Consider the following 72,089-nt stretch of genomic DNA (forward strand, 5'->3'; position numbering starts at 1 on the left):
TGCATGCACGTGCAAATTGAATTCACGTTGTCGACGATTAACAGTGCAAAAATAATCGATAAAATTCATGAATCCTGATAATACAGCTCAAGGCTAATATTACCTATATAATTTCATTACACAATGAATTCTTTAACACAACAAATACTATATGTACAAATCGGAAGTTTCTTTTTTTGTTCAGTATATATATATATATATATATATATATATATATATATATATATATATATATATATATATATATATATATATGTATTTATGTTATGTATGTATTGTAAATAAAACAATAACTTTTGGCGCTAACCTACACAGCAATAGTTTTATATATAAATCAAACTTCAACAAGTTCTAGATATCGATGGTTCGTTCGAGATAAACATGACTGTTATTTAAAATCAGAGGCGGATCTAGGGTGGCCCAGAGGCCCGCCCTCCCCCCCCCCCTAAATTTTGCGATAGTTATAATTTTATTATATATTAATTTTCAGATCTTTTACGATCCCACTCCAAACCTCCCCCAAAGTTCCCTTGTCATTCCGTCTCATGTCACACCCCCCCCCCCCCACCCCCCCCCCCCCCCCCCCCCCCCCCCCCCCCAAATGGATTTTCTGGATCCACCATTGAAAATTATACAGTTTCTCGGACCATGAGTTATCCTTGAATCACCAGTTAACACACCTCGATATAATGAGGTTTGACTGTATGCATGTACATATGTGATATTTAAGTTTTATTAAATAATGATGATAATCAAGGCCAGTGGCAGTCCTCATACGGACAAATTAAAAGGATGTATCATCCAACTCGGTGGCCTTTTTATTCCTGAAACACATTTATTCAATGACGATCTTGTCTAAAGATCCATTTGATTGTCTGATACAGAGGTACGATTTTTTTGTTTTCGTTTGGACTGGGGATCGGCGTGTATTAATTTAAATTATGATTAGTGTTGACAACAGAAAGTCGAGAACATTTCGGTACAGTTCTAACTTAAGCTTTTTTTCTAATACTGTATTTTTATTTATTATTGAGGTATTATTTCTGAAAATTCCTACTTTGTCCAATTTTAAAACAGTTACTATTTTGCAAATGATGGTATCTTTATTGTATAATTAAATGTTTTTAATGTATAATGAAGACTTTTTAAGGACTTATTTTAAACGGTAAATATATACTCGCGGGAAAAAGGTTCTTTTCGATTAGCAGCAAGCGATCTTTTATATGCACCATCCAATAGACAGGATAACACATACCACGGTTTTTGATGTACCAGTCGTGGTGTGGTCTTTAATCATATGTTCTACGCCATATAATCGTAAATAAAATGTGTTGAATGCGTCTATAAATAAAACATTTTCTTCCTTGCTCTGGCCGATGATTAATCAATCAATATGCACTAGTGATGTCGTTAAACAAAACAAACTTTAATGTGCATTGGTTTCATGGGACTATATACATTTTAAAGTGACAGACCCTAGTTTTTAAACACTACGACATATTTTTCACTATTAGCGTCGTTTTTTATAATCAAAATTAGAATATATTTATATTTTATTTTTTAGATTATCCATTTTCGTACATCCGAAGTGTTTCTGGTCATCCAGATTTTTGTAATACCTCGAAATACATTTTTCATAATTGTAAAAACGCACGTTCGTCTGAGACGTAACGGTTATCGAGCCAAACTCTAATATATTTGTAGTAGTGGTGTTCCAATGATCGATTATAATCGAAAATTGATCGGATTGCCTTTTACGCTGTGATGATCGATTATAAAAATCAATAATCGATTTTGTTGGAAAATGTTAACTGTAACGTTCCTCCAGTTTAGATGGTAAAATTAATGTAAATATACAGTGGTTTGGGTTTGTTTTCATGTGTACATAAAGAAAAATTATATTAAATAATTAATAAAGGTACAGTTAGCCATTTACAGGGTGCACACGACAACAGGTACATGGTCCTTATAATTCAAAGCCTTCTTTTGTTCATGGAATTCTAACCGATTGTGTAATCGAAAGTTGATCGGTTGGTGCCAACCGATTATAACCGATGATCGTTGATGAAATCCCAACCGATTCTCATCACTAATTTGTAGTCGTTACATTCCTGTTTAAACCTCCTCACAGACTAGTTTCACTCTAGTATATCTTTATCCAGATGTGTTACAAGGTCCCGTTCCATGAAACGATCTTAGCGCTACGATCACATTAAGTGCATAGAGTAGTTATGTACTTAAGGTGATCTTAGTGTTAAGATTACTTCGTGGAACGGGGCCCAGGGCCCCGTTTCACGAAGCGATCTTAGCGCTAAGGTGACCTAAAGTACATAAATGCCTTACGCAGTTACGGTGATCTTAGCGATAAGATCGCTTCGTAAAACGGGACCCTGGTTTGTAAATTAATCAAACTTAGTGTCTATTTGTGGGGCTAAAACTACGGTATGTGCCTTTAAGCGTTGCTCTGTTAGGACATCGTATTTAAAACATGTATAGGACGTTACAGGTGAAAACGTCTTTAAGGCATTTGGCGAATTCTAACCATGTAAACTGTTTACTAAATACCCGGTGGATATATGACTAGAATTTAGTCCAAATTCATTGCTCAAAGGTCCATCTTGACCTCACGTTCTATTCAAATTAAATATTATTAGGTATCCGCGCCTGACAGCGGGTATACCTATTGTAATTGTTAGAATTATTCCAGCAAACTCTTTGATTGTATATATTTCGAAGGCTATTTGGCCAAAAGTCGTGACATTTGTGTTGTAAATGGGGACGCTTAATGCTTAAGAGGCGTAAACAATATGGGTCTTATACGAACTTGCGTATTGCAACCACCTTGATTAATACACCCGTGTTTGCACTTTATATATTTATTATTATTATTATTAACATCTAATTCTGTTATTGGAAAAGGAAATGATTTTGAATATATTCTCATTTTAATGTTATGAATCACGAAATGATTTATGTGACGTGCAATGAAGTTTCGATACAATACTGTAATATCATCTGGATGCCGGTGACTGTATCTATAGTCCGTCCCGTCCTCCTACAAAAATGTTTTTTTGGTAAACAATGTTAGTTTGGTTTGACTTAAGAAGAAAAGTGAAAGCTTTTTGGAAATAACAATTTTGTTATACTTTTTTTTACTATTTTTGTGTGTAATTTACAATCGGCTCAGTAATAAATAACTTGTAGTAAATTCCATAGTGTGAAAAAAGTCGTTCTCTTTAGGTGCTTATAAAACGTTTAAGGCATACTGTCACGGATTTGAGAATCTTATATCTCAAAATAATAATAATAAATGAAAATTACATTATGTTTTGGAAACCAAATCAGGCTATTTTAATTCCTTAACTGAACCATGATGGAATGAAATCCATGTCAACCCTCTTGGCAATATTAGTTTTTGAATTATGGACCATTGCCATAATTCAATTTTTATTTTTACAAAATATCATTAAGAAGTGGGATATGGTGCTTGCGTAGATGGTTGAATTTAGTACTCAGGTAATACTTTGTTAGGTCATTTAATAGGTCAATGGTCTGTGACAATATGCCTTTTAGAGTCTAGACTCGAGACTCTAATAGAGCTTGAGACACTAAATTAACGTCATGACAACGCCATGGCCCGTGCTTATAAAACTTAAAGTCTAGACTTTAATAAAGTCTATACTTTAACGTAATGCTATTTCAATGGCGTTGCCATGACGTTAAAGTCTGGACTTTATTAAAGTCTAGACTTTAAGGTTTATAAGCACGGGCCCAGATATTTACTGCACAGCGAAGGTGGGGCGCAGTGTAGCAGCAGCAGCGCGCAATTTGGCAGTAGATGGACACTTCGTTATTTACAGTCTTGAAGTTGGACTTTTACAGATTTATAAGTACGCTCTAATAGTCAGCATGCTAAGGACTACTATTATTTTTAATCTCTCTCAAAATGTCCCATGTCACTACAGCAGGTGTCCTTCCAAAAGTCAGACGTCCCATAACGCAGACGCCTTAAAACAACACAAGACACAGTTGAGCACATTACTAATGACCTGCCTTTTACCTTGAATAATACATGTAGTCTGATACAACTAAATGCAGAACACAGAACATAATTATATAAAATCTGATTTATTTCTACAGTTTCACACATGTCTATTTGACGTATTTTTATCCTAATTTAAAAAAATGCTCAACGGCATCCAAGAACTAAATGGGTGTTTTCTGGCCATGTGTTAGCTGCGACTTCAGTCTCACGATTCTATTTTCCGTTTGTTTGTAGACTCTTTCTTGGTGGTGGGGCAGCTCTCGCTGATCCACTGCTTGAGGTAGCTTGCTGGACAGACTGAAGCAGTACCACTAAATCAAGCAGGGGTGTACAAGATACACTACATAACCCAATAAAGAGTTTTGTCTATCAAATGGCATGTCTGTGTTATGGGACGTCTGACCTTTGGGAGAGAACCCTTCAACACGTTGTGTTAAGAAATATATAGAGGATAATAAACGAGTTACGTGTTATTATCAAATTTATGTCCCGAGTGAAATAATTTTCACGAGGGACATAAATTTGATAATTACTGGTACCGAGTTTGTTATTCTATTTAGTTCCCCAGCTATTTGGGGTTTTTTAAAGCCTTTATTTTCGATACAGCCCATATCGGTTACACGTCCATGTATATAGAAACTACTTTACTGTCCTGGGTATTGCTTTAACTTTATATTTTGTTCACAGATAATTTTCAAAACCCAAAGTTCTATATATTTTGTAAAAAAAATCTGTAATTAATTACATTAAACTACCATTTTATTACAAGTTTAACACTGAAACCAGAAAGACGTAAACGCAAACGTTTTACACTACGTTACGTCATTGTGTATGCTTCGCCAAATCGTGATAACGTCATATTTAGTACCGACAAGGTGATTGGTTTGTTGGCGTAACTTCATCCAATAGTAGTGTACCTTATACCAATTAATATTTTTATTTTCCGCGTTATGAGTGCCTGCTGGGGTAATAAATATATATACTGAACTCCATTGAAAACGCACCCGTCAGATTTGTAGGCGTGAAAAAAGATATGTGAAGAAAACATAATACATTTAACTGATTTCGTATAACTGCATGTATTCTCATGGCACTAAATAACCCAAAGCAATGTATACAAGGCTCGGGGTTACTGTGTGTTTTATAGCATCCTGTCACATGCGATACCAATACAAACTAATTAAAATTAGCTCCACTATTACATGTGGATCTAACAGCAGCCCTTTGGAGTTCATGTCCAGTTGACCTTTCATTCGACCAATCAAAACCTTAATTGCAAAATCATGCCAGTGACTTGAAAAGAATTTGAGAACATTCGGGATTATGCCGAGGGTATGCCAAATGATTTGGGTGAATTACGAAGTATGCCGGAAACTAATTTCAATATAAAATTTTATATAAAATTCGTTTCAAGACGAAAAAAAAAAAAACCCGTGATGGTTTAGCCATAAAATCTGTTTATACTAGTATACAATCCAGAGTTTATTACTGCACCTTTGCCCCTGTTTTTTTAATGTTGAAATAGACCAACAAGTTCGCCTATTGCATAAATAGTCTCGCCCGATATTTTTAGAATCTGTATGCTCCCGAATAACGTTATAAACGGCGAAGTGTAATTGGTCGATATTTGAATTGTTATTTATAGATGAAATGTCACCTGGACATGGGAGTCCACGCAATGCTGTTAGATCTACCAGGGTAGACCCAGTAGAGCTATTTTTAATCAAATTGATACCAATAGCAAGTGAAAATTGGGTGAAGCGTTTTCATTGGATCGCGGTATATTAGTGTCATTTTGCAGGTCTATGTAATTGTTAGACATGATGTTATAAAGTCAGAGATAACCAGGCCTGGTGCTTATAAAACGTTTTAGAGTCTAGACTCGAGACTCTGTTCTGAGACAATAACGTCATGACAACGCCATACACGTTGTATGCATGTGACGTCATTAGAGATTGCGTCTGGACTTTTTATAAGCACGGGTCCAGGGCCCGGGCTTATAAAACTTTTTAGCGCCCAGACGCAATCTCTAATGACGTCACACGCATACAATTTGTATGGCGTTGTCATGACGTTACTGTCTTAGACTCTGTTAGTCTCGAATCTAGACTCTAAAACGTTTTATAAGCACCAGGCCAGGTCTCATTCTTGAGTTTGTAGTTTTATAGTTTTAAAACACACTTCAGGTTGTTACTGCTCATGAGTGACAAATACGTTATAGATTTTATTTTAATGTTGTTATATTGAATACTTTTGTAAGTTAATGTTACAGAGTAATAAAATTGGTGATGCAGTCAGTACCAGTGCTCTTGTTCTTAATAGTATTGCTATTTTGCCAGTTTTGGGGTGGGGTTTTTTAAGGAGCGGGACGTAGCCCAACGGTCGCTTGATGCGCGGTCGGTTTGGGATCGATCCCCGTCGGTAGGCCCATTGGGCTATTTCTCCTTCAAGCCAGTGCACCACGACTGGTATAACAACGGCCGTGGTATGTGCCATCATGTTTGTGGGATGCTGCATATAAAAGATCCCTTGCTGCTAATCGAAAAGAGTAGCCCATGAAGTGGCGACAGTGGGTTTCCTCTCTCAATATGTGTGTGGTACTTAACCATATGTCCGACGCCATATAACCGTAAATAAAATGTGTTGAGTGTGTCGTTAAATAAAACATTCCCTGCCTGTCTGTACATATACAAATCCTCAGGCCAATCAAAATATTAATTTTTTTTACTTCATGTTTCGATAAACATAACTATTATATACTAACATTTTTGTTTTCAGTCTGTTGATTAAAGCACTATAAACAAGATCCTCTAATCAGTTATCGCTGTCATCGTCACCACCAACACCAACACCAACACCAACACCACTGTCTGGTCTATGCCGCATAATCGTCGTCATGGGAAGTTCTGTTAGCTCTCAAAGTTCGATGAAGTTCCAATGCTAATGCTTTTACCCCTTGCCAGGTGTCTCTGGCAATGGTGGGTATGTCTCTTGGGTTCACTATGAAACCATAAGTATTATTGTCTGCGGTGTCCGGTGGGGGAAGTTCCATTGTGTAGCTGTATTTGATTCCGGCAACTCCCTTGGCAAAATCATCAGACCCGCCTGCAGCTGGATCTGCCAAAGAAAAGGTGGAAAATACCAACAAATAAGTGCTATGTCTCTGTTTTAAGTTAAAGGGACATTTCTAAGTTTGCTGCATTGTAAAATGTTTCCGACTAATAAAATATTTCTACGATTAAACTTACATATTAAATATATTTTCTTGTTTAGAATACCAGTGTCTGTATATTCAATGTGTTTCTGGTCGTCTTAATATTTGGAAGAAGACCAAACTGGATTCTGTCTTCAAATAATTTCGTACGTACGAAAAAATTATATTGTAGGCAACAAAATGAAATTTAACCTAGTACAAATATTAGAACGATCAGAAACACGTTTAACATAGGGCCAATAATAATTTATGCTGAATTTATTTTTATTTGATATGTAATTGCAATCGTTAAAAAGGCTCTGTTAGTTGACAACATATTAAAAGTTGCAGCAAACTCGGGAATGTCCCTTTAAGACGACGCCACACGATACAAAGGGCGGGACGTATCCCTGTGGTAAAGCGCTCGCTCGATGTGCAGTCGGTCTGGGATCGATCCCCATCGGTGGGCCCATTGTGCTATTTCTCGTTCAAACCAGTGCACCACGACTGACATACCAAAGGCCGTGGTATGTACTACCCTTTCTGTGGGATGGTGCATATAAAATATCCCTTGCTGCTAATCGAAAAGAGTAGCCCTTGAGATGGCGACAGCGGGTTTCCTCTCTTAAGGTAGTACTAAACCAAATGACTTCCGGCTGGGTCAAAGTTCGAGGTGCACCTGTGATTGGTTATAAATGTGAGTGTGTTGGTTGTAAAAAATAATAGTTTCATCTGGGTAAAACAAAAATGCAATTTTATTTCATCTAGTACCAATGTGTCAAGTAGCTTGAAACATGTATGGGGTACCTGTAAAAAAAAGTACTCGAATTTTGGGCGGAACTAGGGTAATCATAGACGCTACCCGTTATCTCAGAAACGAGCAGCTTGACCCCCAATTTTTTCTTTAAGTGTGAGGGGTGGTAGTATTTATATCCGTGGCGTTTATGTCGATTGATACGCTGCTGGTAGGAGTTTTAGACACATATGTTACTATTGTCTATGGGATTTGATTTGGTAGTATACACCCTTAATATCTGTGTCGTCCTTAACCATATGTCTGACGCCATATAACCGAAATTAAAATGTGTTGAGTACGTCGTTAAATAAAACATGTCCTTCATTCACTTCCTTCCACTCGATACTAGTACCTCGTACGAGATTACCTTCGAGAATAACCGATTGCATAGCAGCTGGTGAAATCGTAATGTAATATACCAGTCGTGGTGCACTGACTGGAACGAGAAATAGCCCAATGGGCCCACCGACTGGGATCGATCCCAAACCGACCGCGCATCAAGTGAACGCTTTCCCACTGGGCTACGTCCCGCCCTCTGGTTGATCTTGAAGTACAAGTGTGAAAACAGCTTTAAATACGACTTTATGTAAGAATACTTACAGAGAACAACACTTGAAGTTCCAGTTCTATATGTTTCGGGCATTGCACGGTCTGCCACACGCGCAAGGCGTTCCTATATAGAGAAATAAAAAGAACATTAAAAGTTTGTTATCTTTAATGACACCACTAGAGCATATTCCTTTATTAATCATCGGCTATTGGATGTGAAACAGTTGATAATTCTGACATAATATATAGTCTTTAAAGGCATACTGTAACGGATTTAAGGACCTTATTTCTCTAAAAATGGATAATAAATAAAAATTACATTAATCATTGGAAATCAAATCTAGCTATCGCATCACCTTAACTGAACCATGATGGAGTGAAATCCATGTCATGTGGTTATGAAGATGGTTGAATAAAGTACATTTAGGGACAAATCAAGTTATTTTTATTCAGGTAATACTTTGTTAGACCATTAAATGGGTCAGTGGTCTGTAACAATATGCCTTTAAAGAAACATTCTGCATTTTTCCATTAGAAAGGAAGGAAATGGTTTATTTAACGACGCACTCAACACATTTTATTTACGGTTATATGGCGTCGGACATATGGTTAAGGACCACACATATATTGAGGGAGGAAACTTTTCGATTAGCAGCAAGGGATCTTTTATATGCATCATCCCATAAACATGATAGAACATACCACGGCCTTTGATATACCAGTTGTGGTGCACTGGCTGGATTTTCCATTAGTAGCAAAGGATCTTTTATATACACCATCCCACAGATAACACACACCACGGCCTTTGATATACCAGTTGCGGTGCACTGGCTGGATTTTCCATTGGTAGCGAAGGATCTTTTATATACACCATCCCACAGATAACACACACCACGGCCTTTGATATACCAGTTGCGGTGCACTGGCTGGATTTTCCATTAGTAGCAAAGGATCTTTTATATACACCATCCCACAGATAACACACACCACGGCCTTTGATATACCAGTTGCGGTGCACTGGCTGGATTTTCCATTGGTAGGAAGGATCTTTTACAGATAACACACACCACGGCCTTTGATATACCAGTTGCGGTGCAGATTTTCCATTGGTAGCGAAGGATCTTTTATATACACCATCCCACAGATAACACACACCACGGCCTTTGATATACCAGTTGCGGTGCACTGGCTGGATTTTCCATTGGTAGCGAAGGATCTTTTATATACACCATCCCACAGATAACACACACCACGGCCTTTGATATACCAGTTGCGGTGCACTGGCTGGATTTTCCATTGGTAGCGAAGGGATAACACACACCACGGCCTTTTGATATACCAGTTGCGGTGCACTGGCTGGATTTTCCATTATAGCAAAGGATCTTTTATATACACCATCCCACAGATAAACACACACCACGGCTTTGATATACCAGTTGCGGTGCACTGGTCTGGATTTTTCCATTAGTAGCAAAGGATCTTTTATATACACCATCCCACAGATACACCACACCACGGCCTTTGATATACCAGTTGCGGGCACTGGCTGGATTTTCCATCTGGTACGAAGGATCTTTTATATACACCATCCCACAGATAACACACACCACGGCCTTTGATATACCATGGCTGGATTTTCCATTGGTAGCGAAGGATCTTTTATATACACCATCCCACAGATAACACACACCACGGCCTTTGATATACCAGTTGCGGTGCATTTGGCTGGATTTTCCATTGGTAGCGAAGGATCTTTATATACACCATCCCACAGATAACACACACCACGGCCTTTGATATACCAGTTGCGGTGCATTATAGCAAAGGATCTTTTATATACACCATCCCACAGATAACACACACCACGGGCATTGATATACCAGTCGTGGTGCACTGGCTACAACAAGAATTCTGATCGATGAAAGGAAGGAAATGTTTTATTTAACGACGCACTCAACACATTATATTTACGGTTATATGGCGTCGGACATATGGTTAAGGACCACACAGAGATATTGAGATAGGGAACCCTCTGTCGCCACTTCATGGGTTACTCGTTTCGATTAGCAGCAAGGATTCTTTTATATGCAAGATCCCACAGACAGAATAGCACATACCACGGCCTTTGATATACCATTTGTGGTGCACTGCCTGGAACGAATTCTGAATGGATTGGTCAGAATATTAGCTCATTACAAACAACCATCTTATTACATATTATGACTGTGATTCATGAGTCATATGCCATTGTGTAATGGCCTGAGCGTAATCAAGTTCTGTTCTGTGTCATCACAGCTGTACTTATTATAATGAGCTCTGTCCTGTGCCAGTTTTGATTTGGTAAACTAATCTGGGAGAGGCAGTCTTCTTTGTGGGGGTTCAAGAAAGATGACGTCTTCAGTAAAGGATGTCCTGGGGAGTGGCTGTCCTATAGACGAGGCACTAGATACAAATGCATGGAATCAACCACTATTTTGCCAAATGCCTATTCGACTCTGCATTGTGCAGAGATACGGCCCACGGCCCTGTTCCACGAAGCGATCATAGTCCTAAGATCACCACAAGTACATAACTACTTTATGCACTTAAGGTGATCTTAGCGCTACGATCGCTTCTTGGAACGGGCCCCTGGGGCCCCATTTCACAAGACATCATAAGTTTACGTCTGCGACTAGCAGTTATACCGGGCATACGTTTACACGTGTGTGACATCTATTCCACACAGAACATTACATCATTGTGGAAGATGGAGCATTTAAAATAAAATACAATATGTGTACTTCAAACTATATTAGTGTTCTGTTAGTGGTAATACAATAATAATCGTGGTTTAGTCGTAGATTTACGTAGATGTTTTGCGAAATTGGGCCCTGATCATGTATTACGAATTTGTCGTTCAGATTTTTATCAAAAGGTTCTGTGGTTCTGTTAATGGGAGAAATGCATGCCAACCATCCCTTGCTGGTCTTAGATATGACTAGCCTATGTTATGACAGCGGGTGTCCTCTTTCAGTGTTTAGACTAAGTGTCGAAATAGCCAACTGTGAGACAACAAAATAATAATGACAAATCATAAAATGTGACGAGTTGTCGTTCCTTTCTCTTTATTTTTATACTCGCAGATAAAGTTTGTTTTATTTAACGACACCACTAGAGCACATTGATATATAAATCATCGGCTATTGGATGTCAAACATTTGGTAATTATGACTCGTAGTCATCAGAGTTACATCTTTCCTAATGCAGCAAGGGATCTTTTATATGCAATTTGATATACCGGCCTTTGACATACCAGTCATGGTGCATTGGCTGGAACGAGATAAACATAATAATGACATGGCATAAAATATGACGAGTTATACTCGCAGTTACGGCTCATATAGACTGGAAGCAATGCGGCGCGTGCGTGCGGTCAGGCTAGTTTTCTCTGATGCGTCTGTCGCTTGCGTTGTGTGGCATATACATACACCTTATGCAATTATTTCATTGCGGCTGGTTGCTTGTTTTTTGCAGACGCACGCGTCGCACGCATCCATTCTAGACGCTCTCATTGAAACTAATATAACGCACGCAGCCAGCCTCAGACAAATAATCGTATATTGTGTATATCTCCAAAACGCAAGCCGCAGACGCATCAGACGGAACAGTCGGATCGCACGCACGCGCCGCGTCTAATCTATATGAGCCTGGATATATGAGACTGACATACAACTCACCAGATCGTTTTGGTCGCTGGCGAATTCGTGCGGGCCGTAACCCCAAGGATATAGTAAGTACTGTCCGTATGAGTGCAGTGTGAGGTAGAGCTTAATCTGGGATCCGTGTTCCATCAGAAACCGACCTAGATCCCTAGATTCGGGGATGGAGAAAGGCGCTGACCCAGCGTAGGTGTCTTCACCTGGGTTGCGACTACCACCAACATCTGTATCAGAAACAAAACAAAAACGAAAACGAAAGTAATAGAGGGTAGCTTGAAAGAGAAAAAGGGGGAAACGGAATGGAACGGTAAGCAAGGGTGTAGAATTAAAAAGGGAAATGGGGAGGAGGGTAAAAAACAAAAAGTTAAAGTTAGTTTGTTTTAACGACACCATTAGGGCACATTGAGTTATTAATCATCGGCTATTGGATGTCAAACATATGGTCATTTTTGACACAGTCATAGAAAGGAAACCCGCTACATTTTTCCATTAGTAGCAAGGGATCTTTTATATGCACCTTCCCATAGACAGGATAGCACATACCACGGCCTTTGATATACCAATAGTGGTGACTGGCTAGAACGAGAAATAGCCCAATGGGCCCACCGACGGGGATCGATCCCAAACCGACCGCGCATCAAGCGAGCGCTTTACCACTGGGCTACGTCCCACCCACGACTGGTTTATCAAAGGTTTATCATCCTGTCTGTGGAATGGTGCATATAAAAAGATCCCTTGCCTATAACGGAAAAAATGTAGCGTGTTTCCTCTCTAAGACTATATGTCAAAATTTCCAAATGTGTGACATCCAATAGCCGATGATTAACAAATCAATCTGCTCTAGTGGTGTCGTTAATCAAAACAAACTATTTTTTTCTTCTGGACGTAGCCCAGTGGTGAAGCGCTCGCTTGATGCGCGATCGGTTTAGGATCGATCCCCGTCAGTGGCCCCATTGGGCTATTTCTCGTTCTAGCCAGAGTTCCATAACTGGTGTAACAAAGGCCGTGGTATGTACTATCCTGTCTGTGGAATGGTGCATATAAAAGATCCCTTGCTGCTAATCGAAAAGAGTAGCCCATGAAGTGGCGACAGCGGGTTTCCTCTCTATACATATGTGTGGTCCTTAACCACATGTCTGATGCCATATAACCGTAAATAAAATGTGTTGAGTGCGTCGTTAAATAAAAAAAAAATTCTCTCTCTCTCGTCGAGGCGAGCCAAAACCAAACATACCAGAAACTACAGTCTTAACGTACATCGTGTTGTTTGTCGTCTTTTTTAATTAATAATTATATTTGTATGGGTGTGGGAAATTATGTACATTTATCTATTATAATAATACACGAACTCATTAACAGTGGTGTTTATTGTGAATGAAGTAGGGTTTCGGCTTTGTTAGCACCATTTTAATACAAGAAAGAAAATTAATACGTTTTATAGATTTTCACCGATTAGGACAAACTTATAAGCAAAACAAACAAAGAATTATGGATTTCTGTTACCATGAGGTTTTTAAAATAACAAAAACGAAGACAGTATTCTTATAAATGAATGTGTAATTATGTGTTGTTGGTTGTTTCGGCGTTTGCGATGTAGCACCATTTTATACTACCCAAAGAAAATTATATACGTTTTATAGATTTTCACCGATTAGGACAAACTTATAAGCAAAACAAAGAAAGAATTATGGATTTCTGTCACCATGAGGTTTTTTAAAATAACAAAAACGAAGACAGTATTCTTATAAATGAATGTGTACCATATATGTGTATGTTGTTGTTGTTGTTGCCGTTGTTTGTGGCGTAGCGATTTTATATCGGGTGTATTGGCGTTGCCAGGATTTTATATGGCAATCGGGTGACACACAACCATATTGGGCTGGCGTGGGGGTCGGTCTAGGATCGGATCCCCGTTGGTGGACCAATTGGGCTATTTCTCAGGTCGGTCCAGCCTGGTAGGTACTGGTTCTCCAGTCGAGGCATGGGATTTTTAATCCAGATACCGACTCCAAACCATGAGTGAGTGCTCTGCAAGGCTGGTGGGTAGGTGTAAACCAATTGCAATTGATCCATAACTGGGTCTGTGTGCTATGCCTGTGGGAAGCGCAAATAAAAGATCCCTTGCTGCTAATCGGAAAAGAGTAGCCCATTTAGTGGCGACAGCGGGTTTTTCTCTCTTAATATCTGTGTGCTATATAACTGTAAATAAAATGTGTTGAGTGCGTCGTTAAATAAAAACATTTCTTTCTTTTTTTCTAAAAATCACTCAGATACACTGCCTTCACTAACTGAATTTAACACCCCTATCAGTTGCCTTCAGACAAATTATCTGAATGAATGTTTAGATTGGAAGGGAAATGTTTTTATTTGCACTCACTTATTTACAGTTATATAGCACACAGATATGGGCTGTCGCCCACTAAATGGGCTACTCTTTTCGATTTTTGCACATGCATAGGCCTTGTAGTTAAACATTCAGTCAAGCGAAGTGAGTGCAGTGAGTGAGTGAACAGTGAAGGTGAAATGAGAAGAGTGTACACGTCACTACACTAAAAAGTGGATGGAACGGGAAATTTATAGCATCTTTATTGTGATGGCGACACGTTTTTGGCTGTTTTTAATGATTAGTGTTTGTTTTTAGCATAAGACAAAAATGTAAACCTTACCGTCTACAGTTAGGCTAGCCCCACGAGTCTACTCTCACTCAGTAACAAATGTTTTATTTAACGACGCACTCAACACATTTTATTTACGGTTATATGGCGTCAGACATATGGTTAAAGACCACACAGATTTTGAGAGGAAACCCGCTGTCGCCACTACATGGGCTACTCTTTCCCATTAGCAGCAAGGGATCTTTTATTTGCGCTTCCCACAGGCAGGATAGCACAAACCATGGCCTTTGTTGAACCAGTTATGGATCACTGGTCGGTGCAAGTGGTTTACGCCTACCCATTGAGCCTTGAGGAGCACTCACTCAGGGTTTGGAGTCGGTATCTGGATTAAATATCCCATGCCTCGACTGGGATCCGAACCCAGTACCTACCAGCCTGTAGACCGATGGCCTAACCACGACGCCACCGAGGCCGGTCACTCAATAACATTAATAACGAATCAACGACTTAATGTTTAATATTTGCAGGGCTGAAATGTATACTCTTCAAAAAAAGAAAAAGAAACTTGACATTGATTTTAAAAGAAACTGGTAGACAGGATACAAGCAACCAAAGATCAAGACGCCATGGAAAGGGGATTACTCTGTACATGTCCGAAACAGTATCTCTGGGAATCCACCTGAAACATGTACACAGCAATATGTGTAACTACAGTGTCGTTATGCGGTCTGTTTGAATCACTGCTGATGTGGCCTTTTATGCCCCACCAACGGAGGGTCCGGCATGCATAGTTACAGAACTCCATGATGCACGTGCTTCTCTGAGGATTGTGCTTTTGCGTTTCAGTACAAACCTTGACTATGGCTACGTTTATGCGAATCGAACGTGTTTTATAGTGTTTTTTTGCATCACCATTCGCTCACTTACTTGATTGTCTTTACGATGTCTTTGATTCTGTAAAAATAATCCGATAGCATTATTTTTACCAATGTCAAGTTTCTTTTTTTGAAGAGTATGTAATAGTTAAGAGGACGAGTAACAATACTTTATCGACGTATAAAGGTAGTGTCGCACGAGACAAAGGCGAGGCGTTAGTCTTAGAGCAGAGCCAAAGTTGTTATCACTGCACGTGCAGCAATACCGCTTATAAAGTGAATGTCTGAAGTACTTTATCGGGATATAAATGTACTTCACGTGACCAAATATGAAGCTCCCATTGGACTAGAAATTCAGCTGTGCTTTAAATATACATAGAATCGTGCTCAGGCGTGTGTGTAGGGGAAAGGTTTTGAGGGCTCGAAACCCCATTCCCTGCTCAAGCATTTTTTATTTCAATATATTTTTCGAGGCAGCATCACTCGACATCCCTATAAACTAGACCCTGCCATGCGTGCTTCAACCTTCATTAGATATAAGCACTAAATTAAATAGAAATGAAATGTGTAGAATATAAATCACAAGAAACACTGACAACATACTAATAATACAAGCTATGCTATGTAAGTTAAAAATACTTATTAACATAAGCGTACGAGATCGGGGGGGGGGGGGGGGGGGGGGGGGGGGGTTGGTGAAGGGTGGCAACTGTCCCCTTACTTCTGAACCAAAACCTCAAATTCGGGAAAATATGATAGCGATATTCGGGTCAAATGTGCTAATCTGAGACCTTTTTACCATCTTTTACCATCTTTTACCATGCATTTCAATCATTCTACCCTCAAAATTAGTTGTAATCCATGTAAAAATGCGCAGTGATTCGTTTGCAACCCTTTATAGCTATTTGGTAGTAATGTTAATATGAATAAATGTTCGGGATTTTTTTTTTTAATGCGGGCAAAAACCAGCCTGCCACCCCGTTAAAAAAATGGGAGCCCGTATGACTATGCTTATTAATACAATGTCATGTAGTTAACATTTACTTTTTGTAATAATAGTACAATGATATATATTAAAAATATAATAATGTGGCCAACACCCACTACTGGCACTGTAGTTTTGGGTAAAACAAATGAAATGTGTTTCTTACACACGTTGGTGAGAACATCATACGTTTTTTGGATGTTTTTTTTTTTATGACACATACTTGTTTACACATGTACGTGTGTTAACAATTTCAAGACATACGACTGGCTGCTCCTAGGTGATGACCAGGTCACCACTGCCATACATCCACTGAAAAAATAGCATGATCGAAATCGATTACACTGTGATGTATGGTTAACCTGGCAATCATGTGTCTGTGACACGTAAGTCAGCTACAAGTGCAACGGCTGTAAATAACTTTTAGTCGAAAAAGATGTTAAAATTTGCTTAAAACCTGTTTTTTGTGGATATGTAACAAATAGAATAATACATTCGTGTCCGTTAGATACCATTTAACTCAATTGTTTAAAAACGTATCAAACTCGCTTTCGCTCGTTGGATACATTTTAAAACAACTCGTTGTGAGATAAATGGTATCTAACGGCCACTCATGTATTATTATCTATTTACAGAATGGCGTGGAATTACCTGGATTCCACCTGTAGTTGAAGTTCCGGTTCGCATCCGTTCCTTTGTAGACGCTTCCGGGATTGTCATTCCGTGTTTTTCTCCACATGCGATCCTAAAATTAAGTTTTAAATGGTTTCATGAGGTTTCTTTAAAAAAAAAAAAAATGTCATGATTTGACTAAATACAGTTATATTTAAAAAATGTAAATAATATTAATGAATGTCAATTTTGCTAAAATAGTAATAAATAAAAAATAATGATAATAATAATGACGACGACGACGGTGATGATGGTGATGATGATGATGATGGTGATGATTATGAAGATGACAAAGATGATGATGATGATGATGACAACGACAACTATAACGAAACTAAAATAATTTTTAAAATAAAAGAACAATTAAATATATAAAATATTGATATAATAAATATTAATAAAAATGCATTAATTAACTATTAGTTTATAAAAGACAAATTCATTCATTTCTTTTATATCAATATTTCTGCCACATTATTAAATATTGATATTAAACAAAAAAGTATCGACTTTTTCGGTTATATCGATATGTGTAGGCCGTATAAATCGTTATACTTACAGAATAAATACTAAACTGGTATCCGTCTGGGTTGGCGACTGGCATTATGTACCAGTCGTATTTGTTCAAAAGTCTTGATACTTGTCTGTCACGGTTTGGGTTCAACGCCAACTAAATATACAAAGTGAGAAAATAGTGGTCATAGTGGTAGTAACGAGAAAAGCAGCAGCAGTAGTAGTAGTAGTAGTTTTTAAACACTACGATGTATTTTTAAGTTACAAGTCATGGGCGGATCCAAGGGGGGGGGGGGGGGGGACCAGGGGGACGCGTCCCCCCAAAAAAATTGTTCAAGTGCCCTCAAAATGTCCAAGTGCCCTTTTTGTTTGTAGAATTTTTTTTTTTTTAAGTAAACAATAATTATATTGTAGATAAATGAAATCAAGATTTTCGTGTACATGCGCAAGCTTGCAGATATGTGTCTGTGTTATTGAGTCTCAATGGGGCCCCATTGAGGTTCTAACGCGAGTGACGCCAATTTACTTCATTATTGCTAGTATATTATGACGTAGAACTGTAGGAATTCATATTAATTGTAAATATCAAAACTTGTAGTAAGGTGCCCTTTTGACGAGTCAATGTGCCCTTCTTTTTTGGTCCCCCCCCCACCTAAAAATATTTCCTGGATCCGCCCATGCAAGTACTTACATTTTATTATTTAGAATATTAATTTTCGTACATCTGAAGTGATTCTGGTCATCCGGGTTTTTGTAATACCCCAAAATGCATTTTCCATAATTTTAAAAACTCACGTTCGTTTGAAAAGTAATGGTTATCGAGACAATCTCTAGACGGTATTTCTCCATTTAAACATCACAGACTTTAGCTTATCTCTTTTATAATCTTATCCAAATGTGTTACAAGTTTGTACATTAACTAATAAACGTGGTGTTAATTTTTACAAGCTCAAACTAGGGTCTGCGCCTTTAACTAGTGTACTTCTGGGATACTTCAAAGAGAGAAGGAAGAAAGGAAGGACATGTTTTATTTAACGACGTAACCAACACATTTTATTTACGGTAATATGGCGTCAGACATATGGTTAATGACCATACCGATATTGAGAGTGGAAACCCCCTGTCGCCACTTCACGGGCTACTCTTTTTCGATTAGAAGCAAGGGATCTTTTATATGAACCATCCCACAGACAGGGTAGTACATACCACAGCCTTTGATACGCCAGTCGTGGTGCACTGGCGGGAACGAGAAATAGCCCAATGGGCCCACCGACGGGGATCGACCCCAGAGTGAGTGACTAGTTTACCTGGTATATGAAGTTGATCGCCATGGCTGGGGCGATCCACTCTCTAGCGTGAATCCCAGCATCGATGAAGATCGCTGGTTTCCGGTGTGATGACGCTTTATATATCTGTAAAAACAGTCACAAACAATGTAAAGACATAGAGATAGCAGTGGCGTAGACTGGGGGGGGGGGGGGGGAGGGCACAGGGGCCAGGCCCCTCCTCCTCCCTCAAATCAATTTTTTTTAAACTATTAAATTTGATAAAATCACACATAAATACATTCACACATAGATAGTGTAGGTTTCTCGCCCGTTGTGGACCCATTAGGCTATTTCTCGTTCCAGTCTGTGCACCACGACTGGTATATCAAAGGACGTGGTATGTGCCCTCCCATCTGTGGGATGGTGCATATAATATTATAAAAGATCCCTTGCTACTAATAGAAAAATGTAGCTGGTTTCCCCTCCATGACTATATGTAGAAATTACCAATATGTTTGACATCCAATAGCCGATGATTAATAAATCAATGTGCTCTAGTGGTGTCGTTAAATATAACAAACTTTACCTACTTTAGGAATCTTCTACTTCCGATTTGGACTACTTTTAACTTTTTACAATATTAGTTGTAATCCATGTATAAACAGGCACGCCGGAACAGATTGCCCCCCCCCCCCCCTTTCTAGGTCCGCCCCAGCCCCCACACACACCAAAAAAAAATTAATATTTTTTTTAAATCAAAATTATTATTGGTAGTAAATCCTAATGCAGAGATTAATTTTACTTGTAAAATGCAGGAAATTGCATTTCAGTATATCTGGTTTTTGAAAATATACGGCGGAGCATGCCCCCGAAACCCCTAGAAACTTTGCTTTGCGTCCTCAATCTCAGTCAGCCTTTCCTCCCCCATCTAAGTCAACCCCACCCCCCCCCTCCCCTCCCCGCAATGTCTACTTGCTTTCGCCGTGCCTGATAAATGCGCGTAATGATTCGTTTGGAACCTTTCAATTAATTCGCCCCCACCCCACCCCTCCACCCCTCGCACACACGCCTATATATATACAAAAACGAGAGCCCGTACGCCTATGCTTGAGTTTGTCCTTTGGCGTGACGTCAACAATCTCTAACGTGACGTCAACAATCCTTTAATGTGACGTCAACAATGCTTTCACGTTTTCATTAATATGCTTGTTGATGTCAAAGCGATAGGACGTACATTCCTCTATAGTTTCATTTGAGAAATGTGCGAACGTTATCGCTGTTTGACATTTATAATCATATTTATTTTAAATCTGTATGAAATTTGCATGGATCTAATACTACCTAATGACGAATGCTAAGTGCGGTTCTCTTGCAGAATTTTCAACAAGTGTTCACTGGATATAACACTAAAGGTAAGTGTTTTTTTATTTGTTCGTTTGTTTGTTTATTTGACTGTCACGACTTCTATATCAAATGCCGTGGTATGTGCTATTCTGTCTGTGGGATGGTGGATATAAAATACACCTAACTACTAATGGAAAAAAGGTAGCAGGTTTCTTCTCTAAGACTATATATCAAAATTACCAAATGTTTGACAGCCAATAGCCAATGATTAATATTCAATATGTTCTAGTAGTGTCCTTAAACAAAACAAACTTGAACTTTTTGTTTGTTTGTTTGATTATGTGTTTGTTTATCAGGACTTGTGGAGCACATTCGATTGCCAATTTGGCATAGCAATGATTTTACGTTGGAGGGGCCACCTACACTGCCTATGGTTGAAAATAAGGAAGGAAATGTTTTGTTTAAGGACGCACTCAACACATTTTATTTACGGTTATATGGCGCCGGCAAACTTAAAGAAAATTATCTTCTTAACTGTTTAAGGAGTTTTAGACTATTAACTACTCAGTTACACCCCCCCCACCCCCCCCCCCCCCCCAAAAAAAAAAAAAAACCACAACTAAAAAAAAAACCCCTAGCTACGGCCCTGGTCGGAAATATGGTTAAGGACCACACATATATTGAGAGAGGAAGCCCGCTGTCGCCATTTCATGGGCTAATCTTTTCGATTAGCAGCAAGCATGGGCGTACATGGAGGGGGGGGGGGGGGGGGGGGGGGGGGGTGGGGGGGTTCGACCGAACCCCCCATGAAATCAATTTTTTTATAATTTAATATATCTGACATTATTATATTTACTCAACATAGAAATATATGCCCAATATCTCTGCAATCTATTTTGGAACCACCCTTTTCAAAATCCTATGTACACCCATGGCAAGGGATCTTTTGTATGCACGATCCCACAGATAGGATAGCACATACGACGGCTTTTGATATACCAGTCGTGGTTCACTGGTTGGAACGGGGCATAGCCCAATGGGCACACCGACGGCCCGGGATCGATCCTAGACCGACCGTGCATAAAGCGAGCGCTTTACCACTGGGCTACGCCCCGTCCTTGTCTCTGGTTGTGGCTTGGGAATTAATTTAACATTGATGTGGAGGATAGGTGAGTGCAGGTTGGAGTGTTGCAGCCGAAATGTCAGTGTTATCATTTATATACGTTACGTCTTCGCTGGTACACTCAGTGTCCACAAAACTTCTACTAAGTTAAACTAATAGCTATAGTGGAACATTATTTTTTTTCAATTATGAGTAAAATTAAGATTTAAAAAAAAACCCTGCGAACCCTGTACCTACCAGCCTTATGTCCGATGGATTAACCACGACACCACCGACGCCGGTGATGAGATTAATTTTTTTTCCCATTTCATCTTATTTTCGTGCTTATATCCAATTAAGGTTCAAACACGCTGTCCTGGGCACACACCTTAGCTGTCCTGGGCACACACCTTAGCTATCTGGGCTGCCTTTCCAGGACAGTGGGTTAGTGGTTAGTGGTTAGTGAGAGAGAAGAGGGTGTAATGGCCTTATACCTACCTAGTGGGTCGTTGAAACTCGCTCTGGGTGGGAGCCGGTATCGGGTTGCGAACCTTGTACCTACCAGCCTTATGTCCGATGGCTTAACCACGGCGCCACCAAGGTCGGTGAAGTTAAATACCTGTATGCTGAGGAAGGCAGGTAAATGTTCATAGTGGAGTCGCCAAGGTATTAAGAGTTATCTCTCTTAGAATACTTAAATTTACTATATAAATTACTAAAATGGAATTTCAAATTATCTTCGATTCTTATAGCCATTTGTTTCTTGGGTACATTTTAATGTTTATTAAAAGTATCTAATATGTCTGCATACACACGCACACGCACCAACGCACACGCACCAACGCACACCACTAGAACGCATTGATATTTTAATCATCGGCTATTGGATGTCAAACATATGGTCATTTTGACACAGTCATAGAGAGGAAACACGCTACATTTTTTTCATTAGTAGCAAGTCATCTATTATATTCACCATCCCACAGACAGGATAGTACATACCACGGCCTTTGATATACCAGTCGTGGTGCACTAGCTGGAACGAGAAATAGCCCAATGGATCCACCGACGGGGATCGATCCTAAACCGACCGCGCATCAAGCGAACGCTTTACCTAGTGCTAAGTTGTCGTGAAACAAATATTCATTTCCTTAGTAACGGTTCTCTTACCTTAGCAACTGTTAAGTTTTGTCCCAGAGACGACTGGCCAATGCTGGAGATAGTGACGTTAACATCTCTGCTTGTCTCTTTTACTTTAAGTAAGAATTCTTCAATCTGATAATAAACAAAAGAGTTTTCGTAAACACACTGTAACATTATGCAATATTAATTTTCATTAGGAAAGTTAGCCCACTACTTCTGGAGACGATAAAAACATAGACTGACGAAATCAAAACGAAAAAAAACAAAAGCTAGTGTTACATTCAAGGGAGTACTTCTTTACAGGAGAGAAACCATTAAAGCTGGTCTGACTCACGTCACTAAACATCGGAGGTAATTTAGAAAATATAGGACCTATATCATACAGATCTGGGGCCTTATTCACAAAGGTCTCTTAGGCTCTGCTAGACAACAAAGCATCCTCTTTGCAAGTCTTTTAGCACTGCACTGCGAGGTCGCAAAGTTGCGAGAGTTTAGTGAATAAGGCCACTGGGGCCTAATTCACTAAACTATCGCAACTTTGCGATCTCGCAGCGCAATGCTAAAAGACTTGCAAAGAGTATGTTTTGTTGTCTAGCAGAGCCTAAGAGAGCTTTGTGAATTAGGCCCCTGAATAATAATATAAACAGAAATAAAAGAAACACAAGACATGTTATAATGGTTACAATAGCCTAGCACAATTATATCTCATATACAAGTAACACTATTTAACAAGTGACAATGTCATTAGATAGGAGGTCTAGCAACTGAAAGTAGAAGACGTCTTTGTTCAAACATCTCATAGCAATACTGCCCTAAGGACTATTAAGGGCTATAATGTAGTTTTCAGTAAGGGCTATAATGTAGTTTTCAGTAAGGGCTATAATGTAGTTTTCATTAAGGGCTATAATGTAGTTTTCATTAAGGGCTATAGTGTATATTTCACAGTATATTGCTCATAATTTTAAAAACAACCACCCTGAAACAACATGCTTAAATAAAAATAAATGATTTTGCTTTTTTCTCTCTTAAAAAACAACAGAACATTTAAAGTTCTGGGGCTACCAATGTTCACTGAGGGCTACTAGATTTTATAACCAGGTAGCCCAGTGGGCTACCACTGAAACAACTTAAGGTCAAGGGCTGGGGTGGGTGGTTGCAGGTGCCTATTAACAATGCCAGAAATGGCAACTGAATACTTTCCGAAATAGTTAAATTAAGCTGATAGGAATGCCACGGATGGCTACAAAAAAACAAATACACTGTCGTGACTGGAGACAAGGCTTGGGATGTTGAGGTGGACAGCAAAAGGATGTGAACGATATGTAGGCGCGAAATTAGGGAATATGCAGTGGGATTCTAGACGGTGGTGAGAGAAGTTTCTAGGGGGTTGTCATGATCACCCGGAAAATATATTTTTAAAATAATTTTCACTAAGTATTCGACCCCGAAGCCCACCCCTGCACACGCAGCTGATTAAGAAGAAATGAAATGGATTTCAAAACAGTCAAGGGAACGGGGAAAAGTTTTAAAACTTTTTTTAATCAACTCAGTCGCTTGTGCAGAGGGAATGTTTGGGGGGTTGAAAGCCCTCCCAGCTAAAAGCAAATTCGTTTCCTGCCCCCCCCCCCCCCCCACCCCCACCCCCACCTGGAACTTCGCTCACCACAGTCGAGACACACACCCACCTCCCCTGTAGCTAGCCGTAATACACCGCACGTTATAGCGGGGCGAATACGACAAATTCCCGACCGGCCTCGGTGGCGTCGTGGCAGGCCATCGGTCTACAGGCTGGTAGGTACTGGGTTCGGATCCCAGTCGAGGCATGGGATTTTTAATCCAGATACCGACTCCAAACCCCGAGTGAGTGCTCCGCAAGGCTCAATGGGTAGGTGTAAACCACTTGCACCGACCAGTGATCCATAACTGGTTCAACAAAGGCCATGGTTTGTGCTATCCTGCCTGTGGGAAGCGCAAATAAAAGATCCCTTGCTGCCTGTCGTAAAAAGAGTAGCCTATGTGACGACAGCGGGTTTCCTCTAAAAACAGTGTCAGAATGACCATATGTTTGACGTCCAATAGCCGATGATAAGATAAAAAAAATCAATGTGCTCTAGTGGCGTCGTTAAATAAAACAAACTTTACTTTTTTACAAATTCCCGTGTTTACCCATGAGATGGTACGAGAAATTTACTTTCGGTATGTTATTTTTCTGCTGTCACCAGGGCAGGATCCCGAGCCAGGATCCCGGGGCAGGATCCCGGGGCACTTCAGTTTCGTGGGCCCCTCAGCATAGAAATTAAATTACATGACATAAAAAAAAATAACTAATTTTATAATTATTATTATTTTTTTTTATAAAGGAAGTCCTTTGTCTGGAGAGCCCCTCTAGCAGGAGGCCCGGGGCAATTGCCCCCTTTGCCCACTTATAAATCCGGCACTGGCTGTTCACCTCAGAAATACAGCATCACTTCGGTAATTATGAATGTTTATCGAAAAACTGTATTTACTTGCTGTTTATTTTTTTCGTGATTTTTAAAATCACTATATATATTTGCTATTTTTAGAAAGTAAATTTTACATTAGTTCTGTTATGATTACAAACATTGTGTACTTAATTATAGATACAAACAAGGCAAACAACCACGCTGATTTAAGTCTAAAAGCTCGTATAGAGACAGGATGCGGTGCGTGCGTGCGGTCCGGCTTAAACACAAAAATAGAAATGAATTAGTTTCTATGAGAGCGTCTATGTATTGGTTGCATGCGGTGCGTGAGTGAAAACGCACGCGGCCAGTTGTAATGAAGGAAGGAAGGAAGGAAATGTTTTATTTAACGACGCACTCAACACATTTTTATTTACGATTATATGGCGTCGGACATAATGGTTAAGGACCACACAGATATCGAGAGAGGAAACCCGCTGTCGACATTTCATGGGCTACTTTTTCCGATTAGCAGCAAGGGATTTTTTATATGCACCATCCCACATACAGGACAGTACATACCACGGCCTCTGTTACACCAGTTGTGGAGCACTGGCTGGATGAGAAATAGCCCAATGCGGTCACCGACGGGGATTGATCCTAGATCGATCGCCCATCAGGCGAGCGCTGTACCACTGAGCTACGTCCCGCCCTTAGTCGTAATGAAATAATCGTATATGGCGTATATGCCCAAACCGCAAGCCGCAGACGCATCAGTCGCAACAGTCGGGCCGCACGCACGCGCCACATCTAGTGTGTATGAGCCTTAAGGCGAAACAAATTATCACAATCGCATGCTAACATACTTCCTGCACGTTTAAGAAGTTTGTCGTGTACGCGCTTATAGATGAAAGAGCTCTCTTCTTTCTTCGCCGGAAGTGACGTCTTTCGTCATTGAGAATTCTGAAAATTAACCCCAAAAATATAACATCAAGAAGCAACATGTATGCAGTCTGCATAGGCTGCAGGCTTCAATGTGTTTGAAATCAGGCTGATTATATATACAGCTTCCAAACTATGTGTATAAACAGTTAAGATTTGTTTTGTTTAACAACACCACTAGAGCACGTTGATTGATTTATAAATCATCGCCTAATGGATGTCAAGCATTTGGTAATTTTGACTCATAGTTTTCAGAGTAAAGTCGCTACTCTTCCTCCATTAGCAGCATGGGACATTTTAAATGCACTTTACCACAGACAGTACAGCACATACCCCGGCCTTTGGCCTTTCTAAAATTATTAAAGTTTTTTTCTCCACACTCACAAAAACAAAAATGTAAAAGTCCTGAACATATAATGATGATAATTTAGCAAATCATTATGATCGTTATTTATTTTTATTTTTTTATCCCGTCGGTGGGCTCATTGGGCTATTTCTCGTTCCAGCCAGTGCACCACGACTGGTATATCAAAGGCCGTGATATGTGCTATCCTGTCTGTGGGATCGTGCATATAAAAGATACCTTACTACTAATGGAAAAATGTAGCGCGTTTCCTCTCTAAGACTATTTGTCAAGATTACCAAATGTTTGAAATCCAATAAACAATGTGCTCTAGTGGTGGTGTTACACAAACAAAAATATTTAACTAATTAATTAACTAATTAAAACTTTCTGCTGAGATGTTATTTTCAAGACAGACCTTATTCTGTTTGAGAATCTTGACATTTATTAAACATGATGCATTTCCAGTTACTGAAAATTACTGTTATTCAGTTCATGTATATCAAAAGCTTGATTATCAAAAAGGTTCTGTTATGTTTCTTTTTTCTTGTTTACACACTCACTTTTCAACATCATCTAGCAACACTTGGAACTCAATGTTGTGATTTGTCAATCGCTCAACAAATTTTGAGTGATCTTCCGGTTTCACCATGACGTCATAATTGTCGCCTAGGTTATGGGGATGACGCCATACGTCCAGCTGAAAACCAAGGGCACTGTATGTTACTATAATAATATGACGCACATGATATGACGCACAAATTAACCAGTCTATAAAATCCAACCAAGGGTTCTGTTATATTATGTGTTGTCTTAATAGGATTTCAAAGCCGTCTAGACAGCAACGAACCTTAGTGTACGTCTTTTTTCCTTCTTTTTCTTAATGTATATTTAATATTTATTATCCACATATGTCAATATATACAGGGAAATATAACCAGTACGACACACGTGCGTCATAATGATTTCACATGACCAACGAATGACGTCATTTTGGAAAGTACAGTCCATTTTAGCCTATTTGTAAAACAAAATTAATACTATGGATAATATGGATAACAAAGAAATTATTACACTCGTGTCAGGATTCGCATGTATTACCCTAGTTATCTCTCGGGCAATATGAGATTCCTGACACTTGTTTCGTAAAATCAGTACGACACACAAGCTCGTATAATAGTCTATATAATATTATATAATGGTCAGCTTTATACGTTGGCCTGGATATTTAGATTTTTTTTTATTTATTCATAGGTAGTGCGGTTGTTGTGTTTTTGATGTTTTGTTTTTGTGGTGGCTGTTGTTGCGGTTGTATTGTGATTGTTGTAGTTGGGAGTGTTGTGGTTGTGGTGGTGGCTATTTCTGTCGTTGGTGATTGGTTTGTTTTGGTGTTTTTGCTTCTTGTTGTGAATTTTTGTTATTTTGTTTTTGGGGGGATTTATTCGGAAGCATCCCTAAAATAAAATAACAACGATTTATAACATTAGCATAATTCGATACATCAGTTACCGTTATGTCATTTTCTAAATCTTTCAGAGCCTTTATATGCTGCAGGGTTGATGGTATTAGTCGAAAAACTCGGTATCTGTAATAAATAAAAACAGCAAAACCTCAGGAATAATAACATACTTAATTTAGAACGGCAGACAAATGGGATTATTTGTAACTTAACCTGGAAATTGTGTATATATAGTTGAGGTTTCTTTCTTGATCGATTTCTATATGCTAGGATGTCCATTTTGAGGATCTTCCTGGTGAACCACGGTCGCCATTGAGGGTTTTGAGGAATTCAATATAGCGTCCAGTTGCCACTATTTCATGTTTCTGGTTATGATATTAAACCCAAGATAATAATTTTGGTGTTAGGTCATATGATTTTGATGTTCAATGAATCCAGTTTAAAGGGACATACCCTAGTTTTTAAACACTAAGGCATATTTTTTACTATCAGAGCCGTTTGTGATAACTGAAATCATACTTTAATTATATTTTATCGTTTATATTATCCATTTCCGTACATTGAAAGTGTTTTTGATCATCCTGGTGTTTTTAATATCACAAAATGCATTTATCATATTTTTAAAAACGCACGTGCGTCTGAGAAGAAACAGTTATGGAGTAGAGTTTTAGTCTATTTTTAGAGTGTATTTCACCATTTCAAAGTCACAGACTCGTGTTGCATTCAATTGTAACTTTATCCAAATGTGTTACAGGTTTGTAGATTAATTAAATTTTGTTAATTTTCACGGGTTAAAACTATTAACTAGATTGATTTTGAATTATATCACAATAAAGTCAAGATGGCCACCAATATTGCCGTGTATGTTTTAAACATAGCATGCTTCACAATAAACCTAGGATGATTATTTTGTATTTAGTCAAAGATTTGAGGGATTAAGGAATCCATTTTAATCACTTACTACATTGTTCTGAAATTACATAATAGGAATTTCAAGATGGCCGCCAACATTTCCTTAATTTAAATTTCGAATATAACATGTTTCGCCATAAATGTTGCTTAATAGTTTTAGGTATAGACTTCCCGGGTTAAACCATTCATTTAAGTCATCTGTTAGGTTGCTCTGGGATTACATCATAGAAAAATCAAGATGGCCACTAAAACGTCCACCATTTTATGTTTTAATTTTGTTGTTTTTTTGTTTGTTTGTTGTTGTTTGCTTTTTTTTTTTGCTTCTTTTTTTTTGCTTTTTTTTTTTTTTGGGGGGGGGGGGGGGTGGTGGTCAAGGTATTCGTATAAATGAAATTGAAGGTTGAGTATGTTTAACATAACCCACAATTGAATATGGTGACCAAATTAGCCACTACTTAAACCGAAAACATTCCAGATTTTGTTTTCTTTAATGTGGACTTCCATGACATTATGTAGCGGTTAACAAACATACATTGATATCTATTGACATTTTATTTATTACTTCTATTATCATTAAAGGGACATTCCTGAGCTTGCATTGTAAGATGTTTCCGACTAATAAAATATTTCTACGATTAAACTTACATGTTAAATATATTTTCTTGTTTAGAATATCAGTGTCTATATATTCAATGTGTTTCTGGTCGTCTTAATATTTGTATGAAGCCCAAACTGGATTTTGTTTTCAAATAATTTTGTACTTTCAGGAATATATATTTCAGGAAATAAAATGAAATTTAATCTAGTACAAATATTAGAACGATCAGAAACACGTTTAATATACAGCCACTAATATTTTATGTAGCAACCTATATTTGATATGTAAACCAGCCTCGGTGGTGTAGTGGTTATGCCATCGAACTTCTGGCTGGTAGGTACTGGGTTCGTATCCCACCTGAGGCAATGGGGCATTTTTCATGCCAGTACCGGCTCCAACCTAGAGTACGTGCACCATGTATGCGACCAAATCGGTCGCAATGTAGAGGGCTAATTAGTGGCAAGCTTTCAGTACTTTTAGAGCAGTTCGCTTACCATTCCCACAGCAATATATTTCATATTATTTGCATAGCTATTATCCCTAACTGTACCATCCAGTGGGCAATGAATTACCAGAGTATGACAGAGATGGCAATGATACCAAATGTCCTCACAGATAACAAAACCAGACGCTGTCCTTTAAACAATGACCTTGATGTGGTTGCTGTTATATATCCTGTGGACTCGGACACCAATATTGGCACTGACGCTAATTCATGTGATAAGACATCCTTGATATTGATTTCGTTATCGTTAGCCTGGAATCCGATGGATCTTGAATACTCTGAAGTCCTATATTTTCGTGGGCTTTAAATGTTCGTGCTTTTGCAAAAATACGCACATCATTGGGTACTTAAATTCATTCCTTAACTTCCAATACATATGACAAGACACAAAAAGTATTATACGTTTAATGTGAAGCAAAAGGTATTAAAAGCAAAGTTAATGGCAATATTGATAGATATCTTGAATGTCCAGTGATGTAATTCTTGACCAATCTGGTAAATGGATACAATAGAGTCCCTGACTCCCAAAACCTATGAAACTAGACAAAATATTATCATCCTGGGTATAATATGGTAGAAGTTATAGTCGAATATGTGAAATGGCGGCAATTTTAGAACGCCATCTTGAATTCCTAAAAACCCTCAATGATGGCCGTAGTGTATCAGTCAGATTCTAAAAAGGGACACCCTGACCTACACAAAATCAATCAAGAAGAAAACAATATATAATATAACATAATATAATATAATATAACACACACATACGCACACACACACACACGTACACACGCACACACACACACATACACTCGCACACACGCGCACACACATACACACACACACACACATACATACATACATACACACGCACACATACACACGCATACATACACACACACAGACAAACACACACACACACACACACACACATACATACATACACATACACACACACACACACAGACAACACACACACACACACACACACATACACACACACACGCATACATACACACACACAGACAAACACACATACACACACACACACACACACACATACATACACACACATACACACGCATACATACACACATACACACGCATACATACACAAATACACATACACACACACACACACACACACACAGACAGACACACACACACACATTTATCAGGTTCAGCTGTGGTTCTGCCAGACTAATTAGAATTAACTAGGACACTAAACTTTCAAAAGACAGTGGATCAAATTTAACCAAATACACTTTATCATTACCTATATTGGGTGAGCTTCTGAATCATATCAAACGAGATCCGATGATTCTAAAAGCAGCATTTCAAGGTTGCATTATCAACAAATGTCTTCTTACTTTTTTTTTTCCCCTATTTTTACAAGTATTTGTGATAAATAACTAAACACTAATGGATCCTCCATATATAAACTGAACTCAGAGATATTAAAACTGTAACGTGACACCAGACGTCGTAAAGAGTAGTAGCCTCAAGAATCATTGGCGAAAAAAACAAAATATATATATATAAAATAAAATAAATTATTTAACGACGCACTCAACACATTTTATTTACATATGGTTAAGGACCACACAGATATTAAGAGAGGAAACCCGCTGTCGCCACTTCATGGGCTACTCTTTTCGATTAGCAGCAAGGGATCTTTTATATGCACCATCCCACGGCCACATAGCACGGCCTTTGATATACCAGTCGTGGTGCACTGACTGGAACGAGAAATAGCCCAATGGGCCCACCGACGGGGATCGATCCCAGACCGACCGCGCATAGCCATTATAAATATAATACTAGCCAGTTCTTTGTCAACACAGAGATGCAAGTCAAATTCAGACCGTGTAGTCACGCGATAACCGGACTTACGGTCACCTATGTTGTAGTTTGCACTAAACAAAATATTGAGTGCATGTAGTAGTAAATGGAATTATTTTCTTGATGTGTTTTTCGTGGATATGTAATTCAAGGTATAACATTTATATTAACAGAAGAAAAAAAATCGCGAAAAAGAGGAAACACGCTTCTGTTTTAAGGTTTCGCTAAATAGGTTGTGCTATAGAGACACCAAATAGCACCCAATAGGAAATAATGTCAATTAATATATGTGCCCATACATGTTTCCAGCACAAATTTACATACAGTAGTACTGGGTGAAATAAACGTGCATACTTTACTGCCCAGATAACAAACACTGTCACATTTATCACGAATGACAGAAGTGATAAGGAAGGAAGGAAATGATTTATTTAACGACGCACTCAACACATTTTATTTACAGTTATGTGGCGTCAGACATACGGTTAAGGACCACACAGATATAGAGAGAGAAAACCCGCTGACGCCACTTCATGGGCTACTCTTTTCGATTAGCAGCAAGGGATCTTTTATATGCACCATCCCACAGACAGGATAACACATACCACGACCTTTGATATACCAGTCGTCGTGTACTGGCTGGAGGGAGAAATTGCCCAATGGGCCCACCGACGAGGATCGATCCTAAACCGACCGCGCATCAAGCGAGCGCTTTACCCCTGGGCTACGTCCCGCCCCTGGCAGAAATAGTACTATTAACAACGCTATAAAAAGGGTAGCCAGATCTTATTCGGTATAATACTATATACTGTTATACAGTTCGGTTCTGGGTGGGCACGAGTTCATTCCTCAACAATAGTTCCTAATTGTGACACGTTTTGTGCTTTACATATTCAATTCTAACATTAGCAATTTGAGAAGCATCAACAGGTGCGTGTCCGTGGGGTCGGGGGTCGAACCCCCACCCACCAAGCTCAAGATATTTTCAGTATATGTTTGGGGGGAATATGACTCGACCCCCCCCCCCCCCCCCATGCCTCAACATAGATTCCTGCAGACGCGCCTGATTAAAATGAATTGTATTTTTCAATGGTATGCCCCTTGTTTGTATTTTGCCCATATTTTGTATGTGTACAGCGAAATAGGTGGCTCGTGTGAATTGGTTCCTCCACTACCGCCAAGGACAGATACAACAGTAAAATGGGATTCATGTAGTAAAACAAAAAAGAGTAATGTTGTCAATTGTGGAGTGAAATATAAATTAATGTATAATGTATCTTTAAAATGGTGTATGTTATCGGTGATAGCCTGTTGTATCATCAGTCGTCATTTCATGTTTAACAATTTAACATGGATTTTAGTGGCATATGGCATCTGTTCAGCGAGACTTAAATGTTTTAATTGGCACATGGTATCTTCCTGAAAGCATATTAAATACAGGACACCGGTCTCTTTATATTTGTGCTTCTCAGTGCTCCCTCTGCGCAATGATAATCTGCTTGTATCAGTTAATGTTAATGTTATCACCAAAGGGAAATCACTTGGTGTAAAGTAACCTGTCTGCCAGGCTTATCAGAACAGAAAGAAAGAAATGTTTTATTTAACGACGCACTCAACACATTTTATTTACGGTTATATGGCGTCAGACATATGGTTAAGGACCACACAGATTTTGAGAGGAAACCCGCTGTCGCCACTACATGAGCTACTCTTCCGATTAGCAGCAAGGGATCTTTTATTTGCGCTTCCCACAGACAGGATAGCACAAACCATGGCCTTTGTTGAACCAGTTATGGATCACTGGCCGGTGTAAGTGGTTTACACCTACCCATTGAGCCTTGCGGAGCACTCACTCAGGGTTTGGAGTCGGTATCTGGATTAAAAATCCCATGCCTCGACTGGGATCCGAACCCAGTACCTACCAGCCTGTAGACCGATGGCCTGCCACGACGCCACCGAGGCCGGTTTGGCTTATCAGAACAATTATTACACTACAAGAAACAGTTTAGCTCGGACATGGAATACATTGTCAAGTTCTGCTACTTTACTTCACTATTATATATCATTATTCTGTGAACACAATTGTGGGTGTGCGTGGGTGTGGGTAATTTTTAGCATGCTTCCATCAGAGAACTATTCAAGCACGTCTGTGATGGACACAATCAAGAACACACAACTGAAACCAAGCTGTTTATCAACATGATTGTTAAAATATACTGAACCAAAAATTATAATATGCGAATATTTTAATACATACATTTGTTTTTCATAATAATATTAATTGTGTACGTGTGTTAACAATTTAAAGACACACGACTTCATATATCCAATGAAAAACAACACGATGGAAATCGATTACACTGTGACGTATAGTTAAGTTGACAATCATGTGTCTGTGACGCGTATGTTAGCTACAAGTGCAAAGGGTTGTAAATATCATTTAGTCAAAAAACAATGTTAAAATTTGCTTAATGCCTGGTTTTTGAGGATATGTAAGAAATAGAATAATACATTCGTGTCCGTTAAATACCATTTATCTCACAACTCGTTTAAAAAACGTATCAAACTCGCGTTCGCTCGTTAGATACATTTTAAAACAACTCATTGTGAGATAAATGGTATCTAACGGCCACTCATGTATTATTCTTTATAAACAGACTGTCAACATGAGCCTAATATGTTCACAAGACATTTCCAGTTTTAATAGACAAAAAAACTTAATAATATTCAAACTTAATAATTTAAATAAATTAAAGAACACTAAATTATATTATATCCACGTTTGTTTTGTTGTTCAGTATATACTTGTATTACATATACAGTATATTATACCAGTTTGATAGTTATTTTATTCCATGTACAAAACAATGGAAATAATTATAGCTGACTAGATTTAAAATTTTAAACAGCACAAGATTGTAATAATGTATTATCTGAATAAGAAATTCACGTAAAACAGAAACTAATGTTTTCAATAACCACTCGTTCTCTCCCCCTCCCTCCCCCCCCCTCTCTCTCTCTCTCTCTCTCTCTCTCTCTCTCTCTCTCTCTCTCTCTCTCTCTCTCTCTCTCTCTCTCTCTGTGTCTGTCTTTCTCTCTGTTTGTCTGTCTCTCTGTCTCTCTCTCTCACTGTCTCTCTTTGTGTCTCTCTGTCTCTCTCTCTCTCTCTCTCTCTCTCTCTCTCTCTCTCCTCTCTCTCCTCTTCTTTCCCCCCCCCCCTCTCGCTCTCTCCCTCTCTCCCCCTCTCCCGCTCTCGCTCTCTCTCTCTCTCTCGCTCTCTCTCTCTCTCTCTCTCTCTCTCTCTCTCTCTCTCTCTCTCTCTCTCTCTCTCTCTCTCTCTCTCTCTCTCTCTCTCTCTCTCCGCCCCCATCTGCAACACTACTATGCCAAGATTTTATTAAACTATTATTAAACTATCAACATTATTATACAGAGGTGCAATGTTGAACACATGAATAAAGTGGCAGTAACGTGTGAAATACGATATTTATTACCTATGAGGGCAATGAAAACAAGGACGATAAACGTGATATTTTCTCATGGGACATATCACGTATCGCGCAAACCATCCGTGGATTTAGATTGGTTCAAACTAATTATTACTTCCGTTTCAACCACGCACTCTGTTTTATAAATTTCTTCCGTTTGGATTTATATTTAGATATTTTACTACAAAAACCCACACCGATATAAAGTAAAGGCCTTTTTTATAACATTTTGAAAAATACAAATGCACGTTTAAATTTTATATTTATTAATTCATTTTCTTACACACCCATTGGCGAGAACATAATTTGTTATTTTTGGTACGTGTGTTAACCATTTCAATACATACGACTGGCTGCTCTTAGATGATGACCAGGTCACCAATGCCATACATTCAATGAAAAAAAACCCCAGTACGATCGAAATCGATTACACTGTGACATATAGTTAATTTGACAATTATGGTATCTGTGACGCGCAAGTACAAGGGCTGTAATTAACTTTTAGTAAAAAAAAAAAAAAAAAGATGTTAAAATTTGTTTTAAACCTGGTTTTTGAGGATATGTAAGAAAGAGAATAATACATTCGTGTCTGTTAGATACCATTTATCTTACCACTGGTTGTTCTAAAACGTATCCCTCACTTTCGCTTGTTAGATACATTTTAAAACAACTCGTTGTGAGACAAATGGTATCTAACGGCCACTCATGTAGTATTCTCTGTTTAAATTATTTGCATGCATATGTCCCGTTAATCTTCAAACACGATATCCCCAATAATTATCTCGGCTGTCTGTTTTAGGACAGAGTGATAATGGTTGGAATTACATGCCCACACTGCATCGTTATTATTCCAAACGTTTGATCGAAGTGTTTAAAAACACTGTGGCATAAAATCGTTATCCTATGTGTTATTATATATAGTTGGGTTTCTTTTCCTTTTTTTTTTTTTGGTAATTGATGCGCTGTTTCTCGCTCCATCCAGTGCACCACGATTGGTATATCAAAGACTGTGGTATATGCTATTCTGTCTATATGCTACTAACGGAAAAAAAATTGCGGGTTTCCACTCTAAGACTATATGTCGAAATGACCAAATGTTTGGCATTCAACAGCCGATGATTACTAAATCAATGTGTTCTAGCGGTGGCGTTAAATATCAAACCATTCAACCTGCGTCACTGTGGTGGGCCTAATAAGCGGACGTAAAGGTGTATAAATTGGTGCTGAATATTTTACGTATTTCGTTTTTAATCAAATATATGCACACCGTATCATATGATTGAGTGTGCGTTAAGATGTTGTCATTAGTTTAGTATTAAGACACTTCAGCTTAGTTTAGTATATGTGTGAGTGTGCCCTACACAACACGTGAAGAAGGAAATGGTTTATTTAACGACGCACTCAACACATTTTATTTACGGTTATATAGCGCCGAACATATGGTTAAGGACCACACAGATATTGAAGGAGGAAACCCATTGTCGCCACTTCATGGGCTTGTCTTTTCGATTAGCAGCAAGGGATCTTTTATATGCACCATCCCATAGATGAGAAATAGGAGCGAGAAATAGCCCAATGGGCCTACCGACGAGGATATTTCCCAAACTGACCGCGCATAAAGCGAGCGCTGTAACAAATTTCGTTTGGTTGTTTTAGACAATATTGATCTACTACAAAACATTATGATCTCCAGAAATGCATAGGTTATAGAAATATTCATATCCTAAGCAAGAAATTTAAATAAATTGTAATTTTAATCATGTAAAAATATTTTATTAGCCAAAACCTTTTTTAGCGTGGCCACAAACTCTGGATAGTCCCTTTAAATACCACGTATACAATCGTGTGTTGATATCTGTTTATTTATTTTTAACTGAGCGATACAGATGTGGTTAACGACCTATATTTAAGTTATAACAATCTTATCATAATTACACGAAAAGACAGTATCGTGTTCCGACTCTGTATAAGTTACAATTTGCTGAGACAGGATAGATTTTCATAGTTTGACACTTAAAGGGACATACTCTAGTTTTTAAACACTACAGCATATTTTTCACTATTAGAGCCGTTTATGATCACTGAAATCAAACATTACTTATATTGTATTCTTTAGATTATCCATTTCCGTAGAACCGAAGTGTTTCTGGCCATCCTGGTATTTGTAGTACCAAAAATTAAATGTTTCATATTTTTAAAAACGCACGTGCATCTGAGAAGTAGCGGTTTATTGATTCGAGTTCTAGTCTATTAAAATTAAGGATATTTCCTGTTTTAACGGCACACTCTTCTTTCACTCTATTATAACTTTATTTTAAATGAGTTACAGGTTTGTTTTACGGGTTAAAAGTAGGGTTTGTGCCTTTAAAGGTGCTATGTCAAAGTTGCAATAATGACGGTTCCCGCGAAAAATAATTATTAATTTTTTTCTTTGAATTTTTTTTTTTTTTTTTTTATTTTTATTGTTCCCCAGAATATAGAATGGTAGTGTCAGGGTTGGGGTGTCCTGAGCTCACTGTCTCACAATATTTTTTGTTTTTACTACATACCTATTCAATCTTATTATAGTGATAAAGGCCTTTTGAAACCGTGTAATAAATTTATCCTGTATCGCACATATGTGCAATCTGGACCGGAACTTTTAAACCTTTTATTTTGCGAAAGAACATATCACTCGACCGCTACGCGGTCCAGCGTTCAGAAAACAAAAAACGTTAGGCATAACTTTATGTTGATGTAAGGACATCAAAAATGACGTCATTCGAGTTTGACGTCATTTCCATTCAAAAATACACCGCGCCACGTATTCTTACGTCATTTGAATATCTAGTAATGGCGGACTGGTATTAAAGTTGCGTGTACAGTTTACAAAAACACGTTGTATTAAGCTTGAGCTTATATGATAAAGAGATTATTACCCTCGTGTATTTCGGTATCGTCAATATCATATATTAGGAATAAAAATAATGTATTATGCTCGCCAGAGGCTCGCATAATACAATTTAAATATTCCTAATATATGATATTGACGATACCGAAAAACACTCTGGTAATAACCTCTATATATTGAAAACAACGTAAAGTTGTATCGCTAATGCATTTAAAAGGTATACTGTAAAATATATTCTATTCTGCTGGTGAATAAAAAAAAACCCTTTATTTTTACATTTTAATTGAGACTTACATGTAGGAATGGTTGTTGTGTAGCATAATAATTTATATATTTCTCTACATCTCGTTTTGTCTTTAAGAAGTTGTTTTAGCTTATGGGGGTAAACTGGTTTTTCGTTTGGAATTTACTCGTTTATTTCATCATTATGTTTCCATATATCCCCATGAAATATTTTACTGCATTAATTAAAGAAGCATACTCTAGAAAAATTGTTTTTTCTATTAAATTTTGATATAAAATCGCATAAATTTAATAATCCTCCTTGAAATATAAACTTTATACCTTGAGGTATATGTCTATAAAAGAAATTACAACCGAATAATTCAATTTACTAGCAGACATTATTATTTTATTTTAAGGGGAGTGTGTCACACGCATTAACTAATGACATCGCTGTTCTATGTGTACATATTCAACACAGTAAGTTTGTTCCATAATTATTTGAAGACAACTGACAAAGAAACAGATGGTGGCCATGCTATATTTAGCCACACATTATAATTAGGCAAACCCCTTTTACCGTTTAGTACAAGACTTTTAAAAAATCGAGTCAATTATGGAAAGATTATGCGTGGGATCGATTAATTTATAGTTATTTATTACAAATAAATGTGAAAATAACAAAATACTGTAGTGTCAACTTTGACATAGGACCTTTAACACATATACATAATATTATGTACTTGAACATAGTCTTAAATGAAACCACAAAATCATTTAGTTTCTTTCATCTTTTTTTCGTTCTGTATAAATGTAATTAGTTTAGGTAGGTGAAAGGATGGATGGATGGATGGATGAATTGACAGACGGATGGATCGTGGATGAATGGATGGATGAATAAATGGATGGATCGATGGATGGATGGAAGGAGGGATGGATCGATGGATCGATGGATGGATCGATGGATCGATTAAAATAAATCTCTATGCTACATGTTATTATATAAGTTAGATTTTTCTGGTAATATATTACAGACATGAACAACCGTGTCGTAATCAAGATATGTATATATGTATCGATGTATCGATGGATGGAGGATACATGTTTGTCTGCCACACACACATACACATAGACAATCACATACATTTACACACGCACACACGCACACACACACACACACACACAGGCGTACGGACTCCCATTTTTGTAGCGGGGGCGGAGGGGGGGGGGGGAGCAGGCAGGCTGGTTTTTGCCCGAATTAAACGAAAACGTCCGAATCGGGATAACAACATTTATTCATATTAGCATTACTACCAAACAGCTATATAGGGTTGCAAACGAATCACTACCCATTTTTACATGGATTACAACTCATTTTGAGGGTAGATTGATGGAAATATATGATAAAAAGACCTCAGGGTAGCATATTTTGCCCGATATCTGTATCATTTTTGCCCGAATTTAGCCCCCCCCCCCCCCCCCCAAGTCTCGTACGCTTATGCAAATACAGATGTCCATACCTAACGCCATGCCAAATTGCAAAAGCTTGTCACAAAATGCTTCTTTTTTCAGTTGTGACATATTCCCTATCCGCTATATTTGTTTGTGTGTGTATATGTGCCTGTGTATATGTTTGTTCCTTTCCATATATGTGTGACCGGCCTCGGTGGCGTCGTGGCAGGCCATCGGTCTACAGGGTGATAGGTACTGGGTTCGGATCCCAGTCGAGGCGTGGGATTTTTAATCCAGATACCGACTCCAAACCCTGAGTAAGTGCTCCGCAAGGCTCAATGGGTAGGTGTAAACCACTTGCACCCACCAGTGATCCATAACTGGTTCAACAAAGGCCATGGTTTGTGCTATCCTGCCTGTGGGAAACGCAAATAAAAGATCCCTTGCTGCCAATCGGAAGAGTAGCCCATGTAGTGGCGACAGCGGGTTTCCTCTCAAAATCTGTGTGGTCCTAACCATATGTCTGACGCCATATAACCGTAAATAAAATGTGTTGAGTGCGTCGTTAAATAAAACATTTCTTTCTTTCCTTCCTTATATGTGTATTATGTAACTACAAATGAGTTATTAGACTTACCCATTGTAATATGCGGTATTTTGCTCCGTCCCTGATGCGCACCAACCAACCACGCTGAACACCAACAACCAGAAAACAACCTCCATCTCTGTACGAGTGTCAGCGAAATGCCTGCCATATGAGAATAAAGAAAAGGAAGGTAACGGACTCAAGGTCAAAGTTTAATATGCTAATCAGAGCTTGCAGTTTTTTATGCGCGTGTTGGTATAGGATCAGTCCCCATCTGTGAGGAAACTCGAAAAGCTATCTTTGAACAAAGAAATGTGATGGAATCCTTTTGATCACATCCTGAACTTTTATTCAATCTAATTAAAATTAGCTCCACTATTACATGTGGATCTAACAACAGCCCATTGGAGCTCATGTCCAGTTGACCTTTCATTTGATCAATCAAAACCGTAGTTGCAAAATCATGCCAGTGATTTGAAAAGAATTTGAAAACATTCGGGATTATGCCGAGGGTATACGAAAATGATTCGGGTGAATTACGAAGTATGCCGGAAACTAATTGCATTATAAAATTTTATATAAAATTCGTTTCAAGACGAAACAAAAAACCGGAATGGTATTGCCATAAAATCTGTTTCTACTATCCATAGTTTATTACTCCACTTTTCCCCATGTTTTTTTCAATTTTGAAATAGACCAACAAGTTCGCCTATTGCATAAATAGTCTCGACCGATAGTTTTTAGAATTTGTATGCTCCCGAATAACACTATAACAGGCGAAGTGTAATTGGTCGATATTAAAATTGTTATTTATAGATGAAATGTCACCTGGACATGGGAGTCCACGCAATGCTGTTAGATCTACTGGTAGACCAGTAGAGCTAATTTTAATCAGATTGAAATTTTATTACAATTTCTTCGTGATACTGACATTTTATTAAAAATTTTAATTTCATCTATCTGTGATATTTCTAATTTTTGCACAGTTCTTTACACTAAGTTTTTACTTGACTCTTGAATTTTTATATTGATGTTGGTCGTCACTTAATTTGTTTGCTTTTTTCATAGTTTGACACCCAATAGCCGATGTATTTTTCGTGCTGGGGTGTCGTTAAACATCTATTCTATTCTATATTTCGTTTGTGGGACAATTTGGCTATATCTCGTTTCAACCAGTGCACCACAACTGGTATATTAAAGACCGTGGTATGTGTTGTCATGTTTGTGGGATGGTGCATATAAACGGTCCCTTGCTACTAATGAAAATATGTTTTAGCGGGTTTCCTGTCTAAGACTAAATGTCAAAATTACTAAATATTTGACATCCAATAGCCGATTAGCACTTCATTTCATCTGAACTTATTTTCGTGCTTATATCCAATTAAAGTTCAAGCACGCTAACCCTGGCACACATCTCAGCTATCTGGGTTGTCTGCCCAGGACAGTGGGTCTGTTGTTAGTTGGTTAGTGGTTAGTGAGAGTCTCAGAGAAAAGGGTGTAGTGGTCTTAGTAGCACTGAGTCGTTAAAACTCGCTCTGGGTGAGAAGCCGGTACCGAGCTGCGAACCCCTGTGCCTACCAGCCTTATGTCCGATGGCTTAACCACGACACCACCGAGGGCGGTGATGATTAATAAATCATTGTGCTGAGGTGTGTTGATTCTGTCAGTCGTCACACGTCGGGCGGACGTCACCCCTCCGAGCTGCATCCCGACTCTACGTCTTGTAATGATGATGGCGACGTGTTCTGGAAAATTATCGCGGGAATCGGCACGCGCAATAAAATGGCAGCTCATTATCAAATCCTAGGGGTTTCAGCTAAGAATAACAGTTGTATTTTGAAAATTCCAAATGTCATCTGGTATAAAGAGCTATTCCCAGAGCATACGAGGGCGAGGAGTCTGCGATATATTTGGTTTTTCAATAGATATTTAATAAAATGAAAAAAAAAAATTATATATATATATATATATATATATATATATATATATATATATATATATATACTCACGGCCAAAAGAAACTTTACAGTATTATATTTGAATTTGTGGGGAAACGGTAAATAATAAGTATAACATTATTTGTGATATTATTTAATAGTTAAATACTAAATGTAAATCATCAACAAAAACAACGTGATTGCAGGTAATAATTACGTCATAATGTGAAAGTTACACGTGGGGTCAAAAAACTAATTTACACTGAAATGTCACCTAAAGAAGTCGAGCAAAATGAGGTATTTCAGACTCGATAATGTCTCTAATAACGTGTGTGACCCCCATGAGCTCGGATACATGCATGCACACGTCTTCGCATAGATGTAGTCAGCCTTCTGAGCACGTCATTCGGGATGCGTCGCCATTCCTCAACTAGAGATTGTTGCAGTTGTTGTCTGTTGAGTGGGGGGGGGCCGTTGTCTCTGTCGAATGTGGCGATCAAGGTAGTCCCAAAGATGTTCAATAGGTGACATGTCTGGAGAGCGTGCAGGCCATGACAAGACGTTAACGTTGTTCTGATAGAGGAAGTCCTGAACAATGCGAGCAACGTGAGGTCTCGCATTATCCTGCTGGAACATGATCCCTTGAGGCTGTTGCTGTAGGAATGGCATAACAACTGGTCTTAGCACTTCATCCCTGTAACGTTGAGCGTCCAGATGGCCATCAATGATGACACGTTCAGTGGTCTGATCGCCACAGATGTCTCCCCACACCATCACACTACCACCTCCGAAAGGTTTGACTTCATTAACGCAACAACGGGCTGTACGTTCTCCTATACGCCGATACACTCTTATTCTCCCATCCCCACGGAACAGACAGAACCTACTCTCATCGGAAACGAGAACCCTTCGCTAATCACGAATCAGCCAACGCCTCACATGCCTGGCTCATCGTAGTCTAAGCCGACGGTGTTGGTCTGTCATTGTGGTCCCATGGTAGGGTCTGTAGGCTCTGATACCAGCAGCACGTAATCTTCTTGACACGGTGTATCTATTCACACAGTGGCCGAATGCCGTTGCCGCTGATGACGTCACCGTCAGAAAAAGATTACGTAGGTGTAATGTTTGTAGGTATGGGTCATCCCGTTGAGTTGTGACACGTGATCTGCCTGTTCTTGGCCTGTCCGATGTCCGACCTGTCTGTTGATATCGGGTTATCAGGTTACCAACAGCAACTCTAGAACATCCAAACGTCGTTGCGACATGAGCGTTAGATGCCCCCCATTTGTATCATGCCTATGGCTCGCTCGCGTTGTTCTGCAGTAAGTCATGACATTCTTTTTGGTGGCTTTCTATCAAATGCATACCCTACAAGTATCCTGGCTCATTTTAATACAATTATTGCACGGGTGAATTTCGCAGGTCCTGGAAAACGTGATTTCGATATTTTTTTTGCTTGGCATGAAAAGCATGCAACGTTATTTTTCAAATATACTGTAGAAAGTTGCTTTCGTTTGGGTGATTATTTATGCAATTGGTTACGTTAGGATATATGGATGTTTTCAGAGACTAAATTTTGTTTTCATTTATAAAGTTTCTTTTGGACGTGAGTATATATATATATATATATATATATATATATATATATATATATATATATATATATATATATATACAGTCAAACCTGCCTTCGCGGCCACCTCCATATGGCGGCCACCTGTCCATGGCGGCCACCCTGAGGTCCCCCCAATGAATTTGACTATATATTTGACCTCTATATGGCAACCACCTGCTCATCGCAGCCAGCGGCCACACTTTTGTCATAAAAAAGTGAATATGAACCTGCTATCGCGGCCACAATTGTTTTTTAGTGCAAGTTATAAAGAAATGTTTCTTCCACGGTAAATGTGATATCATAACTTCTGTGATGGAAGTTCAGGAAAGTGTGTCAAACATGTGAGTTAAAAATACGTGCAAACAAAGCAAGATACGTGACTTCTTTAGCAAGTGAACATTAAAGGATAATCGGTGACTTTAATGCGCAGAACAGTGCTCCATTATTCTGTTGTTTGTTAAATATTCTTTTTCACTTAATAAAATTTCATATAGATGATCATTTTTTGTCTTGTTTTTAATTACGTTTTTGCACATGTATATGGCTCCTTAATAGTTCTATTGCAACATACGTGTAATTGTTTTTAAAAATTCTGACTTATATATGACCTGCATACGGCGGCCACCTCTCTATGGCGGCCACTTTTGTCATGTCCCACGAGTGGCCGCCATAGACAGGTTCGACTGTATATATATATATATATATATATATATATATATATATATATATATATATATATATAGACTTGAAGGGGCCATTTCCCGGTATTCAATATCAGACTGTAGTTCTGCATGTTAACAGTGTATTTTATGCGTTATAAAAGTGATATTATATGCGTCGTTGTGTCTTTCTTGAATACGACATCCATAGCTGTTCCAATCAGTGCACCACGACTGGTATATCATACTGTAATGCTAATATGAATTAATGTTGTCATCCAGATTCGGATATGTTCGTTTAGTTCGGGCAAAAACAAGCCTGCCCCTCCCCTTCTCCCCCTCCTCTATAAAAATGGGAGCCCATACGCCAATATACAGTGTACAAGTATACGTTTAAACAAACGTCTGTTGGTGAGATATGTAATAGGTCGTGTTGTCATAAAATGTTTCGTCTCGAAATAATTTCCTGTAATTTGATTTGAAGTAAATTAGTGTCATTGTACCAAGTACTATTGTGCTTGAAACATACGGAGTCCTACTCAAATTGGATAGCAATTTATTTTTCTGAATTGGGATACGAAAAGACGCTTCCTGCTATATCAACTATAAGCTTAACCCCCTGTTTTTTTCTGATTTATTTTATTGGCGATGGGTTTAATATTTATATTTATTTATTTTATGTTGCATATAACAGTTGTAACTACATCTGTTACTGTTGCCGTTGATTTGATTTGGCGGTATACGCCATATAACTGTTATAATTCCGATTTGAAGTTAAAGTTTAAAGGGACAGTCCTGAGTTTACAACCATTGTGAAATGGTTCCGACCAATAGAGCCTTTTTCGATGACGTAACATACAAAGTAAATACATTTTCTTATTTAAAATATCAGTGTCTGTGTTTACACGGTGTTTGTTGTTGTCCTAATGCTTGTAGTAGCCCAAACCGGATTTTACCTCCCAATAATTTCGTACGTACAGAAAATATATATCACGAATTTAGTAAAAACTGAGTGCTACAAACATTAGTATACGACCGCAAACACATTCGATATACACATTGGTATTCTAAACAAGAACATGTATTTAGTATAAAATAGTAGTCGACAACGAGACTGTTATAGGAAACATCTCACAATGGTTGCAAACTCAGGACAGTCCCTTTAAAGTTTGGTTTGGTGTAACGACACCACTAGAGCACATTAATTTATTAATCGTTGCCTTTTAGATGTCAAACATTTAGGTAACTTTGACATATAGTCTTAGAGAGAGCAAATCCGCTACCTTTTTCTTCCATTAGTAAGCAAGGGGTCTTTTATATGCACCATCCCATAGGCAGGACATTACATACCATGTTCTTTGAAATACTGTTCGTGGTGCACTGGCTGGAACGAGAAATACCCCCAAAGGGCCAACTGACGGGTATCGATCCCTAGACCGCTTTATTACTAGGCTAAGTTCCGCCCGTATCTCGATTTCTGCTGGTTTTTTGTTGGTTTTTTGGCGGGTTTTTTTTTTTTCTGTATTCTAATTTCCCGGTATGCGACTACCGTTTAAGTATTGGTAATTTCCACTTTTAAAAAACGTTAAATTTCAGCACCAAAAAAAGTGGGCAATTTTTGTTTTTTGTTTTAAGCATTCAGATTCTCCTTCCATTCTGTAACTGATTCTTAATTAAAACTACCGGGGAAGGGGTGTTGTTAGTGTACAGAATATTATTGAATGATTATGTTACTAATTTTTATGATCACAAATGGATATCTTTTGTAAAATCAATTTTAGATACTGCTGGTTGTACATACATTTGGTGGTCACAATGTGAGCTTATTGATAGTGCTTCGTTGTTGAAAAAAACAATTATTTCAACAAAACTCATAGATAACTTTTTTGTAAACATGGTATAGTTATATTAACAATTCATCGAAAGCATCTCGTTATAAAATATTTAAAAGCAATATAGCATTTGAAAATTACTTAACTTCATTAGAGAAAAAACATTGGTGTCCATTGTTACGTTTTCTAACCACAATCTTCCAATAGAGACAGGTAGATGGATACGTAAACCATTACATGATAGATTGTGTGTTTTATGCAACAATAATGACATTGGAGATGAGTACCATTGTATTATTATACTTTACATGTCCATATTTTAACCAACTCAGACTTCAGTATATACCGAAATATTATCGATCCAACCAAAATACACATAAATTTCACGAATTATTTAATTGTAAAAAAACTGGTGTGCTTCGAAAACTTGCGATATTTTGTAAAAATATGAATATTTTCAAGCCCTCCGGCTCATAGCTTTATTGTATTATTATGTATGCAAACCCAATCCAATTATTTATAATTATATTCCTATGTTTGTTTTACTTATGCACAATTATGTGAATAGTACTCTGTCATCTTGTTAAAATGTAACCTGCCTCGGTGGCGTCGTGGTTAGGCCATCGGTCTACAGGTTGGTAGGTACTGGGTTCGGATCCCAGTCGAGGCATGGGATTTTTAATCCAGATACCGACTCCAAACCCCGAGTGAGTGCTCCGCAAGGCTCAGTGGGTAGGTGTAAACCACTTATACCGACCAATGATCCATAACTGGTTCAACAAAGGCCATGCTTTGTGCTATCCTGCCTGTGGGAAGCGCAAATAAAAGATCCCTTGCTGCAAATCGGAAAGAGTAGCCCATGTAGTGGCGACAGCGGGTTTCCTCTCAAAATCTGTGTGGTCCTTAACTATATGTCTGACGCCATATAACCGTAAATAAAATGTGTTGAGTGCGTCGTTAAATAAAACATTTCTTTCTTTCTTTCTTGTTAAAATGTATGAATTGTTGTAATGTATTGTTCCTCATATGCCGTGGATTACGGCCTGGGAGAAATAAAGGTTCAATTCAGTTATACTTAGATTTATTTCCTTTCTGAATTCCGGTCAGTGGTGCTTCCTTTCCTCTTAAAAGGAGGAAAGTCCTACAAGTATATTATTTTCTACAGCCCTATGATCACTGAATCATGTTAAGTGCACACTCGATTGCAGTTCCGGTCAAATTCCGGTGGTGACAATGAGATAATATAGAGAGATTTCGCAACTACACAGTTACTGTTACGGATAATCATAATTAGTTGAGTTTACAAAACCTGTTTATGTCTGACACGCGTGTAACACTTACAATGTAAATTAGGAAAAAAAACAGGCTTCCTAAATTCGGTGAAATATGATTCGGTAACTACTAATAGCTAATTTTGCATGAAGGCGCCTTCAATGACTTAAAGGCATACTGTCACGGATTTAAGGATCTTATTTCTCTATAAATGGATAACAAATAAAAGTTACATTAATTGTTGGAAACCAAAACTAGCTATCAGAACAGAACAGAACAGAACAGAACAGAACTTTATTACACTCGTGGCCATCGTTCGATGGCATCAGAGGAATACATAAATAACATAGCATAAACAACATCAAGATGACAATATCTGAATAAAAACGAATAAAACATATATACACAATAGAAGTCTTAGGAGGAGCAGAATTGTTTGTTGATAATAACAATAAATTTACACAATTTCTTAAGGGTGCCAATATTTTTACAACTGAACAGCTTTTTAAATTTATATATATTTGGTCTATTTATGTAGTACTTTTTAATATATTTAGCCCTTTCCGCTGTAAATTTTGCACAGATAAATAAATAATGAAACTCATCCCCAACATCGTTTGTAGTACAATATATACATTTTCTATTTTCATATAATATGTTCCTCCACCTTCCTTGTTCAATTGGTAAAAAGTGATTGGCAATACGGAATCTAAGGAAGGTGGTGTACACAGTGTTATCCAGAATGTTAAAATAAGATTCAAACTCAAGTATATCTTTAAATATTCTATAGGTCAAACCCTTAGATGAGTTTGAGATTTCACTTTGCCAGCGTTGTTGAAATTGGTCTGAAAGTCTTTGTTTGACTACCTTTTTTAAACTTAAGACTGATCTAAAGGTCTGTGTATCCCAAATATTATTAAGACCAAGATTATAAAGTATCGCATCACCTTAACTGAACCATAATGGAGTGAAATCCATGTTATCCCTCTCGACAATTTTAGTTTTCATATTATGGACCATTGCCATAATTCAATTAGTTTTAAAATATGTCATTAATACATGGAGTATGGTGGTTATGAAGATGTTTGCATTTAGGGACAAATCAAATTATTTTTGTTCAGGTAATACTTTGTTAGACAATATGCCTTTAAATATGGAAGAATTTTGAGAAGTATTATTTATTTATTATATTTTTTTAAATTCTATATTAACTACGAAATTTATTACGTGTAACAGGCCTTTTAAACATAAACATAAAAAGAAGTTTGTTTTGTTTAACGAAATTTATTACTGTAGCAGGCCTTTTAAACATAAACATAAAAAGAAGCTTGTTTTGTTTAACAACATCACTGGAGCACATTGATTACTTAATCATTGGCTATTGGATGTCAAACATTTGGTAATTATGACTCATCAGAGGAAACCCGCTATATGTTTTTTCTAATACAGCAAGGGATCTTTTATATGTATTTTCCCATACAGAGGAAAGCATATACCACGGCCTTTGACCAGTTGTGGTGCACTGGTTGGAACGAGAAAAAACTCAATCAGTTGAATGTATCCACCGAGGTTGTTCGATCCTGCGACGCAAGCACTTCAAGCGAGCCCTCAACCGACTGAGCTAAAACCCGCCCCATTTAAACATAAAGAGCGCGAAGCAAATTGCTGTGACGTCACCAACTACATTCAAAGTGTTTGTCTCTATCCGTAACTGTAACGGTGTGGACGCGAAACCTTTCTAATATCCACGTATGACAAAGTTGGGTCAAAGTTCACAAGAAGTCTGTGTCGCCGGCTTTCAGATATTTGCTAAGTCAGAAAACATGTTTTAGTTAGCTGGTATATACTGTAGGCCTACTACAAATTTTCTGCTGACGTTTTCGTTATTAATATAATCGTCATCGATCGTTATCATCGCAGGGCCATATTAGCACGCACACACACGCACATACATACACGCACACACAAGCATACACATACAAACATACACACACACACACACACACACACAAACATACATACATACACACATACATACATACACATACACACACACACAAACAAACGCACGCACGCACACACAAACAAATACACAAACATACATCGCACACATACACATACACATACACATACACACAAACACAAATACACATGCACAAACAAAAAAACAAACACAAACAAAGAAACAAAAAACAAACACACACACACACACACACACAGACAAACACACACACACACGCACACACACACGCACACACACAGACACACACACACACAAACACACACACACACACATACCACACCACACCACACACACACACACACACACACACACACACACACACACACATACACCAGGGTACACACGGGACAGGGAAAACAGGGGAAATGGTTTTAAATAATTCTCTGCAGAGACAATTCAAGGAATTTGACATTTTTGTCTGATACGGGGAAAATACTGGGAATTTTATTTGTGTGTAATGGAATCTGGAAAAATATCAGGGAATTGTGTTGAGTCCTATATTGTATATGCATGGATATGTATACAAAATCATGTAAAAATTTAATATACCTAAGATATTTGTGTTTTGGATCCCTTTGTCTTTTTCATTAGAGTATTGAATGATAGCTACTGATGATTTCTAGTCCTTTTTTTTTCACTTTTTTTTAAATCTATCTATTTATTTTTTATTGAGAAACTATCTGGTCACCATATCACCAAGGAAAATGTCCTGTTTATGTGATCTACATATAGCACCCAAAACACACAGACACACACACAGACAGACAAGACAGACAGACAGACAGACAGACAGACACACACACACACACATAGACAGACAGACAGACAGACAGACAGACAGACACACACACACATACACACACACACACAGACACACACACACACACACACACACACACACATTATATGGTGAGATGCTATTTAGTACTCTACTATATAGTCTGTTTGCGTCAAAAGGGAACCAATGTATTGGCACATAACTATATACTAAATAATGCTAAATAATGTTAAGTTTTAAACTCACACCAACTGTCATAACATTTTTTACAAAAACAAAACTGTAAATAAAAATGTTTCGGAACAAATTACCGTCAAATTATATTATATAGATTTAATTTCATTTTAATAGAGGTGTGAACACAAATATTAAGAACAGCCAAGGTATGCAACCTCACTGTGACGGTACATGCTCTTAAATTCTTTTCACCTGTGGCGTTATTAATTGTTTTAGAAGGCCGTGTGCAGTTCTAAATTGCACTTAACCAGGTGGGCAACTTGTTACGTAATACTTCTGCGCGACGGTCCTCGATCGGTACGCCTAATACACACCCAGAGCAGGTGTGGAGGCCATGTGGCCAGTAGTTACGTAATACCTCCGCGCGACCGTGGAATCTCTAGCGAACTGGCGACATTAAGTCTGACGATCTGAGGAAAAAAATACCGCTTGGTCGCGGTGGAAATATCAGATGATAAGATTCGGTGCCGCGATGTACTCCTAGGCGATATTTCGATTTATAATAAATAGCTAGTGTTTTAGAGTTATGGGAGAAGCAAAAAGGACAGAACAAGGAAGGCTTCTCGGGAACGTTGTCCGTTTGGACTTTGGTAAATATTTTATTTCTGCTCTGTTGTATAACCTTGATGTGATTGATGTGACTTTAAATATTTTAATACTGTATTATACCAATATTCTTTAGACAGTGTCTTCGGTCATCTGACGAAGTAAATCGTAGTCTTACTGGTCTATATTCATACGAGTATTTGGTAATATAAAGCTTAGCCAGTCATCCTAGAAGACCTAGGTAAACTGTAGGTTATTGTCTTTATTGTGATAGGTACCAGTATTAATTCTGTGTTACAAGGTTACTGAATGAGTAGTTAAGGGTTAATTAAAAATTAACCAGTTAGGAATAGTGTTGTAATTCCTTTATTAATTAAGTTCTTCTGGCAGCGTTTCTCAATTATCACACGTTACTGAACGAGTAGTAAGGGTTAATTAAAAATTAACCAGTTAGGAATAGAGTGGTAATTCCTTTATTAATTAACTTCTCCTAGACGCGTTTCTCAATTATCACACGTGTGGGTGTTGTGTCACGGTGAAGTGATTCGCATATTGTGTAACCTAGAGATTAACTAATTAAGTGATCAAGTCTGGGTTGTTATTATTGTTGTTATTAATTAACTACTGCGGCTGTACATTTGTCAGCGTAGGTTAATACAGATTCCAAAGTGTATTGTGTTTTGTTGTGTTTTCTAGTGAACTAAACGTGCTATATTACATATACTTTATATAAGATCGTATCTCTGATCATACCTAGAGACGAGCCAACGCGGGTATATACAGCCTGTTACAGAGAGATCTAATAGATATACAGTTAGGAGAGAGATTGGACAATCGTGTTTTATTCAGTTACGGGTATTATAGAATCCCCGTGACACTCACTTGCAATGATACCGAAGTAATCGATAATGCAGTATACAGATATTAAAGGTTACCTTGGCTGTTCCACCAGTTGTTTCATACCTGTAATAAATTGAAGCTTTAACCTATGCAATTTGATAGTAATTTGTAAAGATTTTTTTTAATTTTTATGGGTTTTAAACAATAATATGTTCTTATATTAATTTTACGTTTATTCATTATAAAGTTACATTTCAGTTAATTCGTTTCCCTTGTCACCCAAACGGACTGTACCACCAGTTACAAAATCTTAGTCTTCTAGAAAATAATGCTATATTCAAATCTGTCCAGAACTTCATTATAAATAGCAAACGTTTTGAGATTAATTAACCAGTCACGTTCGTTCTCTCACTTCTGACCTCTTAATTCTAAATAATGTAAACATTAAAGGTAATAACCTGTTCATCCTCTTTATCCTTTCTTTCTTTACGTCTTTTCTTCCTTCTATTTCCTCTCTTTGTTAGTAAATTTGGAACACGTTATAATCATGTTTTATTTTATTGCTTGCAATATATTCATATTGTAAACCGTTGGGAGAGGCCTTATTATAGGCTATCGCCTGTTGGCCAATCCATAAACCGCTACTGTTTTTAAACGGCAATAAATATTGTTTAAACCAAAACGTGATTTACTTCGCTTCCCACCACTCCCCCGTGTATCAGAATTTAGAACAGTCCTTACCGACTTCGCATTTACGTCACAACTAAATCGAAAGCTCATTAAATGAAAGAAATCCAATTAAACTTAACATATGTGAGGTACAGCCGCACGTATCACCATATTAATCAATACGCACATGTAACATATTTTCGTGTTTGTCACAATACGCGCATACAAATGGCATTTAATTATGTCGATTCTTATAATAATAACTAAACAGGAAGTTCAAGTTAAAGCTCGTGCTCGAAAATGTTATGAAGAGATTTTCTTTCTTTTTCTTTTCTTTTCGTTTTTTTGTTTTTAATTTATTTTATTTTATTATTGTTATTTTTTTATTATTATTTTTTATTATTATTATTATTATTGTTATTGTTGTTGTTGTTGTTTTGTTATTGTTGTTATTTTTTTATTTTTTTGTTGTTGTTGTTGTTATGCTGGACAAACATCTCAACCATAACCCGACACTGCTATATGATCTGGGACAATAAATATCTATTAAAAAACCCAAAAAAACCCATCTCAACCATATTGACTATACGAGAGGAGTTGGTGTAATAACTTGGGATGGGTTTTGTAACGTTTCTATCGCGATATATCGCGATATTGGTTCGCTGTTTCACGATACGTATCATAATACTATATTACACTGATCCAATTCGGCTGCGGAGTGGTTATGATATCGACACTGCGACTGGTATGTCCTGCGTTCGTATACCAGTGTGGACTGCAACCCAGAAGTAGTTTCAGCGGTTCAGTGAGGAGCTGTAAAACTCCGAGCTCTTTAATATATTATGTGTCTAGATTTTTTCTTAACTGTGTTGGAAGATGTCAAGACCAAAAAAACAACAAAGGTCTGACATTAAATAAGCATTAGTGTGCTGAAACGATCAATATATTTCACGTTTTAAATAATAAACTTTAAGTTGTATCAGGTATTTTCTAGTTTCTTACAAGCCTTACTTAAAATATGTTGATGCTGGTGTAAATAATATCTCGGGCGTAGGAAGGTGCTAAAAAGCATGTGTGTTGGGGCGCGCGCACGCACACACACACACACACACACACACACACACATAGAGACATATATATATATAATATACATACAGATACAGATACATGTATGAATATATAAAAACCATCGCTGTTCCTAAAACTATAGCTATTTATCGCACGTGGTGTTATGTATCTCACAGAATTGTCAAGATCATCTCATCTCTGTTTTGTTTAACGACACCACTAGAGCACATTCATTTACTAATCATTGGCTATTGGATGTCAAACATTTGGTAATTTTAACAAATAGTCTCAGAGAGGAAACTCGCTACATTTTGTTTTCATTAGTAGCAAGGGATCTTTTATATGCACCATCGCACAGACAGGATAACACATGCCACTGCCTTTGATATGCCAGTCGTGGTGCACTGGCTGGAGAGAGAAATAGCTCAATGGGCCCATCGACGGGGATCGATCCTAGACCGACCGAGCATCAAGCCACTGGGTTACGCCCCGCCCCTTAATTGTTACATGTTAGTAGCAGAGAAGGCGGTATAGTGGCCTTACACCTACCCATTAGGTCGTTAAAACTCGCTCTGGTGCAAACCCTGCAAACCACAGCCTTTGATATACCAGTTATGGTCCACTGGCTGGAACGAGAAATGGCCCAAAGGGCCGCCAACGGGAATCGATCCTAGACCGACCACGCATCAAGCGAGCGTTTTACTAATGGGCTACATCCCACCCACCCCCTCCTGATCTCTGAAAGACAATCACTTGTTGAAGTAATAAATTGGTGGTTAATTTGGCAGACACCAATTAAGGTTCAAGCACGCTGTTCTGGGCACACATCTCAGCTATCTGGGCACTGTCCAGGACAGTGGGTTTGTTGTCAATTGTTAGGAAGGAAGGAAATGTTTTATTTAACGACGCACTCAACACATTTTATTTTCGGTTATATGACGTCGGACATATGGTTAAGGACCACACAGATATTGAGAGTGGAAACTCGCTGTCGCGAATTCGTGGGTTACTCTTTTCGATTAGCAGCAAGAGATCTTTTATATGCATCATCCCACAGACAGAATAACACATACCACTGCCTTTGATATGCCATTCGTGGAGCGAGAAATAGCTCAATGAGCCCATCGACGGGGATCGATCTTAGACCGACCGCACATCAAGCCACTGGGTTACGCCCCGCCCCTTAATTGTTAGATGTTAGTAGCAGAGAAGGCGGTATAGTGGCCTTACACCTACCCATTAGGTCGTTAAAACTCGCTCTGGTGCAAACCCTGTACCTACCAACATATATCCGATGGATTAACCACGACGCAACCTAGGCCGGTGTTAAATATAGTAAATTTTAACCAGCGACCAAAGTGAGGGCACACATTGGGTCATCTAATTGTTTTTGATTATTGACTTCCTCCAAATACCTTTATTTTATTTTCAAGTTTCAATTTTTTATAAAAAAACAACAACAACCCAACAATTTAAGATTACATTTTAAATAGTTCGTTGACGTGCCATTTTCTTTAGTTTCCTTTAGATCTTATTTCCCATCTAGGTCACATTCAAAGGTAGTGCTTGTGACATTGTCACCCTTTGACGGGATGCCACCGTGGAATGCTACAATAGAAGTTTTATGTAAAATATTGCATGCACGTGTAGCAGACTGGGTACCCTTGATCGGCCGTTGGAGAAAGAAAGAAAGAACTATTTTATTAACGACGCATTCAACACATTTTATTTACGGTTATATGGCGTCAGACATATGGTTAAGGACCACACGGATATGAGAAAATCTGCTGTTGCGATATCATGGACTACTCTTTTCGAACAGCAGCAAGGGATATTTTGTACGGACTTTGATATACCAGTCATGCTCTCCTTGTCCCATCCCCTCCCCACTCCTCAACCTTCCTACGTCAGTGACATATCTTTAAAAATCAGGTTTAATATAATTTTTAAACGTCTTTTTCAACTAAAACGTATTAAGGGCATTTGCACGGCAGTTAACTTACGCGATATACAGTAATAAGTTTCAGGTTAACTTACACGTCACGGAACAATCAATTTCGGACTTCCTTATTTTATTGGATGGCTTGGCTGTAGTGACCTGGTCGTCACCGTGGCGCAACCAGCCACAAGTCTCCAACGTTATCTCCAACACATGTTGGAGACGATATTTTTCTACAACGGTTCATCTGTTAAATGAGTATGTACGAAAGTTAAATTAGGCCCAAAACACACCGGGTCTCTAACTGGGTCTGGGTCTGGCGATTGTGGCACAGTCTGGTGTGTTCTGACGTCTGGGTCTGGCGATTGTGGCACAGTCTGGTGTGTTCTGACGTCTGGGTCTGGCGATTGTGGCACAGTCTGGTGTGTTCTGACGTCTGGGTCTGGCGATTGTGGCACAGTCTGGTGTGTTCTGACGTCTGGGTCTGGCGATTGTGGCACAGTCTGGTGTGTTCTGACGTCTGGGTCTGGCGATTGTGGCACAGTCTGGTGTGTTCTGACGTCTGGGTCTGGCGATTGTGGCACAGTCTGGTGTGTTCTGACGTCTGGGTCTGGCGATTGTGGCACAGTCTGGTGTGTTCTGACGTCTGGGTCTGGCGATTGTGGCACAGTCTGGTGTGTTCTGACGTCTGGGTCTGGCGATTGTGGCACAGTCTGGTGTGTTCTGACGTCTGGGTCTGTAACTGGAACGTGTTATCAATCTACCTATTTATTAATGTGTTCATATCTTTAGATAAATTTACTTCTGTAAACATCAACAATAAGTATGAGAAATCCACATTGATTAATATATACCTTTCCTGTTGGTTATTAAGACAAATTAATTAGTAATGTTCGAACATTGTGCAGCTGCCAGTCTGGCAGTGTGAAAATATAGGTCTTGTTCTATGACGTCTGTTGCCAGATCTGTAGTTGACGTCAGCACACACGCGGTGTGTTTTGTTATAGCTAATTCAATGCGTTTCATTTTGGACTGGCGCCATACTCGCCAGACCCAGGCCAAAGATCCAGACCCGGTGTGTTTTGGGCCTAAGTCTGTTAGAGAGTGATTATAAGTTTCCAAATGTCTAGATTTCTAACGGATGTATAATAGTGGTGTTCCAACAGGGCCGTACCCTGACCAAAATCCATGGGGGGGCACTAAATTTTATAAATAATTTTTAACATACTATAAAGATTAAACATTTCTATGCTATTACTGGAGATATATTAAAAAAAAAAAGGACAAGATTCTCAGGGGGGGCAGCTGCCCCCCCTGCCCCCCCCCCCCCCCCGGAGGGTACGGCCCTGTCCAATGATCGATTATAATCGAAAATTGATCGGATTGCCTCTTACGCTGTGATGATCGATTATAAGAATCAATAATCGATTGTGTTGGAAAATGTTAACTGTAACTGATCCTCCAGGTTAGATGGTAAAATTGATGTAAATATACAGTGGTTTGTGTTTGTTTTCATGTGTACATAAAGAAAAATTACACTAAATAGTAAATAAAGGCACAATTTGCCATTGGCAGGGTGCACACGACAATAGGTACATGGCCCTTATAATTGAAAGCCTTCTTATGGTCATGGAATTCTAACCGATTGTGTAATCGAAAGTGGATCGGATGGTGCCAACCGATTATATCCGATGATCGATGATGAAATCCCAACCGATTCCCATCACTTCTGTATAATAAGGGTACTCGCGCCGAAAAGTCGCATTCTATATCCCTTTTTGTTTCAAAACTGAGCGTGTGTAATATATCTTTCTACCCAACAAACACTTGTCTAGTCCCGAGATAAAAATGTCTGCCTTTATTTAAAATCATTATGCTGTTCTTTCGTACAGTGATCATACATATCATCCCATAGGTGTGTTCGTTTTCGTTTTGTTTTTTGTCGGGGTTTGTTTGAATTTTATTTGTTTTTGTTTGTTTTGTTTTTTAATTTTATTTTACCGGGGGAGGGAGGGGGATTCTTATTTGTCTTTTCCTTTTGTCGGGGGTGGGTGGGCGTTGTTTGCTTTTTAATTAAAAAAAAATATATATGTATTGTTTTTGTTTCTTTTCTTTTTCTTTAATTATTGTGTGGGGTTTTTTGTGTGTTTTGTATGTGTTTTTTTGTTGTTATTGTAAATTGAAAATGCATTTACCATATGTTGGATCCACCCACGTTTAAAAAACCTAATTAAAGTTGGTATGATTTTCAAAACAACATTAAACACACAAATAGATAAGTAAAAAAAAAAAACTATTTAAAAACACTTATGCAAATTTCATAAATTAATACTATCTATACCTGGATTCACTTACGTTAAAAAAAAAAATTAAAGTTGGTATGATTTTCAAAACAACATTAAACACACAAATAGATAAGTTAAAAAAAAACTATTTCAAGAAACTTATGCAAATTTCATACATTAAAGGGACATACCCTAGTTTTTAAACACTAAGGCATATTTTGACTATTGTAGCCGTTTTTGATAACTGAAATTAAACTTTATTTAGATTTTATGGTTTAGATTATCAATTTCCGTATCCCCTGCGCGTGCTGTAACCTCACCGTGGTGCAGGGGTGTAACATTCTCTTTGAGAATGGCCAATACAGCACAAAATTGAAATTTTGAGTAAAAGTCAGTATCTATCTGTGATATAGCACCGGCCTCGGTGGAGTCGTGGCAGGCCATCGGTCTACAGGCTGGTAGGTACTGGATTCGGATCCCAGTCGAGGCATGGGATTTTTAATCCAGATACCGACTCCAAACCCTGAGTGAGTGCTCCGCAAGGCTCAATGGGTAGGTGTAAACCACTTGCACCGACCAGTGATCCATAACTGGTTCAACAAAGGCCATGGTTTGTGCTATCCTGGCTGTGGGAAGCGCAAATAAAAGATCCCTTGCTGCCAATCGGAAGAGTAGCCCATGTAGTGGCGACAGCGGGTTTCCTCTCAAAATCTGTGTGGTCCTGAACCATATGTCTGACGCCATATAACCGTAAATAAAATGTGTTGAGTGCGTCGTTAAATAAAACACTTCTTTCTTTCTTTCTATCTGTGATATTTGTATTTTTGCACAGTTCTTTACACTGTGTTTTGGTTTAAATCTTGAATTTTTATATTGATGTTGATCATCACATTGTGTTTACATTTACCATAGTTTGACACCCAATAACCGATGTATTTTTCGTGCTGGGGTGTCGTTAAACATTCATTCATTCATTCATTCAATTTCCGTACATAAGAAGTGTTTTTGGTCATCCTGGTGTTTTAATATCACAAAATCATTTCTCATATTTTTAAAAACGCACATGCGTTTGAGAAGTAACAGTTATGGAGTCGAGTGTTAGTCTATTTTTAGAGGGTATTTCACCATTTTAAAGTCACAGACTCCTGTTTTACTCAGTTGTAACGTTATCCAGATGTGTTACTGGGCTCCGTTCCACGATCCCTAAGATCATCGTAAGTACATAAGACAGCTGTGCACATAAAGGCATACTGTCACAGACCACTGACCTATTTAATGGTCTAACAAATAATTACCTGAACAAAAATAATTTGATCTGTCTCTAAATGTACTTTATTCAACCATCTATGAAGATGGTTGAATAAAGTATACCATACTCTATTTATTAATGACATTTTGTAAAAAAAAAAAATGAATTATGGCAATGGTCCATAATTCAAAAACTAAAATTACTGAGAGGGATGACATGGATTTCACTCCATCATGATTCAGTTAAGGTGATGCGATAGTTAGATTTGGTTTCCAACACTTAATGTAATTTTTATTTATTATCCATTTTTAGAGAAATAAGGTCCTTAAATCCGTGACAGTATGTCTTTAAGGTGATCTTAGGGCTAAAATCACTTCGTGGAAAGGGGCCCATGTTTTTTTGTAGATTAACTAAACTTCTTGTTAATTCCCACGGGTTGAAACTAGGGACTGTCCCATTAATATTATCTGTACATGGATTCACCCACGTTAAAAAAAAAAAAAATTAAAGTTCGTATGATTATCCAACCAACATTAAACACACAAATAGATAAGTACAAAAACCACTATTTCAAGAAACATATGCAAATGTCATATATTAATACTATCTGTACTATCTGTACTGAACATGAATTACTTTCCTACCAAAATGTAAAGAATAAGTTTCTCTAACAACAACAAATTTATCTCTAAAATATACAGACACCGTGATGATAATATGATCCTTACCTTAAATCCCTTCACTGAATTAAAAGGCACCAAGATAAAATGCAATGCAGAAAGTGCGTGCTGTCATAACTTCCTCGTTGTTAATTCTTATTGCCGGCGATCTGGCACGCGCGTCTCTAGCCGTCTGTTCTCGGTATCTGCTAATACAGGTTGTTGTGAAACAGCCTGGACCAGACAGCCTACGTTTAGTGAGTGATTCGATAAGGAGCTCGGCGTCAGGCACGTTTACGTGTACTTTTAAAGATACTATTCCTAATGTTCAACAGTGGCGGATTGGGAAAATCCATTAGGGGAGGGGGGGGGGGGGGCAATGACATGAGGCGGAATGCCAATGAAACTTTGGTGGAGGTTTGGAGGGGATCGTAAAAAAAAAAATTAAAATAATATATAATAAAATTATAACTGTCTCAAAATTTAGGTGGGGGCGGGCCCCTGCCCCCCCCCCCCCCAACACCTAGATCCACCTCTGGCTAATGTAACAGTGGCGTAACCAGAGACAGTGGCGGATCCAGAAAATCCATTGGGGAGGGGGGTCATGACATGAGGCGGGATTTCAAGGGAACGTTGGGAGGGGGGGGGGGTTGGAGATTGATCATAAAACAATGAAAATTAATACATAATAAAATTATAACATGACTCATAGACGATGTTGGTGCCCTCCCACCTTTCAATGTGAGTATCCCCCCCCCCCCCCGCCCCCTCCCCTTCCAATATAAAATCCTGGCTATGCCACTGTTTCTGACTAGTATAGCCTTTTTAAATGACTACGGGTGGGACGCAGCCCAGTAGTAAAGCGCTCGCTTGATGCGTGGTCGGTCTGGGATCGATTCCCGTCGGTGGACCCATTGGGCTATTTCTCGTTTTAGCTAGCGCACCACGAGTGGCATATCAAAGGCCGTGGTATGTGCTGTCCTATTTGTGTGATGGTGCATATAAAAGATCCCTTGTTCCTAATGAAAAAAAAAGGTAGCGGGTTTCCTCTCTAAGACTATTATGTAAAAATTATCTAATATACTCAACAACGAAAGTTTAGCAGATATCTTTTATGACGTCTAAATTTGCCATGGTTGAATAAACTTAAAAGAAAACCAGGTCCTCCTGTCCTCCTGTTGTGTTAAAGCAAAGGCTGATGAGTTATGTTGTTTGTAAATGGTAAACATTTCAGATGTGAATACTAATTATTAAAAATAGGTTCATAAATGTTATGCCATTTCTTTTAACATTAGCTAAACTTTTGTGGTTGAGTATATTTGACATCCAATAGCCGATGATTAAAAACTCAACGTGTTCTAGTGATGTCGCTAAACAAAACAGACTTTTTTTTTAACTTTCTTTAGAATATCGATGTATGAATATATATGGTCGTCAAATACGTTCTGAAAACGGAAGAGTCAGACACCTACTGTATTGTTATGGTAGGAAGCTGCAAAGTGACGTCATTGGAATACCGACTTTGCTACCCTGCCTAATCTACACGTGCTAAGACCACAATATTACAACAATTATAGCAATTGTTAAGATACGAGGAATATAATATGGTATCTCCCCCTTCTCTCTCTCTCTCTCTCTCTCTCTCTCTCTCTCTCTCTCTCTCTCTCTCTCTCTCTCTCTCTCTCTCTCTCTCTCTCTCTCTCTCTCTCTCACACACACACACACACACACACACACACACACACACACACACACGTACATGCATATGTATACACATATTGTTTAATAAGTGCATTATATACAAGTGTATAGCTTTAATTATGTATCGTTTATGTATATACAATAATACCATGTACAGCAATGATTCAAGGTCCCGACCTTGACCTTGCTTATGTTTCTGGGGACAATTAAAAAAAAAATCAATGTAGTCTAACAGACGACATACTTCTAACCAAGTGGGAAGATAACTGTGATATGTGGCTATATCTATAACGTAAAGATTGTTTTGTTTAACGACACCACTAGAGCGCATTGATTTATTAATCATCGGCTATTGAATGTCAAACATATTTTGACAGTCATAGAGTGGAAACATTTTATTTCATTTCAACTTATTTTCGTGCTTATATCCAATTAAGGTTCAAGCACGCTGTCCTGGGTACACATCTCAGCTATCTGGGCTGTCTGTCCAGGACAGTGGGATAGTTATTAGTTGGTTAGTGGTTAGTGAGAGAGAAAATGGTGCCCTTAAAACCTGGTTCTGGGTTGGAGCCGGTACCGGACTGCGAACCCTGTACCTACCAGCCTGTAGTCCGATGGCTTAACCACTGTGCCACTCAACCCGGTTGAAACCCATTTAAAAAAAAAAAAAATCCCATTAGTAGCAAGGGGTCTTTTATATGCACCATCCCAAAGACAGGATAGCACATACCACGGCCTTTGATATACCAGTCGTGGTGTACTGGCTGTCCAATGAAAGTTTAAAAGTTTTAAGTTTGTTTTCTTTAACGACACCAATAGAGCACATTGATATATTTGGTAGTCTTAGGGAGGAAACCCGTTTCATTTGGCCATTAGTAGCAAGGGATCTTTTATATGCACAATGCCACAGACAGGATAGCACATTCCACGGCCTTTGATATACCAGTCGAGGTGCACTGGCTGGAACGAGAAATAGCCCAATGGGCCCACCGACGGGGATCTTTTGTTATATACTTTCCCACAAACAAAATAGCACATACCACGGTCTTTGATATGCCAGTCGAGGTACACTGCCTGGAACGAGAAATAGCCTACGGAGATCGATCCCAGACCGACCGCGCATCAGGCGAGCCTTTTACCAATTGCTACGTCCCGCCTCATGGAGCCCAGTGTGTCCATTTAACCTACAACCCATCGCACCTCAGATGACAGTTCTTTCACTGGGATCGATCCCCGTCGGTGGACCCATTAGGCTATTTCTCGTTCCAGCTAGCGCACCACGAGTGGCATATTAAAGGCCGTGGTATGTGCTGTCCTGTCTGTGTGATGGTGCATATGAAAGATCCCATGTTTTTCTGATGAAAAAAAAGGTAGCGGGTTTCCTCTCTAAGACTATTATGTCAAAATTGTCTAATATACTCAACAACGAAAGTTTAGCAGATATCTTTTATGACGTCTAAATTTGCCATGGTTGAATAAACTTAAAAGAAAACCAGGTCCTCCTGTTGGCGATTTCTCGATCCAGCCAGTGCGTCACAACTGGTGTAACAAAGACCGTGGTATGTACTATCCTGTCTGTGGGATGGTGCATATAGACGATCCCTTGCTGCTAATCGAAAAGAGTAGCCCATGAAGTGGCGACAGTGGGTTTCCTCCCTCAATATCTGTGTGGTCCTTAATCTTTTTTGCCGATTAGTTACTTTGACAAAGGTATTTATGAAAATAAAATAAGATCATTATTCTTGTTAGTATTATTTGATTTATTTGAATTATTATTATAGAAATATATTTGTCTTTCTTGCTTGTCTTACATACTGTGTAAATATCAAAGGTTACGTAATATCTCTAATATTTAGTTACAGTTGTTATATTATATGTGGTGTTTACAAAATTAAACGAATGTCACTTAAAGGGACATTCCTGAGTTTGCTGCAGTGTTTTAAGATGTTATCGACTAATAAAATATTTCTACGATTAAACTTACATATTAAATATATTTTCTTGTTTAGAATATTAGTGGCTGTATATTAAACGTGTTTCTGATCGTTCTAATATTTGTACTAGGTTAATTTTCATTATAATTCCTAAAAAAATATTTTTTCGTGTACGAAATTATTTGAAAACAAAATCCAGTTTGGGCTTCTTACAAATATTAAGCAATCCAGTTTCGGCTTCTTACAAATATTAAGCAATCCAGTTTCGGCTTCTTACAAATATTAAGCAATCCAGTTTCGGCTTCTTACAAATATTAAGCAATGCAGCAAACTCGGGAATGTCCCTTTAATAGCACAATGCACTAAATAAATAAGTCATAAAAATATACATTATCTTCATTTTCTTTCATTTGATTTATTTCAATCAATCTGTCAAATAAAGGGACTCGTCCAGACAATTTGTAAAATGACCGAGTGAAAGAAAGAAATGTTTTATTTAACGACACACTCAGCACATTTTATTTACGGTTATATGGCGTCAGACATATGGTTAAAGACCACACAGACTCGGATCCGAACCCAGTACCTACCAGCCTATTGCCGGATGACCTAACCACGACGCCACCGAGGCCGGTTTGACTGAGTGAATCAGGCAATGTATAAAATGCATGAAAATTTCAGGCATTTTGCAAATTGCCTGATTTTAGATATTGACTGTAACATATATAATAAATTATAGTTATCACATGTCTACCATGGGCATCCCTGTCATGGACAGGACTCTCTAGTGAAGTCAGAGGTTGTGCCCACGACAGGCGTGCTTGAACAGTTCTCTGATGGAAGCATGCCAAAAATTACCCACACCCACATACCATGGGCATCATTTATTTATTAGGGGCTGGACGGACATAGCTCAGTGGTAAAGCGCTCGCCTGTTGGTCTGGGATCGTTCCTTGTCGATGGACCCATTAGAAAATATCTCATTCCAGCCAGTGCACCACCACTGGTATATCAAAGGACGTGGTATGTGCTATCTCAGGGCCGGCACAGACGGTACGGCCATACCACCTTTGTGTGTGTGTGTGTGTGTGTGTGTGTGTGTGTGTGTGTGTGTGTGTGTTATTTGTTGTATCTGTGAAAATGTCCTTCACAGGTGAATTTGAAAGGAGAGTCAGGCAACCTCGAATCGTACCACTATTTTTTGCACTCTGCAGCCCATAATCCTGTCTGTGGGACGGTGCATATACAAGTTCCTTTGATATTAATGGGGAAAATTAGCGGGTTTCGTCTCGTGTCATTAAACAAAAATAATCTTAACATATATTTACTCTACATAAAACATGCATATCCTGCAAAAATGCCTGGGTCCACATCTGGTATCAGTAACTGTCAATATATCTTTATATATAAACCCCGTCGGTGGGCCCATTGGGCTATTTCTCGTTCCAGCCAGTGCACCACGACTGGTATGTCAAAGGCCGTGGTATGTGCTATTATGTTTGTGGGATGGGGCATATAAAAGATCCCTTGCTACTAATCGAAAAATGTAGCGGGTTTCCTCTATGACTGTGTCAAAATAACCATATGTTTGACATCCAATAGTCGATGATTAATAAATCAATGTGCTCTAATGGTGTCGTTAAAAAAACCCAATATATATATATTAAAACAACAAACAATACTGCAATCCCAACACAATATATAACTTTATTTGCTTCCCAATCGATTTATATGTTGCACAAACCACACGCGCATATGTTGTGGAAGAGCCGAGATATAATCGTTTAATCCGGAATGTGAGCTATAGACCACGTCGTTTCCAGATGACAAACTTGGATGGTTTGAAGAACCCAAAGCTTGCCTCGGTGCTGCCAAAGCTTGCCGCGATGGGGCCACAGCTTGCCGCGATGGTACCAAAGCTTGCCGCAGTGGTGCCAAAGCTTGCCGCGATGGTGCCCAGGCTTGCCGCGATGGTGCCCAGGCTTGCCGCGAAGGTGACAAAGCTTGTCGCGATGGCTGGGCACCATCACCGGAAGTTCGTACACCATCCCGTGATGCCCCAACAAAGTCAACACTTCCGCCATGCGCTGTGGCCGTGGCGTGCGCGTCTTTCTGGTGTTGCTTTCGGTCGAGATAGAGCGCCTGCGCCTTAATCCCGTTCCACGTGTCTCGAGCGATGGGCGATATTTCGTCGAAGGGTAGACTGAAGCCGAGGTAGCTGTTGGTCAAGGTGTCTCTGGGCGGCAGTTCCATGGTGTAGCTGTACTTGATACCCGCTGCTCCCTTGGCGTAGTCGTAGGATCCTCCTGCGGCAGGGTCTGTAAGTAAAGTGACGCAAAAACAAAACTAGTGATATAAAAAATAGTATGCCTTTGTCGTTAACACACCTTGGACTCTGTTTAGCACATAAGAAGAGTTTTATAATCAGCATGCATTATGTGGCTTTGGGCTCAGAATTCGACAAATCCGCTAGCCAGACGCTCGTGGCTAGTGCTTTATTAACATCGGACTAGTGACAAACGCAAATCCACTAGCCCGACGGGCTCATTTTGCCCGATCATCTCCATCGATTTTGAGCAAATGCCAAAATTTGCCCCAAAACTGGCCATTTAACCTTCCCCTCCCCACGACCCCCGTTTCACATGATTATGGATCGAGGGATGGAGGAGTCCGAATAATACTGAGGTACACATTACTTCAGTAGGTGAAATCTGTAAAAATATCAGCATAATATGACTTACAGAGAACCTCTGCCGATCGTCCGATGCTGTAGGAACGTGACATGCTTCTATTGGCAACCTGAGCGAGAAGATCCTGAAAACAAACACAGGTCTTTGTTATCACAAATGTGTACAATTACAGTTAAAACCGTTGTTTCTCGATAAACTAGTCGGGCAGATGGGCGAAATAATTGTTCACATCTTACTAATATATAGAGAATAATATCTCACAACGAATTGTTTTAAAATGTATCTAACGAGCTAACACAAGTTTGATACGTTTTTAAACAACGAGTTGTGAGATAAATGGTATCTAACGGACACGAATGTATTATTCTATTTCTGATATATCCTCAAAAACAGGTTTTAAGCAATTTTTTACATATTTTTGGACTAAACGTTATTTACAACCGTTGTACGTGTAACTAACTTACGCGTCACGGACCCATGATTATCAGGTTAACTATACGTCACAGTGGTGTTTTTCATTGGCTGCATGGCAGTGGTGACCTGGTCATCACCTAGGAGCAGCCAGTCGTATGTCTTGAAATTGTTAACACACGTACGTGTGTTAACAACCCATGTGTTATCAAAACTAATGCATGGTGTTCTTACCAACGGGTGTGTAAAATATATATATATATATATATATATATATATATATATATATATATATAGCACAAATCTTAATTACAGGATATGTATCAATGTCTTATATACAGAAAGAAAGTGGGTTTGAATCTACTTGAGTGTAGCTGCCCCATCAAATGCAATGTTTCATAACAAACTTTCTTATGTTTCATTTTAAGTATCAACACTGGTCCTCACCAGATCGCGTTCATCGGGCGCGGTTTCATTGCGGCTGTAGCCCCACGGGTAGAGCAAATACTGGCCGAAAGAGTGCATCGATAGGTACAGCTGGATCGTGTTGCCATGGGAACGTAGAAAATGTCCTAGGTGCCTGGACTCTGGCACGGAGAACGGTCCCGTCCCGGCAAAGACGTCTTCACAGGGTGCCAGACTGCCTCCAGTACCTGCAACAGATTGGTCATTATTCTAGGTCTGAGATACACGCAATTACTTTTATATGTAATGGGGCGAGACGTAGCCCAGTGGTAGAGCGCTCGCTTGATGCACGGTCGGTCTGGGATCAATCGTCATTGGGCTATTTCTCATTCCAACCAGTGCATCACGACTAGCACACACACACACGCGCACACACACACACACACACACACACACACACACACACACACACACTTTACTTTCTCCTTGCCCATTCATTGCCAAATTACCCAATTTCTAATTTTTGTATAAAATGGTCACAACATTTAGTATTTGGCTAATAAAATTTTCTTTAAATTAGCCACTTTTTAATAATTTTCAAACAAATGCTCTGGATATCTGAAAACTAGCTAGAACAGAATTCAATCTATTGTGACCCCTGTGACAGACGACACGCCACTGTGACAGGCAACGCAAAAAGCAAGGCAACAAGATTTTGTTGTATTTCATCAGTCTACAGGCTGGTAGGTACTAGGTTCGGATCCCAGTCGAGGCATGGGATTTTTAATCCAGATACCGACTCCAAACCCCGAGTGAGTGCTCCGCAAGACTCAATGGGTAGGTGTAAACCACTTGCACCGACCAGTGATCCATAACTCGTTCAACAAAGGCCATGGTTTGTGCTATCCTGCCTGTGGGAAGCGCAAATAAAAGATCCCTTGCTGCTAATCGGAAAGAGTAGCCCGTGTAGTGGCGACAGCGGGTTTCCTCTCAAAATCTGTGTGGTCCTTAACCATATGTCTGACGCCATATAACCGTGAATAAAACTATAAACTGTGGTCAGTTTTAAAAAAAATGCAGTGTAATGCTAGTATCGGACTATCAACTGTCAGCACAAAGTTGGCCAACTCGACGATTGCGTTGTAATTTCTCTAACTGTTGAGTTATACGACAAGAATCGAGTTATGAGAGCGCCCAGACTAGCAACTAGACAGTCTAGTCATAGAAACAAAGAAAGAAATGTTTTATTTAACGACGCACTCAACACATTTTATTTACGGTTATATGGCGTCAGACATATCGTTAAGACATGTTTAAAGACATGTTTTATTTAACGATGCACTCAACACATTTTATTTACTGTTATATGGTGTCAGACATATGGTTAAGACATCACAGATTAAAGACCACACGGATATTGAAAGAGGAACCCCGCTGTCGCCACTTCATAGGCTATTCTTTTCGATTAGCAGTAAGGGATCTTTTATATGCATCATAGAAAGGATAGTACATACCATGGGCTTTGTTACACCGGTTGTGAAGCACTGGCTAGAACGAGAACTAACCCAATGGGTCCACCGACGGGAATTGATCCCAGACCGACCCCGCATCAAGCGAACGCTTTACCACGGTGCTACGTCCCGCTCCTCTAGTCATAGAAGTCGTCAGAGAAGAAAGTTGACCAACTTTGTGCTGGCAGTTGGTAGTCTGAGTATAGCATAAAGTGGAAAAATAAATAAATTGATATTTGGAGTGACTATGGACAAGGCATGGACAAGCCGCAGTGACGCATAATTAGACACCAAACATCGATGTGATAAACGCCTACGACGTGAACACCGTTGTACCAATACACGTACTGGGGTCCCATTTGTAGTCGAAGTTCCGGTTCGCATCCACGCCCCTGCACATGCTGTCGATGTTGTAGCTTCGTGTTTTCCTCCACAGCCGATCCTGGGGGAAAAAACTCGGTGGTTATTCATGTTGGTATTAATGTACAGGAAATAGAGAATAATACATAAATGACGTAGGAGTTAAATATAAAACCAAGTTGAAGTAACCCATTTTCTTACACACCCGTCATTGAGAACACCATGAGTTATTTTTGGTTACACGTTGTTTTTAACACGCACGTGTGTTAACAATTTCAAAACATACGACTGGTTGCTCTTAGGTGATGACCAGGTTACCACTGTCATGCATCCAATGAAAAACTGCACTATGAAAATCGATTAGACTGTGACGTATAGTTAACCTGACATTCATGTGTCTGTGATGCGTAAGTCAGCTACAAGTGCAACGGCTGTAAATAACTTTTAGTCAAAAAAGATGTTAAAATTAGCTTAAAACCTGTTTTTTGAGGGTATGTAAGAAATAGAATAATACATTCTTGTCCGTTAGATACCATGTATCTCACAACGAGTTATTTAACGAGCGAAACCGAGTTTGATACGTTTTTAAACGAGACACATGATTGTCAGGTTAACTATGCGTCACAATGGAATCGATTTCCACCGTGCTGTTTTTTCATTACCTAGGAGCAGCCAGTCGTATGTCTTCAAATTGTTAACACACGTAAACAACATGTAAACAACTACGTGTTATCAAAAATAACACATGGTGTTCTTACCAACCGCTGTGTAAGAAACGATAGATACAAGATTGTCGACATTAACTCGTATGGGTTATTCCAGAAACCACCATACATCTATAGAGGGTGGCTAGTGGGTACCTTCGAAGGCAACGATTGTATTATTTACTGTATTATAGAACAAAATACTTGTTTATCGACACGTCAGTAGAGTTAAAACTATTTATAGTCTGTATCACTTGTCTGAGACAGAGGAAACCAGCTTCAACCAATAAACAATATGCATTTTCCAACCGCTGCAATTAAACAAATGTCCACAGCAACAACAAAAAACATGTTATAGAAAGAGAAAAAACCTGAATATAGTCCAAGGCAAAAAAGTGCCGTGAATAATTAAAAACTCTACGGCAATCTCCACGGCATTGCCGATTGCCGTGGGCAATAACAGGGGTTGATTTTCCACAGACAGAACAGCACACACCACGACCTTTGATGTACCTGCTTTTATCCCCATCTTAACCAGTGCATCACGACTGGTATATCAAAGACCGTGGTATACGCTGTCCTGTCTGTGGGAAAGTTCATATAAAAAAATCACTTGCTACTAATTTTAATGGGAAAATATAGCCGGTTTTCTTTGAAGACGGCTTGTCCGAATTACTTAATGTTTCACTTCCAAAAACAGATGATTAATTAATCAATGTGCTCTATTTTTTTAATTTGATATGCCAGTCATGGGGAGCTGGCTGGGACTGAACAATAACGATTCCGTCGAAGGCGATCGATCCTACTACCCTGCGAATCTCCCTTTCCAGGAGCGGGACGTAACCCAGTGGTAAACCTCTTACTTGATGCGCGGCCGGTCTAGGATCGATCCCTGTCGGTGGGCCTATTGGGCTATTGTTCCAGCCAGTGCGCCACAACAAAGGCTGTGGTATGTGCTATCTTGTCTGTGGGATGGTGCATATAAAAGATCCCTTGCTACTGATAGCAAAATGTAGCGGATTTCCTCTCTAAGACTATATGTCAAAATTACCAAATGATTGACATCCAATAGCCGTGGATTAATAACTCAATGTGCTCTAGTTGTGTCGTTAAACAAAATAAACGTTACCTCCCTTTACAGTTTACCTACATTCAAAGAGTAAATACTTATGGCGACCAACCTCGATGGAGCAATGGTTAAGCCATCGGATTACAGGCCGGTAGGTACAGGGTTCGTAGCCCGATACTGGCTTCAACCCAAAGCAATGGGTAAGTGTAATGCCACTACACCCTCTTCTCTCTCACTAACTACTAACCAACTAACAACTAACCCAATGTCCTGGACAGACAGCCCAGATAGCTGAGGTGTGTGCCCAGGACAGCGTGCTTGAACCTTAATTGGATATAAGCAGAAATTAAATAATTATGGCTGCGTTGCATAATTAGGAACACAGTGTGTGGGAGATAACTCTATCAGTTTTTTTCTCATTTGTTTTTGTCTGCGGCGTCTGCTGAATTGTTTCAATAAACATTCAGGCACGGCGGAGCAGAAGAGGTGGGGGGGGGGGGGGCTGGAGGGTGCTCTACACACCCCACTCCCACACCCCAATCAAAAATCAAATCTTGAATCAAGAATATTATTGGTAGTAAATCTTAAGGCAGAGATACATTTTACTTGTAAAAATGCAGGAAATTGCATTTCAGCACATCTAGTTTTTAAAATTGTATGGAGGAGCATACCCCCCCCCCCCCCGAACCCCCTAGAAACTTTGCTTTGCGCCCAAGATCTCAGTCAGCGTCGCCCCCCCCCCCCCCCCCCCCCCCACTCAATGTTTACATGCTTCCGCCGTGCCTGACATTTGGGTTTAGACTACATCTGAATTTTTGCAAATGTGCAGAAAACAGTTCACTGATAGTCGGATATTACATTAAAATATAATTAATTTTATTGGTGATTGTAAATGATTTATTTTTACTCCTCATTTTATGACCGAGTCACATATCCACCGTTTCGGGTATTTTGGTGCATGTAGTCACTAATGGTGAGCGGGATATAGCTCAGTGGGTAGAGACCTCGTCTGGGGTGTTTTGGACGTAGGGTCGATTGGTTCGTTGTTTTACCCGTCTCAACCAGTGCTCCACGACTGGTATCTACTGTCCTGCTTGTGGGGAAACAGCATATAAAAGATCCTAGGCTGATAATGTAGAGGGTTTTTTCAAAGACTTTAATGTCGGTATTAACAAAATGTTTGACATCCAATAAGCGATAATTTGAAAAAATAAATGTGCTCTAGTGGTGTCGTTAAAC

General features: G+C 38.7%; 2 protein-coding genes across 3 annotated transcripts in view; both read right to left on the minus strand.

Annotated features, from left to right (window-relative positions):
- Positions 1 to 6,754: 6,754 nt before the first annotated feature.
- Positions 6,755 to 60,286, minus strand: LOC121389552 (carboxypeptidase B-like). Its single transcript, XM_041521221.1, has 12 exons — positions 60,135 to 60,286; positions 40,509 to 40,619; positions 28,016 to 28,091; positions 27,070 to 27,206; positions 26,088 to 26,184; positions 22,826 to 22,930; positions 19,249 to 19,353; positions 17,988 to 18,098; positions 17,408 to 17,501; positions 12,300 to 12,505; positions 8,635 to 8,707; positions 6,755 to 7,162 (listed from the first exon to the last, which is right to left on the minus strand). The coding sequence occupies exons 2-12, from the start codon at positions 40,592 to 40,594 to the stop codon at positions 6,921 to 6,923; spliced, it is 1,332 nt and encodes a 443-aa protein (XP_041377155.1). The 5' UTR covers positions 40,595 to 40,619; positions 60,135 to 60,286; the 3' UTR covers positions 6,755 to 6,920.
- A 5,108-nt stretch (positions 60,287 to 65,394) lies between these two features.
- Positions 65,395 to 72,089, minus strand: part of LOC121388609 (carboxypeptidase B-like) — a 47,927-nt gene continuing 41,232 nt past the window's right edge. For both annotated transcript variants that reach the window (XM_041520019.1, XM_041520020.1), the window contains exons 9-12: positions 69,066 to 69,159; positions 67,249 to 67,454; positions 66,442 to 66,514; positions 65,395 to 66,018 (exon numbers count right to left, since the gene is read on the minus strand). In XM_041520019.1, the coding sequence (XP_041375953.1) occupies positions 65,408 to 66,018; positions 66,442 to 66,514; positions 67,249 to 67,454; positions 69,066 to 69,159 (984 nt within the window). In that variant the 3' untranslated portion in view covers positions 65,395 to 65,407. The remainder of the gene's footprint in view (positions 66,019 to 66,441; positions 66,515 to 67,248; positions 67,455 to 69,065; positions 69,160 to 72,089) is intronic.

This window comes from Gigantopelta aegis, chromosome 14 (assembly GCF_016097555.1).
Source record: "Gigantopelta aegis isolate Gae_Host chromosome 14, Gae_host_genome, whole genome shotgun sequence".
Classification (NCBI taxonomy): Eukaryota; Metazoa; Mollusca; class Gastropoda; order Neomphalida; family Peltospiridae; genus Gigantopelta; species Gigantopelta aegis.

Bases quoted from the DNA above. Each gene is read 5' to 3' on its own strand.
- LOC121389552 (XM_041521221.1), bottom strand. From the start codon at position 40,594: ATGGAGGTTGTTTTCTGGTTGTTGGTGTTCAGCGTGGTTGGTTGGTGC. The intron at 22,931-26,087 runs GTATGTTAGCAT...GTTTATTATCAG, and splicing joins ACTTCTTAAACGTGCAGGAA to ATTGAAGAATTCTTACTTAA. The intron at 8,708-12,299 runs GTGAGTTGTATG...TTCTCTATATAG, and splicing joins CCAGCGACCAAAACGATCTG to GAACGCCTTGCGCGTGTGGC.